Raw genomic sequence first — 71296 nt, forward strand, 5'->3', positions numbered from 1 at the left:
AGCGCTTCAAAGACATTCTCTTGTGTGCCCTTGAGCAGACCTGCCAGGTGGGCTGGTATTGATGCAGATGGGAAGGGTGAGGCTGGAACTGGCTGGACAAACAAGGTTTAACAGGGGTTAAGTAAATTTACTTATTTACTCACTTACTAAGCTGCTTATGTCATTCTTCTCTCCTCCACTTCATCCTCACAACACCCCTGTGAGGTAAGGTAGGTTGAGATTGTGTGACTGGCCCAATCGAGTGAGCTTCCGTGGCAGAGGGGGGGATTTGCACCTGGGTCTTGTGCTAACATTTATACCACTGAGCCCCTCCAAAGTGCTGGCTTGCACTCGCAGCTCCCTTGGAGTCCGTAAGTCGTTTAGTTCGTAGGTTCCCTGTGGAGCAGTGAGAGGTTGCTGTAATATCTGTTGGCTCTGCCATCAGGCACGGTCAGATGGCTGAGAACGGAGGGTGAACTCCGGGGCAAGGAGCCTTCTGTCGGTTACATCATGAGATAAAACAACACTGGAGAGTTTGTTCTTTTCTCTTCTCTTTGCAGCAGACGTAGGGAAGGAGAAGATGGATGATTCCTAATTTGGATTATAAATCACCTTGACCCTTGAAGGATTATCTGGTTGTGGTTTGAAAGTCTCTTTCTCTTTCTGCCTCGGCTTGTTCTGCCAAGAGATAGTGGTGCTTTGGTAGCAAGTGGAAAGGGGCAGAGGGGAGACCACCGATGGCCAAGTGGCTTAAAGATTACTTGAGTTTTGGGAGCAGGAGATCTCCCCCGCAGCCCCCCAAACCAGACTACACTGAGAGTGAGATCTTGAAGGCCTATCGGGCCCAGAAGAGCCTGGACTTTGAGGATCCTTATGAAGATGTGGACAGCAAACCTGAGCCAGACCCTGGAGGGTCCCCAAACAAGGTGTCTGCTGCTAGCAGCAATTTGGAAGGAAAGTATGGCTCTCCGAAACACCGGCTCATCAAAGTGGACTCCTCCGATCTCAACAAGAGCAAAGTTCTCTTGGCCACTGCTGCGGAAGACGTAGGAATGCCACCGAACCAGGTAGGTGCTGGCCATTGGCAGGGCATCCTGCAGGGCAGGGGTGGGCGTGTCTTCCCAAATGGACACCTTGTGCCCCAGGGGAAGGATTTGTGCCTGTAAGACTGTGGATGGCTACCCCAGGGTGGTCCTCCCATATCCTAGACTGCAAGTTTTACTTGTCCTGTGGAAGACTGCCTGTTGTAGATTTTTGAAAGGCTAAGTTTCTAGCAGAGGAGCCCCATGGCACAGAGTGGTAAGCTGTAGTACTGCAGCCCAAGCTCTGCTCACGATCTGAGTTCGATCCTGGCGGAAGCCGGGTTCGGGTAACCAGCTCAAGGTTGACTCAGCCTTCCATCCTTCCAGAGGTCTGTAAAATGAGTACCCAGTTTCCTGGGGGTAAAGTGTAGATGACTGGGGAAGGCAATGGCAAACCACCCCGTAACAAAAGTCTGCCAAGAAAATGTCGTGATGCGACATCCCCCCATGAGTCAGTAATGACTTGGTGCTTGCACAGGGGGACTACCTTTACCTAAGTTTCTAGCTCTCTTGTCTTCAGAGTGTGTTGTAATGAAGCGTTGACAAGAAAATGCTAAAGGCTGGAAGCTTAGAGGCAAATCCAAAGAAGCCCAAGGTTGCCGTGTTCTCTTCGCCTGCCATAGTTCCTGGAGTTGCTTTGCATAGCGTCTGTGTCTCACAATGCACAAAGTCTGTAAAATGCATTGTGCTTGCTGTGGTTATGAAGGACATGGGGTGTGGTGCATTCGCATATACAAATCACCTCTTGCTGCTGCTCCAGTTGTCCGAGTGATGGACACGCATGTGAGAATCAGTCCTCAGCATCCGAGGCAGCTCATGTTCATGCAGGAAGAGTCCATTGATCACTACTGCTAGGGGAGTGAGATGATGCTCAGGGCAGGGTGCTGCTTTGGGGGGGGGGAGGGGAGGCTTTGTACGCAGTCTGGGGACTTTCTGGTGTGGGGGAGCAGGGTGCTGGGCTAGCTGGACTTTTGGTCTGATCCGGCAGGGTTCTGTTTCAGCGGTTGCTTGCTAAGCATGTTTCTAGTCCTCACTGTAATTGCTGAAGAATTTTGAAGCTGTGTTGTGGGGGGTAGGCATGTCTCAAGTTCCAAAAGCCTAAACTGTGCAGGCGCTGTGTCTGGTGCAGGGTGTTCACGATCTGTGGGTGAAACTCGAAGGGGGAAAAGAATTTATTTATTTATTTTCAAAAACCATTTGTTAGCAGCCCGCCTTCCTTTCTGCCTTATCATTCAAGGCAGCTTAGAATACAAATAAAACGATAACCATGACAAATCAAAGACCACAATTTAAAATCACAATTTAGGACTACCGATAAATAGAAAAACTAATTTACAGTGCAATCCTGGGGTGGGGGCCAAAAAGGCTGGGGTGGGATCCGACTAGGAGTTACACCAGTGTATCCTGGACTTACTCCGACGTAGCCCACCCTTACGATGATACAGCAGCATGGTGCTGCTCTGCCGGGGTCTCCCACTGGCACTCAGCAACAGTGGCTGAGCACAGGCACAACCGGGGCGCAAGTCCCTGCACCGTTGGGGCCGGCTGTAGGACAGGGCGTGTGTTCGTCAGCTCCTTAAGCGACTGCCACCCAAGTTCCCTTGCAGGTTACCTGTCTCTGGAGTCCAGGCTCAGGGAGGTGTGAGGTCACACTGACAGGTAAGAAGAGGCTGGGGAGGCAGCTGCCCTGGCTCAGCCTCTGTGATTGAGGCTTACTGGGGAGGGGGCAGGGCCCCTGCCCGTGAACCGGTGTGGCCCATGCCTGCCCCAGAGGCAGTCACCCGGGGAGCCACGCTCGATACAGCAGCCCATGTCGGGGCTCCAGTCAGACTCCCTCAGCCGGGCTCCTCTCCAGGCAGAGGAGAGAGGGTGGCTGCAAGGTAGTGTGAGTGGGTGCTTGCGCTCATAACTCCCCTGTGATGGAGGGTGCGCAGCTCCATGACTGTCTCCCTCACAAGATCAGAACTCCAAGTTGCCACGCAGCAGCAGAACACCCAGAAGCAGACCGGCAGCACTTTCTGGCCAGAGGGGCCCCCCTCGTCTGGTTGTTGGTGACAAGCGTGCAGTCCACTGTGCCCATGGCATTCAGGAAGCCTGCAAGGGGGGCCAACCTGGCCTGGATGGAGGCCAGTGTGACCTTCTGCGTGGGGAAGCACACGTGCTCCTGGAGGTGGCCCCGCGTGGCATCCAGGAAGCCGTGGAGGCAGTGGCTCGCTGAGGATTGGGACATTTCCAGGGCCTCGGTCGCCACACCTGGGAATGATCTGATGGTCAGGAAATGGACGGAGGGCAGAACCTTCTGTAGGACAGAAACAGCCCTGGGGACCAGGGTTGTCTCTGGAGTGCCAGTCGAGCACTCCAGAGACAACCCTGGTCTAACCCTAAAGCAAAGTTAGGGGGCAGAGGGGGGCCCGCATCCCACCCAGCCGCAAACCCAGCCCCTACCCCCTTCCCCTGGCCCGTGACTGGCCTGTGAATGGCTCCCAGATGCTCAGTGTCCATCCTGTGGCTTACCAGCAAGGGGCAGGGCGTGTGGCTCTCTCTCGGGGCTTTCCCATGCTGCGCGGCCTCCCCTCCGCATTCCACTGCCTGGGACCAGCAGGGCCGTGGAGAGCTTCAGAAGGCGCAGCGGCAGCTGAACTGGACCGTGCTTGAGAAGGCGCTCCTGTACTGCCTGGTGCTGGAGCATGCCAGCATCACCATCGTCACGACCAGAGGTGCCTCGGACACCCGTCGCCATCAAGCCTTTTGGCGAATGGTGGTGAAGCGGGCTTCAGCCCTGGGGCAGGCCACATGGACAGAGCTGTTCACCATGAAGCACCGCCACAACTCCTTCGGGCCAGCTCAGAAGGACCTCCTCGTGGCGAGGGCCACCCCATACAAACAGGCCATGCAGGAGGGTTTGCCCAGGGCAGAGGCGGTCAGGTGTGCGGTGAACCCTCCTGTCATAGTGGGTGGTGTTGACATTGAGGTCGTGGCCGGTGAGCTCCTGACTGGGGGGAGGAGCGCATGTCGGGGCTGGGGGCGGGGCTCAGCTCCCCTCTCGGGCCACAAGTGTCTTTGCTCCTCTCCTGCAGGGGGATGCCACCCCAGAGCTGTTGCCTGTCATAGGCGAGGAGGCTGTAGGGAAGGGGGCCAACCCACTGCAGGCCCCAGGCGTAGACCCCCCCTGGGCTGAGGAGGCAGCCAGGAGAAGATGGAGCTGGACAATGTGGCGGACTATCCTGGCTCTGGGGGAGCGGACACAGCAGGTGACGGGAGGGCATAGCTGGCCTGGTTGCATTGGCGGCGGCAGCCATGGACCGCTTGGGGGACCTGCTGGCTGTCACGCGTGAGGGCCAGGCATATGCCGAGGGGCTGCTTGGGCAGCTTGTGGCTTTGGCTCATGCCCCCCCCCCATCCTCTCCTCCCGCCGCCTGCAGTAATGGCCCGGGGCACACCACGGGTTCACCCCTGCTGGTGAGCACAGCTCACCCCCTTAGCAAGGCATGGCCCCCTCCTCGCCCACCGGGGGAGTGCACCCACCAGTCACTCCCATGGCAGACTCCAGGCCACTCACCCACCTTGCCGCAGGCCGCACCTTTACCCCACCTTCCACTCAGCCAAGCAGCTTCCCCTGCCCATGCGCCTCCATGCGGGTGCTGTGACCCCGGGGGCACGTGATCCTCAGTTGCCTGCTCTCTGGAGGGGGGGAAGGGGGTGTTGATGGGCAGCAGGGACTGAGGCCTGGGCTTTGGCTGTGCCTTTACTTGCCACTCGCACGCCTGTCACAGGGACAGCGCGGCCATTGGGGATGCTGCTGGGGTTGTGCTCCTGGCTGTGGTCTCCCCGCGCCTTACCAGGCTCACCCACTGGTGTAGTTTCGCCACAAAAGTCCTTAGGGAGCGGGCAAGCGGCTCCGCAGATATGCGGGAGCAGGGGCACAGGCAGCAGGGCAGGCCTGCTGTTCCAAATAAAGCCGTCTTCTACTGCGTCCCCAGGATCGAAAGGGAGGGAGCCAGGCACGCCTCCCTGGGATGGGTGTTCCGTCATTGTGGGGCTGCCGTTGAAAAGGCCCTCGCTTGTTTACCCACCAAATGAACTTTCCTCTCCCCCTGTACTGAAAGACCCTGAGAACACACCAGTCGATCGTTTTCAACCAGGCTAAACCGAGTTTGAAATCTGTTTTGAGCTGTCATGGCTTCATGGCAATAGCAGCGGGTTCTGATGTCTTGTTCAAAGTATGGATTTGTCCACCTCACCCCCAGGTCCAGGCGCAGGATTTCGCTAACAAGCCCTTGTTGTAATCGTTCCTGAGCCTGCTTGCAGGGAGGGTGAGATAGAAGTCCAATTAAATAATAATAGTAATAGTAGTAGTAGTAGTAGTAGTAGTAGTAGTAATAATAATAATAGAGCACAGTGGGGGTTGCTTCTGGGTAAAAATGCACAGAATAGGTGTGGAGATGGTGGGATAGGATGGGACAATCTGGCTGAATATTCATTTATTTATTTATGTTCTTTGTAGTCTGCCTTTTCCACTGAGATTCAATAATAATAACGTTTGGTTTATATACCGCCATTCAGGACAACTTAATGTCCACTCACAGCGGTTTACAAAGTGTGTCATTATTATCCCCGCAACAAATACCCTGTGAGGTGGGTGGGGCTGAGAGAGCTCCAGAGAACTGTGACTAGCCCAAGGTCACCCAGCTGGCTTCAAGCGGAGGAGTGGGGAATCAAACCCGGCTCTCCAGATTAGAGTCTCGTGCTCATAACCACTACACCAAACTGGCTCAAGATGGATTACACAGTATAGATAAAATGCAATCAACAGGATGGGACATCCAATAAGATTTGGATTAGAGACATCAGAAAACAGAGTTGAAACAAAGCATAAGTATTAATGCAAAGCATTAAGTATGCAAAAATTACATAGTAAGATCTTACTTATTGCAACAGTGTGAATTATACATAGTAGTGTAGTCCACAGTCTCTGTATCTTTACCAAAGCATCTTTTTATTTACTTATACACTTAATTTATTTACTTATATACTTCATTTAATTTCTACCCTGACTTTCTCCAGTGGGGACTCAAAGGAGCTTATATCGTTCTCCTCTCATTTAGTTTATCCTCACAACAACCCTGTGAGGTAGGTTAGGCCAAGAGTATGTGACTGGCTGAAGGTCACCCAGCGACCTTCCATGTCTTCTGGACTTCTTTAAGCAGGCCGTTCCCTAAGGTGAGGGCCACAATGGAGAAAGCATGAGCACGGACACACGTTGACCTTGCCCATTTGCAGGGTGGCTTCTGCAGAGGGCCCTGCCCAGATGAGTCGTCATGGGCCAGAATGGAAGAGGCAGCCCCAGAGATATGAGGGACCAAGGCCGTGAAGGCTTTGAATATGAGAGTCAATTTCTTGAACTGAGCCGAATAACAGATGGGCAGGAGGGCATGCAGCATGGCATAGCCAAATTTCATGAGATCTTGGATGCTAAGCAGGGTGGGTCCTTGGTTGGGGGTCCACCAAGAAAGTCTCTGCAGAAGAAGGCACTCGCAAACCATCTCTGCTTCTCACTTGCCTTGAAGGGGTCTCCATGAGTTAGTTGCCAGTTGCTGGCTTATCTGATGAGCAGCTGATGGCAGATCTTCACTGAATTTGGGGAGTGGGGTGAGAAGGAAGATACAGGAATGCAAAATACTCTGACTTGTTTTCCTTTTCCCCTTTGTCCTCCTTGTCACCTCTTGCAAAAGTGAACTGCCCAGGAACTGTGTGCATGAATAGCTGCTGTTCTAAAGCAGCCAGGTCTGTTGTGAAATGAAATCTTCCCTTAAGCCAACGTAAGTCTTTTGAGAAAGGAAGACACAAAAGTTCATTGATGAAAACTGGTCTGCAGCGTCAATGAATCCGGCCTGTTCTAAGGAGAAGATGGTTAGAGCACTGATCCATCTAGCCTAGAACTGTCCCCTCTGACTGGCAGGAGCTCTCTGGGGTCTCAGGCAGGGGAAGGGCCTTCCCAGTAGCTGAGACCCTTTAACTCGAGATCCCAGAGACTGAGCCTCGGCTCTTCTGCATTCCAAGCAGACTCTCACCCACTGAACGATGACCCCTTCCCCCCGAGTGTCAGGCAGCGAAGGGTCTTTGCCTGCTTCTGACTGCCTTTACTTGGAGGTGCTGGGGATTAAACGGGGTCTTTCTGCAGACAAAGGGCCTTTTGGCCACACCTTTTGCTTCTAATTTTGAATGGTAAAATGGTGGAGGCAGGGCTTTTTTTCAGCTGGAATTTCCAGCACCTCTTGAAAATGGTCACATGGCCGGTGGCCCCGCCCCCTGATCTCCAGACAGAGGGGAGATTGCCCTCTGTGCCATAGCGTGGAGGGCAATCTAAACTCCCCTCTGTCTGGAGATCAGGGGGCGGGGCCACCGGCCATGTGACCATTTTTGCTGAGGGTGATTTAAACTTTAAAAAACTCCCCCATTGTTCCAGCTGACCCAAAGTGACGACATTGCGCAGTCCTGGAAGCGTGCGCGCACTTTGCACGTGCGCATATGATACCAGGGGCATCACCTCCCACCAGGAGTTGCCTCCTGTGCTGGCAACCCACTGAGTGCCACCACCTCTTTTCCCAGTAAAAAAGCCCTGGGTGGAGGATAAATTTGCCTGTCTGCAGCATAGCAATTCGGTGGCAATCAAAGCCCCTTCGCTCAAATGTATTAAGTCTCTGCACTGTGTTCTTTTTGTCTCATGCAAATCTGTGCTGATTGGCTGCGCACTGAGATCAGATTTCAGAACTGATCGGACTTCCACGAGCACTGGAGACCCCACCCGCTTAGCCTGCTGGCCAGGAGCATGGCCGATTGTATTTTCAATAAAGAGACGTAGTTGTAGAGGTCCTTTCCCACAAGCGATGCACAGTTACCCATAAGTATGAGCGAAAGAGAACTTGCCAATGAATCCTGAAGACGGCTTTCTCTCGTCTCTCCCCCACCCCTCCTCGGTGGGGGCATCGTTGGGTTGTTTCCCCTAAGCATGTTTTTGCCCCCCTATGAATAGCAGTGATCCCGTGCTGGAAGTGTTAATGGCCCCAGAGGGATTTTGCAAGCAGCCCTTCTCCCCTTTCCCTTCCTCCAGTCTGTGTGCCCTCCATATAGGCAGAGGCGGCTGTTTTACAAATAATTTTGTACCCTGCTAACAAGATCACAGCTTGAGTTTTCATACCTTCTGCTTGCCACCACTCCCTCGCTATGGCTAATGAGCCCAGCTACAGAACCGTTTCTGTGTGAGTGAGGCCTGTGTGACAATCATGCCAAAGGGAGGGGCACGCGCTTGAAATCCTCCAACCAGTTCTTCAAAGCACTTGCTTACCAAAAATTAAACATGTATGCGCCATCTGTTCAGCTGGCTTTACCAGACTCTGAACTGCGTTTCAAGACTTCAAGACCTCCATTTTCTTTGATGGGACTTACTCCCAGGAACGTGTTCTTATTATGGCAGCCTTTGAGGGGTGGGTTACCAGAATAACACAGAAGCCTGGCAGGCCCTGCTGGCTGCCTTCACTGACATCCCTTCATTGTCCAGATCGACTGAAGGGTAGCAAACTGAGGAGTTTTATACCCTCCTGTGACACTGGCCCTGTGGCATCACCCGCCTCTCTAGGTCAGCAGGGTTCTTTGGGGCTCTTTCCTTAATTGGGCCCACCACCTCTTCCTTCCTTCTGCAAAGCAGGGGTCATGCACTGGTGCCTGACGCACAAAGTTTTCAGTCCCAGTACTAAGAAGGCTGATCCCATGTGACCATGAGCCAATCAACTGTCTGTTACATCTACCTTGCAGGATTGTTGTGAGGCTAATACACACTCCTTTGGAGGGGGGGGGGTTTAAATGGAATTAATAATAGCAATTGTGGATATATTTGGATCAAGAAGCATTGGGGGAAACCAAGTAACAGATTAATAATATTCGGGACCGTATTAATGACATGAATATTTCATAATTTTTGGACCCGTTTCAGTCAGACCTAAGATACATAATAGGTTTTGTAATTCTGGCTGTAAGAACATCAAAATACAATTTTTTCACTTTTAATTAGGGATACTTGAACCAGTCTGGCTCACATCTTGTTCACTCACTGTAAGCAGGGAGTGGCGGGCAGTTCAGGTGACTCTGAAGCGGCTTTGCCAAGTGGGACTGCTGCCCGTCCACACCTCCCACGGCTGACACCTGGTTGCACTCGGCCACCACTGAGGAATGAATGAAGACTATCGATCGTGTAGAATTAAGCACCATGTAATTCTTTTTAAAAGTTGTACCATTCGTTGCCCATCTGTGTCTTGTCTGGTCAGTTGTAATGGCTGCTGATCTGTTTGGGTCTGTAGGAGTTTGCACATGTGCATTTATGCACATCCTCATGGAAATCATAGCCGCCCCACCCCAGCATCATTTAAGTCACTGGCCTAACCACCAATGGCCTTAGGGGGGGAATCGATTTCACCTATTGTGCAGGTGCAAAAGCCGCTACAGGGCAGAAGGAAACGAAACACTCCCACCACAGCTAATGTGCAGCTACAAAACTGCTGGCTGTGGTGAATGAACTGGGAACCCAACAACGCAGCTGAGTCAAGGCATAGCTCACAATAGCCCGGGCTTTTTTTCAGCTGGAATGCGGTGGAACGGAGTTCCGGCACCGCTTGAAAATGGTCACATGGCTGGTGGCCCCGCCCCCTGATCTCCAGACAGAGGGGAGTTTAGATCGCCCTCCGCGCCACTGGTGCGGAGGGCAGTCTCAACTCCCCTCTGTCTGGAGATCAGAGGGCGGGGCCACCGGCCATGTGACCATTTTCTCCAAGGGCGATTTAAACTTTAAAAAACTCTCCCCCCTTGTTCCAGCTGACCCAAAGTAACGTCATTGTGCAGTCCTGAGTTCCACCATCTCTTTTCCCAGGAAAAAAAATCCCTGCTAATGGCTGATTAAAAGGGGATGCTTTCAGGCTGAACTTGTGCATTGCAAAGTTCTCAGCCCCTGTACTATTAACAAACTGGCACTGAAAAAAATCCCTCCTGGTTTAAAACATTTCCCGACATCCTATTTTTGTATTAAGAATGTCATACTCATATTTAAATTCCGAAATTCCACATTCAGAAATGCAGTGCTGGATTTTTAAAGAAATATTCATGCTCAGTTTTCAGCATTCCATATGCTAAACCTTACACTCAGATTCCCAAATTTTCTTGTGGTTTCTGCATTTGGGGGGGGGGGGGATGGCTCATTTTTGCAGATTTTCAGCTTAGTTGAAAATTAGTTACGAATGTGAGGGGGGGGAACTTATTGTGAAGGGGGGCTATGCCCGGTGGGAAAAGGAAAAAATGCAGAGGATCCATTCTAGCATTACCCGACATAGAAGAAAGTTAATTTACACTCCATCCAAATGTCTGATTGTTGTGTTATCAATGTACAAATGGCAAAATGCTGTGGCGACCAAGTGGTGTTCCCAAATACGCACATTTTACAGTGTGTGGAGAGCATTTCGCAAGCAGGGAGTCTCCTTGTGTCGCCATCTTGTTTTAATTAAAACGTCGGCTGAGGATTCGTGCCCTGCGCTTGTGACAGTGAATTCATTGGTGATAATAGATCAGCAACACCTAATACAAATTGTGATGAATGTTGTCTCCGTGGCTAGAGCAGCCAAGCGTGTCCTCAGGTGGGGAGAGGGGAGATGGGTTATCGCGGGAAAAGATAACGTGAAATGTGATCGGGCAGAGAAGAGTTGGAGGCTGGAGAAGATGTTCCTAGGCAGGCTATTGATGACTTGTTTTTAAACTTGGTTGCTTTTTAAAATCCTTGTCCTCTTTGGTGAGCATTCAAGGAATTCTTGTCTACAGCCATGGAATAAGGAAGAAGAGACTGTGGCTGGAGACCGTGCTTTTGAGAGGGGTCCATGCTTCCTAAGGCATCTTTTACAGAATCACAGCGTTGGAAGGGGGCCATACAGACCTTCTAGTCCAACCCCCTGCCCAGTGCAGGGTGAGCCTAAAGCATCCCTGACAAATATTCATCCAGCCTCTTCTTGAAAACTGCCAGGGAAGGGGAGCTCCCCTTCTTTATTTTCTTCTGCTGCTCAAATAGGTTTTGCAGGGAGCCATGACATGCACTTGTAGAACAAGTGCAATGAAGGGTACCCAGAGGCAAGACCAGCCCTCTTTCTGGCCCTTCATCTCCCACCCAAAACTTATTGTGATCCCTCCCTTGAGGGCTGTTGTTGTTTCAGGCAGTACAGAGTTGGTTGGTGCAGACGGTCAGTCAGTTCAGTCAGCCACTCTTGGACTGATTGCGATGGTGCACTCCCCATTGAATGAAGAAGTGGATGTTTTAAAATGGCTGTTTCTTGAATGTGGGCTCTTGCCAGTCTGTGGCTGGCTTGCGCTATTTCAGCATCAGTCCACACATGGTGTGTGAAATCTAGAACGTGACCTTGCGCCACGGTGTTGTTTTAATGGTGTGTGAGTGTGTGTGGCTGGGCCTAAACCACAGAGAATTAATCCCTCTGTCTTTGCTTTGCATCGGAGCTGATACAAAGCAGCCTTCCCCTTCCCACATGTGACTGCTTTATAAGTAAAAAAGGAAGTGTGAGACCCCGTATGACATAGAGGCTAGCTAGAGTGTTGGATTAGGAACTGGGAGACCTGAGTTCAAGTTTTCACTCTGCCATGAAGGTCCCTGCTTAACTTAGGGCCAGGCTTTCTTTCTCAGAGCCCCCTACCATATGGGGGGGGGGCAAGGAGGGTCATTGTGAGGATAACACAGGGAAGAAGGAGCCATATACTCAAGTGAATCTTGGACCTTTCCACACCTGGGACCCCTGGAACTGTGAATGCATGTCAAGAACGCATATGGCAGGAAGAGAGGCTGCAGAGTTACAAGCTCACTGGGGCCAAGAGCAGGACTGTGAGTGGGGAAGAAGGGACACCAGGCAAGCACCAGGAGGGTGCACCCTCCCGAGGAGTAAATTGAGGGTCAGAGACACGGATGAATCTTCTCCCTGACCAGAGGCCGTGGTTCCTCATCCTGGTGCTCTTCTGAGCATGTGTGTGAAGACGGCTTTCTGTTCATGCGAACTAGCACATGGACCTTCCAAAAGCAGCAGCAGGGTCCCAGCCTGTGGGTTGAAGACCACTGATGTATGCTTCGTTGAGGTCCTGGAGGAAAGGTGGGCTAAAATTATGCTAGGTAAATAGTTCTTGGATTCCCCCCATCTCTTTCTAAAAAGAGGTTTCTTTTGCATGACTCCACGGGTGCATACAGTGACAGCAGAGGGAGGGGGGGCTTTGTGCTTCTGAACAACTGAGTCATTCATATGCAAATGTTGCAGATCTGAATCAAGGTAACACTCACACCATTATTCCACTCTGCTTTCTTTAGCCGCATCCTTAGCCAATGTCTTTTACTCCTTTCGTGCAGGATCATGCCCGAGTGTTTGTGTTTTGCAAGAAAGCTACGTCTATGTGTCTGGTAATAGGCAGATATAATTCAGTGGTGAGCTGGGGAGGGTATGCAGAGAGATGAATTGGATAGGACAATTAGATGTCATTTTGCAGTCTAAACATTGCGCATCAGGCACCGGAGTGCTCCCCCCCCCCCCCGCCTCCACCAATTGAGTACCTTTTTTCAAGCACTCAGTTGGCACGCACCAAAGGGTAGGAGCAGGGTAATTGCTTTGAGGAGAGGCTGATAGCTTATTTCCATAAGCCTGTCTCATTTGCTTTCCTGCAGATTCTCAAAACATTTCCTCTCTGCGGGCTGTTTGAGCGCATCTAATGTGCCACCGTAGCAAGTGGGGAACAACAGCAATTAGGGGGGAAATGGGGGAAGGGGAGGGAACCCTTCAGCAAGGCACAACAGGCCTAGTGAAGGGAGGGGGGGGGAGAGGGAAACCCTCCCCACCTTGTGCCGCTCCTCTTCTTGTCAGCCAAAGGAGCATAATGAGAGGCAGGGGAGGGAATATCCAACTGGTTGCGCTTGAGGTCAAACAATTAAGGAGTGGAGCTGACTTTGAAATGGCCCATTTTCTGAGAATCCACCTGCAGGCAGGGCATCTCCCGCTGGGGTGCAGTCCTGTCTTGCTTTAATGCCGGAGCGGGCCGTTGCCACCACCTCCCAAACACAGCCCCAAATTGAAGCTGTACCCGGTTCAGAACTCAGACCCTGGCTGGGATTGCCGAGTTTTCCGGAGTCACGTTTTCCGCACACCAAGTCCAGAATGTGTAAGAATCACTCACCCTTGGGACAGTGTCCGTTATTTGTTTCTTTTTCTTTTCTTTCTTTTTTTGGCATGAGTATCTGTTTTCTGAGAATGCTTCATGACTCTGAGGATACAAATCAAGAGGAATGGCTGATTTCATTCCAACAACAGGCTTTCTCCAGGAGCAAGGAAGACTGCTGCTTGAAAATTGGACCCTGATCACATTAGGTGCCATTTTGGCATCTCCCCGCCAGTTGCTCCCAACCAGTCAGGGATCACACATGCAGTATGATGTTATCTCAGTCATGGACAATCGATTCTGAGCAGACAAAGCAAATCCTTGTTCACTGGAAGTAGTGATTTGCTTGTGGAATATGCAGCCATGGAATGTGCTGCTGCTGATGTCTGGTTTAGTTTGCTTTAGTTAGTTTAGTTAGCTTTAAAGGGGTCTGAGCACGTGAATTGAGATAGGCCCATCAGTTTCTGTTAGCTGTGATGTTGAATGGAACCTCCATGTTTAGAGGTGGTATACCTCTAAAGGTCAGTTGTGACAATAAGCAGAGGCTTTGACTTCCATGTCCTGGTTGGAGGCCTCCCAGTGCATGGGGTTGGCCATTGTGTAAAACAGGATGCTAGATGAATCCTCGGCCTGATCTCCTGTGGTTGCTCTTATATGCCGGTCTTCCCTTCATCAGCCGGTCAATCAGATTTGCTGATGTAATCAGCACATCACTAAATCAGAATAAAAGCAGGAAATGTTTCTCTTGGTCTGAATAAGCTTCCTGATGTTGCTGGTTAGCTAATCAGGGTTTGGACATCACAAAGCCAAATCAGAGTGAAACTGCCTTTGCTAGGGCAGTTTTCTGCTAGGGCAGAAAAATTGCTGGAAAAATAAAAAAATTGAAAAATGGCTGGAATGTAAGCATTTCATGTCTCCCATCTCAATTTGTCTTCCACTTGGCAATTTCTGTGGGCCACTGGAACCTCATTTACAGTGAGCCAGAAAAAAACGAGACACAGTTGCTATTGTGTGTTATTCCTGCATTAACCATTGCTCTTTGCTTACCTATAGCCCCCTGGTGAGAGTGAGTATTCGGACCCCTTTGATGCTCACCGAGAGCCGAAAGAAGATGGGGAGGAGGATATGGGACTGGAAAACAACGGCTACATGGAACCCTACGATGCCCAGAAGGTGGTGGCTGGTAAGTGAGGTGTGGGAGGAAGAAAGGAAAACTCTGAAGGCAAGGAGTGGATGATTCAGGTAACAGAACCAAAGTTTGGGAATGCATGCAAGGGACAGCTTTCGTATAGCCAGGTTTTTGTGTGAACCTGGGCCGTTTCCAGATGGCTTACCCGCGTTTTCCCCGCAACATGGCGCGACGTTCCGGAGGCAGGTAAGCCATCTGGAAACGGCCCTGCAGATTCTGTGCAGGAGAATCCATCATGCAGAGAATCTTGGCTTTCACTCGCAAGCAACAAAGGCCTCTTTAGTTTCTAGTCCATGTTCTTGAAAGCACACAGGCAGTGCCTCTTGATCTCCACAACGAGAGGGATGAATGAACCAGCAACAGGGAAAGCAGCACATTGGGTTTCCGAACTGTTTCTCACCCAGGGGGCGAGGGGAGCAGCCATGGATGGGGGAATCCCATTACATCCTAAGAACAAAATAATATTTGGCTGTCTGAAATATTTACACTAAATGACCACCGATTGTCCACACCTGCCTCTTAAAAATGGCCTTACCTAGTTTGGCCCTGAAGGTAGCCTTGGTCTGTTAATGGCTGGGACAGCTGAATAGGGCTTCCATGTTCAAAGGCATTCTTTTGGCTATCAGTTGCTTGAGGAACATTTTTTGCACTGTTTGTGGAGTCTTGGAGACATCAAGTAGGCTGAGGGCTGGTGTGACGTTGTGATTAGAGTGTTGACCACGTTAGTAAAAAGTCCAGTAGCACCTTTAAGACTAACCAACTTTATTGTCAGATGCATCTGACGAAGAGAGCTGCGGTTCTCGAAAGCTTATGCTACAGATGCATCTGACAAAGAGAGCTGCGGTTCTCGAAAGCTTATGCTTCAATAAAGTTGGTTAAAGGTGCTACTGGACTTTTTACTAATAAATAATATTTACGCTCACCAAGGGAAACAAGCAGCAGAGCTCTTTTTATTTTCTCCTGTTTACCGGCATGTGTTTTCATTTTTGAATACCAAATAAAAATGAGTGCAGACGATGGTGGTACCCTTAGATTCGAGCTGGGATGGGGGGGAACACCCAGAATTCCCTCTCCATCCACTCATTCCAATGCAGCTTTCCAGTTTGTGGGCTACAGTCCACCTGTGACGCTTTGGCAGTTCTACTGTCCTGCTGCTAACCTGGCACCTCTTTCCCAGCCCCTAAGCTCTTCCTGGCTTGGCTTTCCAGATCTCCAGCACAAAAACGACAGGGAGGAACGAATGGTGAAGAAATCCCGGAAGGGTCTGCAGCTGTACGACACCCCCTATGAAGAGAAGGAACTGGATGCGGACCTGGAGGGCTCCTCTGCTGAGAAGCCCCGTGAGAGCCGCCTGCCCCAGGATGATGAACGGCCAGCGGATGAGTATGACCAGCCATGGGAGTGGAAGAAGAACCACATTTCTCGGGCTTTTGCAGGTGAGGGTCTTGTTTGCCGGTCCTTTGGAGCAGATAGCATCTGAACTCTGTAGGTCTTGGGGCAGGTGGCCTTGTGTGAATGTTGTTACTTTCTAGAAAGCAACAGAACAGTCCTAAATGTATTGTTTTGCAGCAGAATTAAGCTTCTTGAGAATTCTGATGTCCATTCTTTTAAAAACTATGCAAGTATCTGCAAAGATATGCCTAAAGGTGTGTTGAGAGTCAGTCACTGAATGTATGCAGTGATTTCTTTAGTAAATGCCTAGGATGCAGTAACTGGGCCCAGGGCTCGGCTTCTTGGGCATTTCTTGTTAAATGTAAGAGTGTAGCCCTCATGCTTTCGAAGATATGTTTGAAAGTATGGTAGAATTCCTGCCAAAATCTCAGAAAAGCTGCCGGGCAAGGTTTCAGAGGATTTGTTTCTAAATTGTGTCCCCTCCCCCCCCCCCAGCATATACAAGGCTGACAAGGCATGAATATTTTATTAGTAGTTAAAAGTAGTTAGTTGTAGTTAGTAATAAATGTACAGTATAAAAATGTGAAATGGTGCTAACTTTCTCCAATTGCATGATTGACTTATTTACTAGAACATCTTTATCCCACTTTTTTTTGCCATAAATGATGACAATAATTTTACGTATGCCAGAGAATTCAAAGTAGAACAGTAATGGTCTAAATCATAGATTGAACAAAACTCTGTTCTCAGGCTGGGGAAGGGAGGCAGGCAGAGATTATAATCCGGCAGGTGTCTTTTGAATAACATCTTGAAGCTAAAAACCTGAGTGAAAAAATTCTTTGATCTGCACCCAAAAGATTTAGGGGTGGGGGAATCAGCTTTGGTTAAATAATACCAATCACACAGACCCTCTGGAAGTTTTTAAGATGTACTGGAAGGTCCAAAGGGGATGGGGCAGTTGCACGTCCAGTGGGAGGCAGTTCCATAGCCTAGGGATTGGCTTAAAAGACCCTATCACTACGGGTCAACCATCTCAGTTTGGACAATGCAGGCTTCCAAAACAACATCAGTCTATTGAGATCCCAGGAGGGGAACGTTGGCGTATAATTGCTCATTCGTGTACTTTCCTTCTAAAACTGTTAGGGCTTCAAAAGTCAAAACTAGCCCATTGGATTGAGGCTGAAACAAATTGGGAGCCAGATTGAATGTTCAGTCTGGTGACCTTCTGTTAACATCCTGGCTGCCATGGTTTGTGCCACTTAAAGTTTTTGGACCATCTTCAAGGGCAGCTCCCATAGAGGCAGTAGTCCAATCTGGATGTCATCAAGTTCTGGCTTCAGAAAACCTCCCCAGGCTGAAGAACGGGAACTGTTTGTCATTTGGCAGGACAAGAAGTCTGGTCCCCCCCCACCACTTTCTTTGTGGAATCATAGCAATTGATTTCTAAAACTGTAGCTAGAGGGAAAGGAGACATGGAGGCACACATGGACACCCCCTTCATGCTCCTGACTCATTGGTCGCTGGTTCTGGTCCTGTGACAGCTGCTACTGGAGTGGGAGGGGGTACCTTTTCCAAAAATCCCTTTTTGTGAGGTTCGTTAGCCATGGTGTGTGTTCTAACAGTAGGTACAAGAAGGTCTGCATCCCAGAGGAGTTTTGCGTGGGAAAAAAGGGACCGTGCCAGGACGCTACAGCATATGCAGTAGTACCTGTAATATCCCAGATTTAGTTCCCAGCATCTCGTTAAAAGGCTCTCAGGAGTTGGGAAAGACTTTTCTCTGCCCACAAACCTGGAGACCTGCTGCCAATTAGAGGACACAGGACTGAGCGAGATGGGCAAAGGGCCTTGCTTGAGAGGAGACACTTTGTATATGTGTTAGGATCTCTCCTCGGTAGATCTCCCCTCGGTAGTTGCAGATGTGTGGTGTTTATTCTCATGACCCAAAATCACAGAAGTTTGACTGCATCCCTACCCAAACCGTCAAGTATAAGATTCCAAATGAAGCAGGGAATTGAGTTTAAGAGTCTTGTCTTGTTACCAGCCAGACAAAATTACAGTTCTGCTTATGTGATCATGACCTGAACAAAGAAAGATTCTGTTTACATACACCTGTGACGTGTGTGTGGATGGCCCATTTCCACGCACCAGTATTCGAGAAAGACCGTGGAGGATCGGGGGTGGGGGTGGGCTTTGAGCTCCCTCAGCGATTCCCCTTTACCTTGAGTATGTGGGAGGCTGTCTATGGTCTGTCTTTGAGCTTTCTAGGCTTTGAGGGCAAGACCTTCCTTTGGTTTGCTGCGTAAGCAGGCCCTGAACCGGGAGAACGTCCTTAAAAAATCCCTTCCAGCAGTCTTCCTCCATTGTAGAATTGCTTCTTGAAATTCATCTCTGCTCTCTCTGTCTTCTCCCATCCCCAGTCCCACCCCCTCCTCATGACTTTATCATGGCCACCGATGATCGATTTTGCTCATACTAGAGATCAGAGAAGCATAAACAGCAGTTAATAAAGTAATAGGTATGGGGGGCAGCTGGGACTAGCAGAGGCCCATCTTTTAGTTCTGGTGGCTGGATTCAGCCCCTGAATGGTTGATCTTCCGGAGGGGAGGAGCTCGGGAGCCCTCCCCTCCCCCACTTCCTTCTCATCATGCCGAATGGCTAGAGCTCTCTCTGTCAGGCTATTCGGCTCCCTTTGGACATCACATCATGGTGGAATGAGCTAAAGATCAGTGCGAAACCCAAGGCCCTTTCAGAGGTGGGGAACGAGCCCCCACCAGGTGGATTTTTGCTTCTTAATGTGCCAGAATGAAGACAGAACGAGGAGAATCTTGCTGCTCCCTCATGTCTGCTCAAGGGCATTATAAATCTCTGTGCTTGGCAAATCCATATAGTGTTATTTCTAGAAAAATGGATTCAGCCCCTCACCCCCATCCCCTTCTGCGATGAGGCAAAGCCTGTTATTTCCTAACTTGGTCACAGTGACTAAATGTTGGCCTGCTCTGTCTCTGCGCGAGTCCCTGATTGGGGCTGTCTCCTTCCAAGCAGTCTCGATCAGGGTGGGTAATCCATTTCTTTGTCAGGTGCAACAGGGAGTGTTCAGGTTGTTCCGATGAAGAGGTACAGCAGAATAGCCCACCCTCAGAAGAGGCTGCCTGTTATGCCCCTGCACACATCCCTGTTCTTTCTAGACTGACCTTCCAATCAGCCTCTGCTCTGTGTGTGTGTACAGATCTCCTGTGTCTTTGCAGCAGAGCGTTCAGTCACGCCTAATACAGAGAACAGAAATATTGTGCCTCAGAAGAGGCTGCCTGTTAAAATCCTTCCAGCATCACTGCCACCACCTAGGTGTGTAAAAAAGATGCTTAATTCTTTTACATTCCTAACTCACTTTCGTGTTAGAGGCTGTGCAGCTTCCCAGTCAGTCCAGACTGGCCACAGTGAGATAATTTAAAATAATCATGGGAGAAATGGAGGAGAATTGTTCATCAGAGAAGGCTGCCTGTAGCATCTCTGCATGAGTCACTGCTCTGCTCTGGCTTTCTTACCCTCAGACTTTCTTGCCAGGGGTGAGGGGAGATGATTCTGGTGCATCTTTGCATTTTGCATGGGTGGGTCATTCAGTTGTTCCTGAAGGAAAGAGGCAGTGTATCTGCTTAATGTTGGAGGAGGCTGCCTGATGTATCTCTGCACAAGTTTCTGCTGTATGCTTGTCTCTTTCTGGTGGGCAAGCAAAAATGCAGGGGCAGTGAGCTCCTTTAAGGGCATTTCTTAGTATTTCGCACTCTAAGGCCTTTTCTGCACAGACAATTTTTGCCAGTTGTGGCCCCTTCAGATTTTCTTCTGAATTCTACACACTTAACTCCCCCATGAGATTTCAATATGATGTTTTCAAGACTTTTTTTCTTGGCCCCTTCGGGTTTTCTTCTGAATTCTGCACACTTAACTCCCCCTTCAGATTTCAATGTTTTCTTTTCAATGTAGCTTTGAGTCAGCTTTTTCAGTTGTGCAAAATTTTCCTCCCCCCACCCCCGTCTGCTTCTCACTGATTGGTTTTTCCATCCTTGTCACAGCCCCTCTCTCTCTCTTCCCCCCTCCTCCTTCCCCGTCTCCTCCTCCTTTCCAACGACATCTCTCTATATTTTTTGAAGAAAATGTAATGGCCATTTTCACGCTTCTTCCCAGCCGTGGAACATCATGCAAAGCTCCCGGTACGACAGCGTCTTCTTGGCGCAATTTCTTGCGAGAACCAGAGTTATGCCGGGAAATTGCACCGGGAAGATGCTGTTGTTCCGGGAGCTTCGCGTGATGTTCCATGTCTGGTAAGAAGTGTGAAAACAGCCAATGACATTATAATGTGGCAATGCTGGTGTTATTGCATTGTGTCGGTTTTCCCCCTGGCGCCAGCCTCTGCCTCCTAGCTCTGAGTCAGCCTGGAACTGGGGCAAGGGGGGCTCATAAATCCTAAACAAAAATGTTTACTTGGAGCATGGCTGTCATGCATGGGAGAAATTTTTTTTTGAACCAATTATGACATTATAACATTATGACCTTACTAGCAACAGAGCCCATTGTAAAAATAAATACAAAGAGTTCTTGCAGCGGGGCCTTGGGAGAGCCACGCCAGCGTGGCCCTCCCAAGGTCCCGCAGCCACTGGGGAGGTGGTGGGAAGGTCCACACGGGGGTCAGGGCTCCCCCATGCTGTGCCTCCCTGCCGGCTCCACAACCCCTCAGCAGCCTGCCGCTGACAACTCTCCTTTATCCTGGCCCAGGTGCGCCGCAGGGCCCTCAGTGTGCCTGTGCCAGGATAAAAAGTGAGTCATCCCTAATACGGCTCGGCATTTACGTAAAGGATGATAACGTCATTAAGTTCTCTTCAAAAGTGTGTCATAACAATATAATGACAGGGTTAATTTCTGTTGTGTTTACATGGATCTCTTTTATGTTTTAAAGACTATGCTTTTTGGGTAAAAAGTTCAGTGTTTGGGGTTAATTTGCCAATGCTGTATGCGCGCCATGTTCGGTGTCCTTTCACTTTTCTTTTCGTTTTTTCTCCCTGCTAATGCCTCAGGGCTGGGCAACTTTGGCCTTCGTAATGTAATAATGAAATTGGTTACCCACAAGAATTTTTGAAAGGGGTGGTGGTGATGTGATGGCACCAGCGATGCCGACAGTGACGCCAACAATGATGACCCCCCCCCATCTCACCATATACCCCTTTATTTCATGGTGGTGCAGGGGGGAAAAACTCCGCACACACACTAGGATTAAAAGCGGTGTGTGGAAAGGTAGGTGGCCCGAACAAATCTGATCCTTGAGGAGCAAACACTCCAAAAGAGAGGAGTAAATTGTATTGTCGAAGAGGAGTAAATTGCCTGTGTGGAAAAGTCCTAAGAAGGGAATCCAGCACAAGAGTGAGTTGTGTTTCTTGGGTTAATACATGCCCAGCTCTCTCCACCCCTTCCTGCTAACCAATTATGCGAGGCTTGACTGCATACAGCTGAAGGAGGTTGCATTGCTGGACTTTCTTGCAAGAAGGAAAGAGCCAGGGGGGAGGGGCAGCTCAGATTTAAACCCTGAGTGTTCAAGGGGGATCTTTGATGGCGACTGTGTGAATGCTGGGACAGGGGAGGGCTGCTGCCTTTCTTCCCTTGTCTGTCTGTCATTAGGTCTCTTCTTTTTATCATGTCTGTTTTGTCTCCCCTTCTCCTCTCTCATCTCCTCTATTCTACTTCCCTCCTTGCCTGTGTCCTCTCCTTTCTCATCATCTCTCTTCCTTCCTCTCCTCACTTTTTCTCTTCCCCACATATTTCTCGACTCTTTGCATCTCCCTATGATCTGCCCTCCCTTCCTGAGGTCCTCTTCTCTCCTGTTTTCTTCTCTTTCTCTTCTCACTTTCTTTGACCACCTCCTCTCCCACTGCATAACCTCTTTTAAGCACTTCATTTCCCCTCTTCTTCCACCTCTTTCTCTTTCTCTTCCTCTCCTCTTCTACTTTTCCCCTCCGACTGCAGTAGACATTAAGGAGACTAAAGTATTACCCTGGCCACCACCAGTGGGACAGCTCACAGGGACAGAGGAACCCCTAGATCCAGAAGGTGATGTCTTGTTTTAACCCTCCCCCCACCCCCCAACCTCTCAATTTGCTGCCGATCGCTCTTTCTGATTTCCAAACTCTTTTCTTCCCTTCTTCCTCCTAGATGCATGGGGGACACAAGGACTGGAGGGACAAAATAGCCATTACTGGAGCAGCAGTCTCTTGACTCCAGCTTCGGAGGGTGATAGCAGGGTTGCTGTTAAGGGCCAAAGCTTTTAACTGAACAAGAAGACAGACAGACATTCAACAGATATAGCTTCTGAGGAATAGGAGGGGGGGCTAATCTGATAATATAAAAGTATGTATGGAAAAATAATCTCACATCTGAACGATGCTAGTCTTTATGGATCGAGAGACAAAAGTGGAAGGGAATATACGTTTGTATTTTGGCCTGTTGATTGAAGGAGTGTAGGAAGAGGAGTCTATGAACATCTGGGTGATGACAGGTGGACAGGATTCTTATAAACTGGATGGGTGTCAGCAGAAGGTGTTTTCAGTTCTGAGGGAATCACTAGTGAATTTGGGTTTTAAATGCTGCTTCGGGATGAGATTGAGGGCAGGCTGGATTTGCAAACTGAAGTCTTGTGTATTATTTCAGCATGCGGAGGTATATAAGAGAAATTACATCCACCCCAAACTTCAGACTCTTGGATCTCATGGAAATCCAAATTTAGATTAAGTTGGTTTTGCTACCCCCCACCCCACACACACACGTTAGAAATTAGCATGGCATTAGTGGACGGGGAAGAGAGGCATGGCTTGTTGGTGAAGCACTGGCTTTGCATGCAGAAGGTCCCCAGCCTGGTCCTGGCATATCCAGGGTAGGCGGTTTTTAGAAGGTCCCTTTGCTACCTGACTTGGGAGAGCCCCTAACATGAGCTGGCTGCAGAGGGGGCTGGCTAGACTGAGGGTTTGGCTTGGGAGGAGATGCCTTCATATACCCCTAGGCAGGGCTTTTTTTCAGCTGCAACGTGGTGAAACAGTTCCGGAACCTCTTGAAAATGGTCACATGGCTGGTGGCCCCGCCCCCTGATCTCCAGACAGAGGGGAGTTGAGATTGCCCTCTGCGCCAAATCTCAACTCCCCTCTGTCTGGAGATCAGGGGGCGGGGCCACCAGCCATGTGACCATTTTCTCTGAGGGCAACCCACTGAGTTCCACCACCTCTTTTCCCAGAAAAAAAGCCCTGCCCCTAGGAGGAGAGGATAGCCCCCACGTAGGCCTCCTTGTTTCCGCCCCCATGTCTCTGTGCCTTGGGTCTGCCCTTTCATCTTGGTTCCTCTTCTCATTTCTCTCTTGTCCCCCTCTCTCCTGCTCATTTTTCATTTTGCTTCCTGGCTGATCATGCATGGCTCATGCTGGGTTGCATGTAGTGCGTCGCTATGCATGTTCCATGGCCTGTGTGCACCACACGCTTCCTTTTGCAGCTCTTCCCTTCGCTCGGAAATCCCTCTTCGTGTTGTTTTGGATAACACAGCCATGGTCACATTGTGGGGATAATAACAACGATATGCAGTATCAATAATCTGGGCAACCTCCTGCTGGGTCTGAGTTTCTTTGTATCTGTTTAATAACGATAACATTACTTTTGCATTTGTACCTCTTTCAAAAACAGATTTCAAGGCTGCAAACATGTTAGAGATGTGCCAGATTTCTGATTTTTAAACCCTCGCAGTAGCGGGGTGTAAAGGAGGTAATGGCACAGAGGCAAGATGGCACCTGCCCTCCTTCCCCCATCTGTCACATCAGGGTGAGGCAGGAGGGAAGGCGGAAGGGAGGCAGCAGGGAAAAGAAGAGGGAGGGAAGGACTCCCCGCCAGCTGACTCCTGGAGCCAAGGGTGCCTCCTGGGGCTGCAGCAGACCCCAACACCACGGTTGGACTGGTGGGTTGGTGCAGTGCCACAGCTGGTTGCCACCCCTCCACCTCTGACATGGTAGGCAGTCACCTCCATGTGCCTAGTGGGTGAGCCAGCCCTGGAGGGAGGGCAACATCAAAGGGTTTTTATAAGTACTGAGTTGGGTCAGCAAGTATCCCTTGCCTTGTAAAACATTTCACATTTAGGTACTTTAAAGGATTCCTTGAACTCAAGTTTTAAAATAAAATGCAGGTTTACCATGGTATTCCATCATGGAAGTATACCCTCCAGGCCTGACCCTGGCCATTAATTGGCTGGAAGACTCCACACCCCAATGCAAACAAGCATGCGTCTAACCCCCGCCCTCTTACACCCCCCTCATGGTCCTTGTCATGCCTCAGGTGGGGTGAGCCCCCTTACGCTGCCACCACTCTGGGATTGAGGGTCCCTTGGGAAGGCCCAGAGTGCCCTCCCAACCCTTCTGACCTCCGTGGCTTGGCCAATAAACAGGTGTGAGGACCCAGCAGACTAACAACAAACAAAAGGATTTCTGTACAAGGAGGTCTGTTAATATCAAACAAACAAGCAAACAAGAAAGGTGCCTTAGCAACAATAGTTGGGTGAAAGCAAAATAAACAGAAGGCCCTAGCGCGACTGAACTCACTGCCCCTCTGTCTGCCAGGCCTGCCTTCTCGCCCTACCTGGATGAGGGCCTCTCCCCCTAGCAGAGACCTCCTCTGCCCTGTTCCCTGGGAGGAAGAACACAGGCCTCTTCCCTCCCAAGCTTATATAGCACCAGCCCCCTATGTTCTGGTTGGCCAAAAAGGGCGCCAAAACGGCCCAGGGGCTCCTGGGAATTGTAGGCAGGCCTACTCCCGCTGCTAACAGGCTTCTGAGGCCTTGCTAGGCCTTCCTGGCACAGCCAGATCATGGCAGTCCTGCTTCAGGGCCTGCCTCCATTAGTGGAGGCTAGTTGCAGAGGGCAGGCGCTGGGATCTGGCACAAAGATTTTGCTTTTGCTCTGGCACAGGCAGAAACGTAAGAAAAGACTGGTGGCCACTTGTGCTTAGTCAGGTTTATTGTACCCCCCCCCCCCCGCCCGCCTTGCGTTTCTGCTCGCACAAGCCCCTGGGCATCCAGTTCCTGGGCATGAGAATATAAAAGGAGAAAAGGGCCAGCACGAGATCCTGCACAAGCAAAACTGCACCGAGTCTGTTTGGCCTTCTGCAGGTGCCCGCTTGCACATGGGCAAAATCAGCAACTGCCCATACCCGGGCACAGGCATTCTCTGTGGTGGCCCCCGCCTTATGGAATGGCCTGCCTAAAGAAGCCAGGAAAGCCCCCACTCTCCTGCCCTTCCATAAACGATGCAAAACCAAATGATTCAGGAGGGTTTAATAACAATTATAATGATGGCGTTATTATTAAAGATATTTATATTTAACAATTTTTGTATTTAAATATAAATAAATGCACACCACTCTTCTAGACAAATTAGCGCCCACTCAGAGAGGTAAACATATTCCGTGTTATTATTACAATACAACTGGGGAGCTGGAGCTGGGAGGAGGGGCTTCCCCAAGGCCTCCTGCTGAGCTCACGGCAGTCGAGGAATTTGAACCAGCAGAGTGTTGATTTGCAGTCCAACCCCTTAACCATCATGCTGTGGCAGCTCTAGCTCAGATAAGAGAGCTGAACTGCAAGGCAGTGGTTTCAAAGAGATGCATCGGTAGAGGGACAGGGACTGCAGAATATACTTTTATGTGCTCTGTGGCCGTAAGTATGGTCCTACTGGGTAGTTCCATGCTGCTTAGTATGTCCTATCAATCTGCTTATGTTTTGTTCCAGCATCGTTTCAGCTCTGTATTGGATTTCTGCTGGTTTTCAGATTTCTCCTATCCTCACCCTATTGTATTTTTTGTTGAATTTCCCAGCAAATGTTTGCCTTGACTTATACTGTATAATCTGCCATAAGTCTCATTAAGAAAGGCAGACTACAAATAACATAAATACATACCTTTCTGCTTATGCATTGCTGGATCGAAGCCTTTTTCAGAGTGGCATCCAAATGGTGAGGTGAGCAGCTTTCTCCTGTTCCTTTTCTGTTTCAAAAGCTGACTCTGTGCTGGGTGCCACTCAGGGCTGGTCCAACAGTTTGGGGCAGCCCAGCACTGCCCCCGCCCCCCGCCCATGCCACTGGGAGACAGGGAGATGGCACCTGACCTCCTTGCCCCCCAGCCTGCCCTGCAGCACAGTGCAGCAGCAGCTGCCCCTTAGTCCTCCCAGAGGTGCAGTTCAACAGCGCCCACCTGCCTTGCCCCCTGCCTGCCCCATGGTGAGGTGCCCCAGCTCCCTGACAGAGGGGGGTGGGATTGAGGGAAAGATCAGCCTCCCCATGGCTGCCCGCTGGGCCTGGTGAACACCTCCCATGTGGCTGCTTGTCATGGCAGATCAGATGCTGTAGGTGTGACAGGTTGGCCCCCTGCTGCCCCTTGCAATGGTGCCCCAGGCCTAGGGCCATGTTGTGGCTGGAGTGGCCCTGGCCCAGCTCCTCTTGAATTCCAGTTGAACCAGGAGAATTTCTAAACTGAATTCTGGGATAGGAGCATGTCGAGAGTACCATGGGTTTCAGTTCCTGTATATTTTATTTTTCTCCTCTTTCACCAGTACAAACCTGTGCAATGATTAAAAACCCCTAAAACAACCTGTGGTGCAGTCATACATACAATGGCTCTTTTCAGATGAGGTCTTGCTGATGTGCTCATGCACATTGGTAAAATGCTACACACAAAAAAGAATCTTTTCTGCCACAGTGTGCACAGTCATTGCTTGAGAAACAATGCTTTATCAATGCACGTCCTTAGTGCCGGGGAGGGGGAAGCTCACAAAAGAATCGAAAGAGATGTGGTGCCTCGTACGTGGATTGCGACAATCATACAGGATGTCACACCAGGACCAGGGAGACCTGGGTTTGAATCTCCACTCTGCCGTGGAAGCTTGCTGAGTGACTTTCGGCCAGTCAGACTCTCTCGGGGGTTGTCATGAGGATAAAATAGAAGAGAGGGGAATGGTATGAACCAGTTTGGGTCCCCATCTGGCAGAAAGGTGGGGTATAAATAAATAAATGCACACAATTCAAAGGGGTTAAAAAAACCTAGAATACTGGAAGATTCCTAAAGCATCAACTGCTCTGCAGAAACAAGACTGGCTAAGTGTGAGACCACCAAAAGCCACTGAGAAGTGCAGGTAAAAGAAATTCCAAAGCCTTCCTTGCTAGACAGATGTGTTGTGCTACCACCATGCTGAGCTTTAAGAGACGAGACAGTTTTATTTCGAAAGGCTTTGAGATTCAGCTACTATATTCTCCTTCTCGCTAACAGGGCCCTTTTCACACTGCTTACCTGCTCCCGGGACGTTGCGAAGTATCGCGCAAAAAACACGGAAGATAGCGTCTTCTCGCCAGAGTTTTGCATGATGTCGCGCAAAACTCTGGCGAGAAGACGCTATCTTCCACGTTTTTTGCGCGATATTTCGCAACATCCCGGGAGCAGGTAAGCAGTGTGGAAAGGGCCCAGGTGTGGGGTGGAGTTCCCTTGCTGGTGCTTTTGTTGTTTTGAGTGGTTTTCTTGGTTGGCTGGTTACTAGGATATTGTCAATGCATTTTTTATGTTACCATTTAGGGGACCGTCCCAGTTTATCAAGCAATTTATAAATAGCTTAATTGCTTAAAAGAATAAATTGTGGTAATAATTTTTAGCATTAAATGTACAGAGCTCCTCTGACACATTCTCGGTAGCAGTTCCTCGTCCCATGCAAGGTACTCTTATTGACACATTGCCTAATAGTTTGCCTAGGACAACCTCGTAAGCTCATGACAGAGCCAAAATTCAAACCAGGGACCTCAGCTCAGGCTTGTACGTATGTACACCTGTACAACTAAGGAGCAATTATTTTCTGGGCTGTACCCCCTGCAGGCTGTGTGTCTGGTTTTGTGCCACTTCATGCAACAAAGAAACAACAACAAAACCCAACTCCCTGCACATTGAAATCTAACATCCCAGGGAGATGCTGAAACCCTATTCCTTGATATACTAGATTTCAGCATTTATATAAGTCAATTGCCACTTGCAACCTGAAATGGGTATTGCCCAGGACTAGCATTATCACTTGAATCTTTCTGTAAATACAAATCAGTTTAGTCACAATCCCATAGCCACTATACTGTAGCCTTTTGAAAATTTGCCAGATTTCAATGTGGCTCTAGCTATTGGTGTTCTTACTAACTAGAAATAATGATAGTTTCATTATAAAGTGGCTTATTTTGGTATGGAGCGTTACTGGGTTTTTTAAACACCATTTTGATTCTTTGGTTCCCAAACATATAGGGCCATCTCTCCCTGCCTCATGTTTCTGTGGTCTTTTCTTCTCCCTGCTCGCAACACAGTGCAGTTTGAGAACCCTGAGTGGGAACGGACGTCCTCGATTTCCTCCAGTTCAATGGCACACATGGAGCGTTGGCACCAGCCGAAAAACCTGATGGGGAATTCCAAGTTTGGCCATGCCCAAAGCCCTGAGGGCAGCCCTCCTGCAGCGGAGCGCGTAGACCCCTCGCTACCCCTGGAGAAGCAAGCGTAAGTGACGGGGGGGGGAGATGATGTTTCTGGTGGGCAAGGGCCAATGGACTGAGGCGCACTTGTGCTTCAGAAAGACAAGTGAGAACCCATGGGCAGAGTGTTTGACATTGACCAGAGAGACTTGGGTCCAAGCCTTCTAGTCAGCCCTAAAGCCCAATGGACTTTGGGAGAGTCGTTCTCTTTTCCTGCCTAATCTTCCCAATATTGTTGTGAGGATAAAATGGAGGGCTGTGAGGGGGACACGTTTGACATTGGGAAAATAACTGTGTTGTTCACTGTCCGTCTTCTGTGCAGCCCCACATGGGACTGCGCCTGCGCAGGCCTGCCGACTGGATTTTTCTTTCTAGCAAACGTCCACTAGGGGGCGCACGTCCGACCCAATGCGCATGCACGGCCGTTTCCTGCCCGAGCGACATTGGGCGACGTCGCCCCCTTTCCCCTCAGTTTCTTCTTTGCCGCCGACCGGTAAAGATCTAGCTGTCCGCTTTTCTGAGGAAACTTTTCTGAGGAAATTTTTTTCTGATCGTGAAGATGTCTGAGAAGTCGCTTTTTAAGCGCTGTTCCACCTGCTCCACAAAGATGACGAGGACGGACGGTCACTCCGTGTGCCTCGAGTGCCTGGGAGAAGGGCACATCGTTGGGAAATGTGAGCACTGCCAACGGTTCACCCCGAAGGCGAGGGCTGAGAGGGCGAATAGGCTGAACGCCCTGCTGTGGAGAAGGGTGATGCGGGCGTTGGGGGCCCCGGGTACCCCGGGGGGACCGCCACCGGCTGGTGGGATGGCTGACACCCCCCCTGAGATGGGATCTGTCCGAGGGACCGCTTCCACTTCGCGTTCCCGCTCGCCGGATCGCCGACAAGCCCAACACCCAACCCCGGATCCGAAGGAGGCTGCGAGTTCCGCGTCGGGTCGCAAGCACTCCACTCCGCAGTCGGATCCGACTCGGAAGCGGCACGATTCCAAGTCCCCATCGAGGTCGGAACCGACCGGCACACCGGCTCCGAAGGTGCCGAGGGCTTCATCAGATCCGAACATCCCGGCTGGGTCGGTTCCCAAGCCATCGGATCCGACTCCGACTCCGACGTCGTCGGCTCCGAAGCCCACTGAATTGGCTCGCGCTGGTCTTGGTTCAAGGACGAGCTCTCGATCGGAACCGAAGGCTTCGGATCCGTTACCCAAGTCACCAACCCTGGTTGACCGGAACCGAAGCTCCGATCCGACTTCAGCCTCCAAGGGCGAAAAGAAGTCGAAAAAGAAATCTAAACACCGACAGTCGACATCGGTCCAGACGGATGAGGTCCTCTGGGAGAAGTCCTCGACCCCGTCACCGCACCTGTCCTCTCCGCTGCACCACTCCACTGATGACGATGGTGGTCTGCCCGACGCTCCACCTAGGGCTGCCGAGACGTGGCATGCCGATGACTATATGGGAAGGGAGGACCGGCCTTATTGCCTTCCTCGGAGTGGCTATGTTAGAGAGGGCTCCCTGTATGCCAGTTCTCCTTCGTTTGGCAGGGAGTATTGGGGTGACGCTCGCAGTGAGTTCTCCCACTATGGTTCCCCCAGGCATGTCTCGCCTTATCACCGTGTGGAACCTTCTCAGGGCCCGAGTCCCAGCCCACCATCTGACCCGTCGCCAGATGACATCATCATTGGGACTGGTCGTGTGTCACCCTCGGAGGACTACAGGCTCTATTCTGAGCAGATGGTCAGAATGGCCCGTTCTCTCGACATCGAGATATCTGCTGTGGATCCTAAGCCAAAGGACAAGATTTTACAATATGTCAAGTCCGGGAATCCTCCAACTATTGCTTTCCCATTCACCAAGGGCCTGGTGGAGATCGTTCACGACATCTGCGAGAAGCCGGCCTCTGTGTACCCAACATCCCGCAAACTGGAGGCCCTGTACAAGACGCGGGATGATGGTTGTGCATACCTCTTTGCACACCCACCTCCTTCTTCCCTCATTACGGAGGAAATGCAGACCCGTCAACGCCAGGGGTCTTATGCGGTGCCCATTGACAAGGAGAGCAGGGAGCTGGACTCCTTGGGCAAGAAATTATACTCCTCTGCTGCCCTGACGCTGAAGATCTCCAACTATTCAGCCATCATGGGAGCATATCAAATTTTCCTTTGGAACCGCATGGCGGCCTTTATGGAAAAGCTCCCTGCAGACCAGAGGGTGTTGGCAAAGGTGGTTCTTGATGAAGCCTTGCGCCTTTCTCGTCAACAGATAAATGCTGGCCGTGACACCGTTGACACCTCTGCCAGAACATTGGCCTCTTCCATCGTCCTCCGCAGGCATTCGTGGCTCCGCACGACTGCTCTACCCATCGAGACGCGGAATAAGGTGGAGAATCTGCCCTTTGAGGGTCAATCCCTGTTCTCATCCAAGACGGATGACTACCTCTCCCAAAAACGCAAAGATCGGTTGACAGCCCGTTCCTACGGCATTCTCCCGACCAGGCTATCCACTGAGAATCGTTTCCAGTATCGCTCGTCGCAGGGCTACCGTGGACGACAGCAGCGGTACCAGCTGTATCCGCGTTATGGGTCCTACAGGCAATTCCAGCCGCCTGCAAGTTCCTTTCAGCGCCGGAGGCCTAGCTACCGCCCTCGTCGCGGTCAACAAGCCCACGATGCCAAAGAGTCAGCAACTCAGCCAAAGCAGTTCTGACTAGAATGCGAACAGTCTGTTGTGTTTGGAAACAGATTGGTTCAGTTTGCCTCTGCATGGGCAGAAATTACATCTGATAGTTGGGTTCTTAATATCGTTAAAGTTAGCTATAAAATTCAGTTTGATGTTTACCCAGTGTTGTCTCTTCCTTACCTCTCAGTGCAATCCTCTTCTGATAACTTACAGGCTGAGGTTGTGGCACTACTAGAGAAGGGGGCTGTGCGGGAGGTGCTCCCTCAGGACCCCCTCTTAGGTTTTTACTCCAGGATGTTCCTGGTGGACAAAAAGGATGGAGGAGTGAGACCCATTTTAGACCTCCGGGAACTGAATAAATTCGTTCTCGTCAAGCGGTTCAGGATGCTTACCCTGAACACAGTCCTCCAGTTAATGCCCGAGGACATGTGGTTCGCTGTCCTGGACCTCAAGGACGCGTATTTCCATATTGCCATCCATCCTGACCATAGGAAGTACCTTCGGTTTCTGTGTAACAATAAAGCCTACCATTACCAGGTGCTTCCTTTTGGCCTCTCAACAGCCCCACGAGTTTTTTCCAAATGTATGGCTGTTGTAGTGGCTTATTTGAGGGAACAGGGTTGTACCATCTACCCCTATCTTGACGATTGGCTCCTAGCAGCACCCTCTGCTACTGCACTCCTGGCCCAGATCCATACGGTTATGTTCACCTGCTCCAAGTTAGGGCTTTTGATTAACCTACAAAAGTCTGCCCTTACCCCGTCCAGACGAATACTGTTTATTGGTATGGAGTTGGATGGTGATGTAAATAAAGGGTTTTTGCCCAGGGAACGTGCGTTAAGAATTGGCAGGATGGTGAACCTTTTTTCCAAGTGCAGGTTCCAATCCGTGACTGCGATCCAGAGGCTCCTGGGCCTCATGGCCTCTTCTACGGCTGTCACCCCTATGGCCCGGTTGCACATGCGACCTCTCCAGCTGTGGTTCCTGTCGGTTCATGATTTTGAACACGAGTCCCAGAATAAATGTTATTCCATCCCCAGGGGGATTATCCGGGCCTTACGATGGTGGCTTGATGAGACTAACCTCCTTGGGGGTGTTGCATTTGGATCCATCCAGACCAAGATCACAATCTCGACTGATGCCTCCACAGTAGATGGGGAGCCCAGTGTGGTGCCCTGAGGGCACATGGGGTTTGGTCAGAGCAGGAAAGGACAGATCATATTAACCTGCTAGAATTGAGAGCGGTCCGTTATGCCCTTATCGCATTCGCAGACACGCTGCAGCGGAAAGCGGTTCAGGTGCTTACAGACAATTGCACCACGATGTTCTACCTGAACAAGCAGGGGGGCACTACATCCAAGGCCCTCTGCGACGAGGCCGTTCGGATCTGGAACTGGGCCGTGGACAGAGGCGTGTTCCTTCAGGCGGTCCATATTCCCGGCACCACCAATGTCATCGCAGACAAACTGAGTCGGATGCGATTCGACAGCTACGAATGGACCGTAGCAGACAATTACCTGAACGCCATCTTTTTGGACTGGGGGTTCCCGGACATAGACCTCTTTGCGGCAGAGGCCAACAAGAAGGCTCCGCAATTCTGTTCCAGGGGAGGGCTAGGTCACCGCTCCCTGGGGGACGCGTTCCAGATACGCTGGACAGGGCACCTGTTTTATGCCTTCCCTCCGTTCCCACTGCTGTCTCGGGTCGTCAGCAAAATCCAGAGGGATGGGCCGCACTTAATTCTGGTGGCCCCCTTCTGGCCCAGACAAGCATGGTTCCAACATGTCATGCAGCTTTCGCAGGGGTCATATTATCGGTTCGCACTGAACCCGGACCTTCTGTCCGACAAGGGGGTTTGGTATCACGACCTACCCAAACTCAACCTCACTGCTTGGCACATTCGGGGACGGAGGGGATGTCTGACAGGGTAGCTGAAATTTTGCTGAATGCCCGTAGGGACACCACTCGCAGGTCATACGCAGCTAAATGGAAGCGTTTTGAGGCCTGGGCTGCTGACACCGCAGTTAATGTTTGGGATTGCCAGTTGTCTTTTATTTTTGAGTTCCTCCTGTCCCTAAAGGATGGGGGACTCTCTAATTCCTCTATTAAAGTCTATTTGGCTGCCAGTTCAGCCTTCCACCCTAAAATAGATGGGAAGACAGTGTTCTCCCACAGTTTGTCGAAGTCTTTTTTGAAGGGGTTGTATAATATGTTTCCACAAGTCAAGGAGATTGTTCCCCAATGGTCACTGCAGGTAGTGTTAGCAGGACTTATGACATCACCCTTCGAACCACTGGCTACCTGTGATTTAAAATGGTTATCCTGTAAAGTGGCCTTCCTGATTGCCATTACATCTGCCCGCAGGGTTAGCGAGCTTGCTGCCCTGAGGTGGGATGCTCCTTTTTTTGAAGGTCCATCAAAATAAGGTGGTGCTGAGACCTGACCTTCGTTTTAGACCCAAAGTGTCCACTCAATTTCACACCTCACAGGACATTGTCCTGCCTATCTTTTTTCCTGACCCTTCTGATACCTCTGAACGGGCTTTACATTCCTTGGATGTGAGAAGGGCTATTTTATTTTACCTCCAACGTACGTCACAGTTTAGGAGTGCCAAACAACTGTTTGTGTGCTATTATGGGTCCAGGAAGGGAAAGGCTGCCACAGCCCAGTCAATTTCCCGTTGGGTCACTCAAACTGTTAGAGCCTGCTACTCGCATGCTAAGTTACCTTGCCCTTTGGAAGTAAAAGCTCATTCCACCAGAGTGCAAGCTGCCTCTGCGGCCTTCCTTAGGGGCGTGCCCTTGCAAGACATCTGCAGGGCTGCGACGTGGTCGTCTTCGGACACGTTCGCTAAACATTACGCACTAGATGTGTGGGAAAGGAAAGAGGCTGCTGTTGGTAATGCTGTGCTTCAGTCTCTTTTTCGGTGAGAACACATGCCCGCCTCCTGGGTAAGTGGCTTGTGAGTCTCCCATGTGGGGCTGCACAGAAGACGGACAGTGAAAACAGAGTTGCGCTTACCGTAACTACTGTTCATTGACGTCGTCTGTGCAGACACACAACCCTCCCTCCTACCCCGCTGTGTTCTTCCAGGTAATGTGAAGGCTTTCGGCGGCAAAGGAGAAACTGAGGGGAAAGGGGGCGACGTCGCCCAATGTCGCTCGGGCGGGAAACGGCCGCGCATGCGCATTGGGTCGGACGTGCGCCCCCTAGTGGACGTTTGCTAGAAAGAAAAATCCGGTCGGCAGGCCTGCGCAGGCGCAGTCCCATGTGTGTCTGCACAGAAGACGTCAATGAACAGTAGTTACGGTAAGCGCAACTCTGTTTTTATTGCCCTGACTTGCCGAGGACAGACCTGGGAGGTAGAGCTGGCCCGGGTGCCGGCCCTCCCGTCCCCGGAGCTGCTAGGCCGCGACGCCCCTGAATTCCACCACCACCTGCAGGCCGCCCGCGGCCCAGAAGAAGCCCTCCCGATGCGGGATGTTGCCTCGGGCCCGGAACCGCCCCCTGGGGCACACCTCCCCCACTGGCCGACCGACCCGAGGCCAAGCAACGGACCCAACCCTTGAGAAACTCCAGGACGCCGTGGCAGTAAGTGAGGGAATTGTGAAGGACCCCAGGTGGGCCGGGAGGCTGCCGCGGATAATCCAGGAAGGGGGCGTGTGGTACCGCATCACAATGGAGCTGGGGAAGGAGGCCCGACAGCTGCTAGTCCCCCAGGAATATCGGGGAACTGTTCTCCTCCATGGGCACGATCATAGCTGGGCTGGGCCCCAGGGCCCCAGTAACACGCTGGCGCAGGTCCTGAGCCGCTTCTTCTGGCCCGGAGTGGATCAAGACGTCAAGAGGCACTGCCAGACCTGTGAAACCTGCCAGCGGACTTCAGGACGTCCGCCCCAGCGGGCTCCCCTGGCCTCCCTGCCGGTGATCCGCACGCCCTTTGAGAGGGTGGCCATGGACTTTGTGGGACCCCTACCCAAGACGGCCCGAGGGCACCGGTTCATCCTGGTCCTCATGGACTACGCCACTCGCTACCCCGAGGCCATCCCGCTACGAACGATGCAGGCGCCAGGAGTAGCCCGAGCCCTCATCTGCTTCTTCGCCCAGGTGGGCTTACTCCGCGAGCTCCTCACCGACTGCGGGACCCCCTTCACCGCCACCGTCACCCGACAACTGTGTCGGACCATGGGGATACGACAGATCTTTTCGTCAATTTACCATCCCCAGACCAATGGCCTGGTGGAGAGATTTAACCAAACCCTGAAACAGATGCTCCGGAAGCTCGCCCATGACCAACCCGCCCAGTGGGACCTGTTTGTGGACCCCCTCCTCTTTGCCATGCGAGAGTCCCCCCAGGCGTCAACGGGGTTCTCCCCCTTCGAGTTGTTGTACAGTCGCAATCACCGGGGGATTCTAGAGGTAATGGAGGAGCAATGGTCCCCAGCGCCCCCCCCCTGCCTGGTCAGCCGGCGCCAGAATACGTCCGCGACCTCCGAGAGCGCTTAGGGGTCGCTCGGGCATTGGCTGGGCAGAACTTGGAGAAAGCCCAGACCACCCAGAAAACCCGTTACGACCGGGGGACCTGCCTCCGGACGCTCCAGAAAGGCGACCAGGTCCTGGTCAACCGCCGGGTCTTTGGCGCCATGAAGCCGGGGGACCCATGGCAGGGGCCTTTCCGAGTCAGTCGAGTGTTAGGGTCGCACTCCTACGAAGATCAGTGTGGGCCAACCCCCTGGCAAATCAAGCGCCTGCATATCAACGACCTGAAGGCGTGGCAAGGATGGGCCGCGGGGTAGTGCCAGCTAGCCGACGACCCCCTAGAGCCAACCGAGGGAGAACTCCCCTGGACAACGCGGCAACCCGAGGAGGTCAGCCCGGGCATAGATGCCGGCCTGAGTCCCCAACAGCGGGAACAGCTCCAGGCCCTCTTGGGCAGCCTTCCAGGCTGCTTCTCGAACCGGCCCGGGCACACCCACCTCACAGAACACGCCGTCCCCACGACGCCGGGGCAAGTCGCTCGGGCCACCTGGAGACTGCTCCCCCGAAAACAACGGGACGCCGTGGCCCGGGAAGTGGAGGAGATGCTGCACCTGGGGGTGATCCAGCCCTCGACCAGCGAATGGCGGAGCCCCATCGTGCTGTTCCCCAAGCTGGATGGCTCGGTGTGTTTCTGCGTTGACTACCGAAAGGTCAACCGCGTGGCCAAGTTCGACACCTATCCGATGCCCCGGGCAGAAGTCCTGATCGACCAGCTGGGAACGGCCCAGTACCTCTCGGCCCTGGACCTCACAAAGGGGTATTGGCAGGTCCCCATGGCCCCTGGCGACCGAGAAAAAACCACATTCGCCACCCCCCAGGGCCTGTTCGAGTTCCAGGTCATGCCTTTCGGACTGCACGGGGAGGCGGCAACTTTCCAGCGGTTGGTGGACCGGGCCTTAGCGCACTGCCAGGGATTCGCCACCGCTTACATAGATGATATCCTCGTCTACAACCTGGACTGGCCATCCCACCTCCGACACCTGCTGCTGGTGCTCCGGGCCCTCCGGGACACCGGCTTCAAAGCCAACCCGACCAAAAGCCGGCTCAGCTTCCAGGAGCTTAAATACCTCGGGTTCCTGGTCGGCCACGGGCAACTGAGGCCCCTTCCTGACAAGGTAGCCTCCTTGGAGGCCTGCCCCCACCCCTGGACGAAGAAGCAACTGCGGGGCTTCTTGGGCCTCGCCGGGTACTACAGCAAATTCATCCCACGATACGCCAGCCGGGCCAGCCCCTTAACGGACTGCCTGCGGAAAGACCAGCCTAATCAGATCCCGTGGACGCCCCTCTGCCAACAGGCCGCCCTGTCCAGCGCACCCATACTCCGCAATCCTGATTTTGACAGGCCGCTCATATTACAGACGGACGCATCTGACACCGGCCTTGGGGCTGTCCTGTCCCAAGAGCATGAGGGAAAAGAACACCCCATCCTTTTCATTAGCCGGAAATTACAACCCGCCGAGAAAAAGTATGCGGTCGTAGAGAAAGAAGCTCTAGCGGTTAAGTGGGCCGTCGGGGCCCTCCAACACTACCTAGTTAACAACCCCTTCATCCTCGTGACGGACCACGCCCCCCTTCTATGGATGTCCCGGCTGAAGGATCATAACGCCAGGGTCTTACGTTGGTACCTCTCTCTTCTCCCCTTTAGCTTTACGACTCGCCACCGACCGGGCTGCCTGCACGCCAACGCTGACTTCCTCTCCCGGATGTTCGCCAGCGACCCCGAGGACGACTCGAAGCAAAGGGGTGTGTGTGTCCGAGGGGCAATGGCTCCGCTCCCTCGGACTTGACCCCCCCCCCCTGCCGATGGCCCCGCACCCGCTGGCACCCACCTGCAGTTCAAAGGGGGTGCCGAAGGCCGGGCCGCCAGGGACGACGGAGGGGAAGGAGCCAGCCAGCCCGACGGGCAGCCACCTGGCCTCGGGAGAAGGCAAAGGGGCCAGCCCGAGCTGACGGCCGCGGCCGCCATTACCGGGCCTCCACTGAGGGCTCCGAGGCCGGACGCCGGCGGCCGGAAGACGAGGCTGGGAGCGGCAAGGTGGAGGCCATGGTGCCCGCCAAGGAGACAGCCGCGAGAAGAGCGCTGGGACCGGGTGAAGAGGCCAGCTCCGCAGGCCATGCAGGTGGGCCACAGCCAGATGCCCGCGCCGGCGCAGCAGGCCAGCCAGGCCTACAACGCCCAGGAGGCACTGGGAGGGGGCGGGAGCAGCGAACTGACAGGCAGCTCGCTCGACTGGCTCCCTGAGCCAGCCCTAAGCCAAGGGCAGGGCCAGGGGGGAGACAGGCGGGAACAGAAACGGAAGGGCCAATGGGGCCAGGCCAGGTGGGGCCAGCGGATGTGGCCGCACCTGGCTCAGGTGGTGGGAATGACTCTGGGGGCAGGGACCGTATGGGAAGGGTGGAAGTGGCCTTAACGAGAGAGGGTATTTAGGGAGAGGGAAGTCCAGAGGCCGAAGAGGATTGCTCGCCACTCCTCTGGCATAGGCGAGACCAGCCAGTCCTGACATAAAGGAGTACGCTGGGACAGGTGGAGCCAAGTGCTGACTGGCCTAGCCAGATCAGACGGAGGCCGCCTAGCTGAGGCCTACTGGGAGTCCTCCCTTAGGGTCTCAGGGAGGGGCCAAGCCGACCCGTTCGGGCGCATAACCCCCAGCACGGACCCGCCAGGGGCGCTCCCCATCGCCCTGACCGCCGCCCCACCGCCAGGGGGCGCCTTCTCACCTGACACATTCATAGTTACGGAATTTTTTGCCATCAATATGTGGATGACACCCAGCTTTCTATTTCTCTATCATTAGAGGTCCTGAGTCACTGCCTGACAGCTGTGGTCAAGTGGCTAAAAGTGAACAAACTGAAAATGAACCCAGACAAGATGGAAGTGATGCTGGGCAGAAAAGCAGAGAGTCCGAAGGACGCTGTGCACCCCCTTCGATGGGGTTCCGTCGACCCTGGCAGATTAGGTTGAGAGACAGGAGTTATACTGGGTCCGATGCTGCTGCAAATAAAGCTTCATTTAGAAGAAGGCCACGGTGAGGTCTCTCTTAAAGACCCCACTGACTGGACCAGTTACCGCCCAGTCTCGAACCTCCCAATTCTGGATAAGATGATTGAGCGGGTAATGGTGGAAGAGCTGTAGGGGTTTCTGAAGGATACCTCAGCCCTAGATCTCTTCCAGTCCGGATTCCGCCCAGTGCATGGGCATCGCCCTCACAGACCATCTTCGCAGGCATCTGGATCAAGGTGAATTGGCGCTGCTGATATTAATGGACCTTTCTGCAGCATTCTGTATGGTTGATTATGATCTTTTGACTTACCGCCTCGCCGATATGAGGATATGAGGGACTGCCTTGCAGTGGCTTGTCTCATTTCTCCACGGTCAGGGACAGAGAGTGGTGCTGGGGGAGAGGTTATCAGCACGCCAATCCTTGGTGTGCGGTGTCCCGCAGGGGGCAATACTCCCTCCATTATTGTTTAACATCTATATGCACCCCTTTGCCCAGTTGTTGCGAAGTTTCGGACTTGGGTATCATCAGTTCGCAGAGGACACCCAGTTGCATCTGTTGATGGACGGACCTGCCCAACTCGCCCCCGGATGTCCTGGAGCGTGCTTTTGAAGCTGTGAATGGATGGTTGACGCAGAGTTGGCTGAAACTGAATCCTACAAAGACGGAGGTCCTGCACTTGAGTTGCGGATGTTTAGGCTCAGGATTCTGGCTCCCGACCCTCAATGGGGCACCACTTGCGCCACTTCCGAAGGTTAGGAGCTTGGGGGTGATCCTGTATGCCTCCCTGAAAATGGAGGTGCAGGTCGTAGCGGTTGCAAGGTCTTCTTTTTTTCACCTGCGACGGACCAGACAGCTTGTCCTTTACCTTTCAACTTGCAACTTAACTACAGTGATCCAGGCAACGGTCATCTCTAGGTTGGATTTCTGTAACTTGCTCTACACAAGGCTTCCCTGGATCCAGATATTGCAGCTGGTTCAAAATGCAGCAGCACATGTTATTGTGGGAGTGCCAAGTCGAGCACATATAACACCTATATTGCGGCAGCTGCCAGTGGAGTACCGAATCAGATTCAAGGTTTCGGTACTAACCTAATGCCCTATGCAGACTGGGACCAGAGTATCTGTGGGACCACCTCTCCCCATATGTGCCCCGGAAGACGCTTCGATCAAGAGACAAACAACTATTGGTGGTCTCTGGCCCCAGGGAGGCCCCGCCTGTCCTCAACCAGAGCCAGGGCTTTTTTGGTCCTGGCTCCAACCTGGTGGAATGCTCTGTTTACTGAGTCTTACTGAGTCTTTAGGCCTTTTTTTAGTGTTAATGAGAAAAATACACTCTGAAAACCCATACATACATACCTACATGGTCTGAAGACTGTGACGCTAGCCCATAGGGTTGCCAGCTCCCCTCAGATAGCTGTCAGGATGATGGCATGAGAGCCCTTTCAGGAGAAACCCTGTTGCAGCCAACCGTTCTCTTCCCTGGAGGGAGTTCTTCGAGGGTCCATGTCTGATTTTTGATAAGAGATTTGATCTCTTCCTCTGCAGCCCTTCTCCACTTCTCCGCTTCTCTGGCAGGCATTTTTGTTCTGTCTTCCCATGTGGAGGTTCAGGCAAAACTTCTGTCTTGTAGGTGGTATGTTCTTGTTTACTCTCTCTGATCGCCTGATTCTTGGCTCTTCTGCCCCTTCTGGCTCTCCGGGTTCCACAGCTGTGTCATGTGTGCAGCCCATGATGGGTACTTGTACTGCTCTTTATTGCTGTTCTTCATTTTCTCATTTGCACTTTCACCAACGTCTGCCATCTTCCTTTCATTAACATAGACATTATGGCAGATTTTTATTGTTTGAGTCTTCGTGTTGAGGATTTGATATCCTCTCCACCTTTATGCATACCCCACAACAATTCCTTCTTCTTCTTGGAGATCCATCTTAGACCTTTTTTCTTTAGAACATAAGTGCAGGCTTTTGATCCAAAAACCTTTAGGTGATTCACACTGAGTTTGTGCCCATACCATAGTTCATATGGTAATGCCAGTCCTCTCTAGGAATTGTCAGAAATTCTGTAATTACCACAACATTTCTGGCAATTCCTAGAATGGATATGACATCACTTCTGGGTTTTCCTTGGAAGTGATGTCATGCCATCATCCAAATGGCCTTCCTTTTTTTCATTTTTCTCCCACCACTCTGAGTGGCAGTGGGAAACCTGAGCCGTACCTTAGTCTCCAAGCATTCCTTTTTGCATTTCTGTTTCTCAAACATATACGACGCAAAATGCCTTTTGAAAGGCGGGTTAGTCTGAAGAGCAATTTGTGAAATAGTATATATAGGGAGAGGGAGCCACAAACAAAAGACCAAAAACCCCACTGCATGCATCAAACCTCTGGGGCACCTCTAAAGTAGCTCTTTGGATCCTAGCCATTGTGCGTAAAACAAGTTTCTCTTTCAGGCAAGGCTTTAGAGTGGTGTTTGAGAATGTTGTGGGTTTTATTGACGATTTAATGTATGTGTTTTGCTATTGTGTTTACAGGAAATGGTTGGTATTTTAATTATTTTTCAGTCCTCGTAATTTTTTTCTTGTTAGCCATGTTATTGACCAAATTATCGGGAAAGTAGGGTGCCGATAACTCATCATTCTGGAGTCACAGAAAAACATCAACTGATGGACACGGAGGGAGGAGCTCCGAGCAGCTATCAATTTTACCCGGTTGTATTATTGCAAGCCTTATTTTATGATCATTTTGCATTGATTTTTCCTTTAGTTCAATTTTTTTCCAATCTGCCAGCTGCCTTGGGCATGCCAGTAGAATGTTGGGATGGAAAGGACATAAATGAATGTATGCATTATATGTGCCTGCCACTTTTTCAGGCAAAAGAGATCCCCCCAAAGCGATTGCGTTGATTTACATTGTGGAATCCTCTTTGAGTGTCAGTGAGAAAGGTGGACGATAAATAATGTAAATAATTAACATTAGCTATAATAGTGAAGTGGAGCTCCCATGTTCAGAGGCAGTGTACCCTTGAATGCTAGTTCTCGGCAGGCAAGTACGGGTTGATGCTGTTCCTGCCATCCCTTGCTTGGACTTCCTGCAAGCTCCTGGTGAAACTTTGGTATGATCCAGCCGGGCTGTTCTGATATTCTTAGACACCGGATCCAAGCAGATGTATAAGCAGTTGCATTAAACCACTGGCGGATTGAAAATATTTATTTACTTACTTATTTTATACCCCACATTTCTCCTCTCCTCCATTTCATCCTCACAACAGCCCTGTAAGGTAGGTTAGGCTGTGAGAGAGTGGCTGGCCCAAGGCCACCCAGCAAGTGTCGGTGGCAGAGTGGGAATTTGTACCCGCCTCTCCCAGATCCTAGCCTGAGTCTCTAACAGCTCTACGAAGCTTCTGCAAGCGGTGGGGGGGGGGGATGGCTCTCAACGGATAAATGCAAAGACAAAAATCCTCAGAAGGTGACCTTGCTTGGCCTTTGTCTGCCCCCGAGCAGGTGGTTTCATGGCACAATCAGCCGAGCGGATGCCGAAGCCCTCCTGACCCTCTGCAAGGAAGGCAGCTACCTTGTACGGAACAGCGAGACCAGCCGTAGCGACTACTCCCTGTCACTCAGGTGAGCACTTGAGTGCATGCGGAATGCTCTTCCTTTGCCACTGATGCTCATCGTTTGTCTCTCCCAGGAACCATGCTGTGCATGTGCTCCAGATGAGTGGCAGACGCTGTTTGGGGGGGGGTCCCCTAACCCTACTCTTTCACTTTCTGTAGAAGGAGGTGCTTGGAACAGCAAGAGAATGGTTCTGCTTTTTCTAGTAATTGTGTACAAACATCACTAAGCTTTTAAATTCAAAATGGCCTATCGCAGAGTAACTGAATTCGGCACCCAGAGAAGAATGGTCAGAAATGTTGGCACAGCACATTCTGGTTATGAAACAGAAAGAGTTACATGCAGGGCTTTTTTTCAGCAGGAACGCAGTGGAATGGAGTTCCGGCACCTCTTGAAAATGGTCACATGGCTGGTGGTCCCGCCCCCTGATCTCCAGACAGAGGGGAGTCTAGATTGTCCTCTACACCGCTGAGCGGCGCAGAGGGCGATCTCAACTCCCCTCTGTCTGGAGATCAGAGGGTGGGGCCACCGGCCATGTGACCATTTTCTCCGAGGACAACCCACTGAGTTCCATCACCTCTTCTCCTAGAAAAAAAAGCTCTGATGACACCACTCATATGCTCTCGGTGCCTCAGGAGGAGGTGCTTTGACAGGCCACCTGGGGCTCTTCAGAGCATCTTTCCGGTTCCCACCTGGAAACAGCCACTGCTGGAGGAATGGGTAGGCTGTGAGCTTTCCTGAGGTGCAGACCTCATACTAGAAATGGAACTAAATGCGGCTCTTTGGTGGATGATAAGTGCAAATGTGGCTGTGTGTGAGTCCTAGAGAGAGTACCACAAAAGGGCAAGATTTGGGACCTGTAGCACCTTTTGAGGAGCTCTGGCTCTTGAAAGCTCACACCTTGGAAACTTAGTTGGTCTTTAAGGTGCTCCTGGACCTGAATCTTGCACCGACATGGCTACCCACCTGATACCTACAGAAAGAGTAACTCACACGCCTCTGCTTTCACTGGTAAGTGCTGGAGAGTACGTGCTATTGAGACAAGGCTGTCCTTTCCATCTCATTCGACCTGGCAAGGGTGAGGGGCAAGAGCTTCTCTCGTCCAGCGGAGTGTCCCAGAGGCACCCAGCTCCAAGTTAGCAAACTGTCCTCCTCTCACCTTATTGCATTGGGATAAATATTTGATTGTTGGCTGCAAGATGGGAGGCAGCCGGGAAGGGGCCCTGCACACCTCCGTGATGCTTCTGAGCATGACGAAACATTCATTGCACTTGGGCTGCCCTTGCAGTAGCACCGGGCCTTTGCTGACCTCACCCTTTCCCATAGATGGTGGTCAAGGGAAGCTGCTATTGTGGGTGGAGTTCAGGAGGTGTTTGTGAGGACAGCAGGGTTGTCAAGTGTCCACAAGAGCCTTATAAAAATTTCCACGCTGCTCTTCAGTCCAGCTTCCAAGGTGGGCTATAAAATAAAGCCATAGTTAAAATGCACATTTATCCCACAAAAATGAAAAGAAATACAAGCAGCAGAAATCAAACAGTTTGGCTCTGCACGTGTGTCTCCTCAGAGGCCAGATAATTCTGCTGCTTATTGGGAGAGATTGAGAGGTTTGTTGTGGCCTGGTAAGGATGCACGGCAGAATTACTGGCCCCCCACTGAGGCATGTTGGAAACTGGCAAATCTAAAACAGGGATTCATGCGGAGATGCAAGCAGAAGTCTCTTTTTGTTGGTACTCCCTGAAGCCGTGCGTGACTGGCGACGGGGACTTATCAGAGTAGCCCAGCCATTTCCCTCTTTCTGTGGTGTAGAAAACCATTACCTGTGCCCAGCATCGGGGTGACATTGATGGTGACAATTGGCTTTCTCATCCCATTACTCCAAATTCAACTTAATCCCTGTTACGGCTGGAGGGGGGTGGGGAGCAAATGAGAGACAGCAGGAACTCGCACAGTGCTGGTGCAGTCCAGTGGAACTGAAGGTCATTTAGGGGGATCCAATGTTCAAATTCTCCCTCTTCCAGCTTTTTCTGCACAAAAGGTATACGTCAAACCAGTTTTTGGCTGTCTCCTTAAGTGAATCCTTTAGGGAGAGAGAAAAGCAAAGAGAAAATCCAGCTATAAACTTATAATTGCAAGTGAAATGGCCAGAGATTCGCATTCGGAGTCCCCTCCCCTCCCTTCTCCTACCAGGGTGCTTTGATCACACTGAGCCACCATCAGGGCTTTCATCTCCTCCCTGTTCTGTCATATCCATAATGTCAAAACAGCTTCTCCATCCAATGCACCCCCTCTGTCTTATAATCCACTGCTGTCCCCTTGCTTTGGTGTCAGGCATTGTTTGCTACATATCTGCCAGCAGGGCTTTTTTTCTGGGGAAAGAGGTGGTGGAACTCAGTGGGTTGCCCTCGGAGAAAATGGCCACATGGCTGGTGGCCCCGCCCCCTGATCTCCAGACAGAGGGGAGTTGAGATTGCCCGCCATGCGGGCAATCTCAATTCCCCTCTGTCTGGAGATCAGGGGGCGGGGCCACCAGCCATGTGACCATTTTCAAGAGGTTCCGGAACTCCGTTCCACAGCGTTCCGGCTGAAAAAAAGCCCTGCTCTTGGCAGTGATCAGGAAACATGAAGTGGGTGAATTTTCCCCTGGGATCTCCAGTTTGCATACATCCTTTGGGATGTCTCTGAAAACCCGACTCTGAGATTGTGCAGAAATGCCTGCATGGTTTCAAGTGTGTCTTCAAAAACTAGGAAGACTAAGAACTTGGGCAAGGAGGGAATGTGTGTTTTCTGTTCCATGGAATGCAGGTTTGTTAGAACGTTGGGTTTTGCGCTTCCCCGCTCCTGATTTTTTGCCTTCTGAACCTTCCACAGGAGCAGCCAAGGGTTTATGCATATGAAATTTACCCGGACCAAGGATAGCAAGTATATTTTGGGCCAAAACAGTGCTCCTTTCGACAGTGTTCCCGAGGTGATCCATCATTACACTGCGCAAGAGCTGCCCGTCAAGGGTGCTGAGCACCTCTCTCTGCTCTATCCTGTTGCTGTTCAGACTCTGTAAAGCGACAGTTTCCCGAGTGAGAGGAAGAGCTGCTTTCAATCCAAAGAGACTGGCAGGCTGTCTGCAGAGGGGACGTCTAGTTGGGGCAACACACAGACAATCTCCGCCCTCTCCTTTCGGGGTTCTCGCATCAAGGGGAGTCACATGCTGCTGCTCTCCTGTTTTTCAAGCAATAATGTTGCCATATTTCTTCGGACAGCCCTTTGGCACTCTACCCCCCACCATCTCTCTCAAGGTAGTTTGGGGCTCTTATGGGGATACTTGTTCTTCCACTAGCCTGCCAGAGACATGGGGAAATGCTCTGGATTGGCCTAGCAGCTCAGCTCTTGCAAAGCTTTTCATGTTTGTGCAAAATGGTGGAGGAGCTGAACTTTTGCTAACCATCTTAGAATAGGTCAGGGTAGAGAATTTGTGTATGAGGGAATTACCCCTTTCCCCTGAGAAGATAGTCCATATAGTCCTGCTCAGCTCTTGCAAAGCATGTCTTGTTTGTGTGAATTGATACACTGAGTTCTTGCAAGGTGTCCTGGAGAGGGCCTGTGATTATCCATTCTCCCCCAAGGCCTTCCAGACAGTCCCAATCGCTCTGCTTTTGCAAAGGTGTTATTGCTTGTCTTAATGTGCCAAGGAGCTAAACTCTTGCAAGGAGATTTGGACTGAGCTAAAGATCTTCTCCTAACACCACATTGTCCATTGTCCTGACATCTGCAGTTTCCTCTTCTTGATTTTTTCAGATTTCCATCCCTGTAGTTGGAAGGCTGTGTATTTTGGTAGCTGCGCTCAAATCTTGCCCTAGGGATCTGCGTTCCCACCTGCAGCTGTTTATCTGAATGTACCTAGCAGCCCTGAATAGAGCTCTTGGGTGGGAGGGGGTCAGATGAGTCACCTATGCCACACCCGTTAAGCCTGAGAAAACACAGTGGCGGGTGGGAGTTCTGGCGCTGGTGATGATTTCCATCCCCCCTGAACTTTGCAAAGCATCGTCTGTACTTTTTTAGCCATGAGGAACTGAGGAAGTTTTCATTTTTGTTTACACTGGGCAAAAATGTCTAACTGGTGCTGGACTTTCTTATTCATTGCCTCTGATCTCCCCTGTAACTGTTTCCTTATTCCTTTGGATACAAATGACTGTGTAGGGGGGGCTGATTGGGATCCAGCCCGCTGTCCCCAGCCTCTGTACAGCCAAATTCACTGTTTTCCATGGTGCCTGGATGCGGGCTGTTGTAGGTGCAACTCAGGACTGTGGCAATTGGAGGGTCTTGGATCCTGTCCACAGTTTGTGCATCGTGCAATGCTTGGAGGTTGGGCCACAGGGCAGGATTCTGGTTGTCCCGTCCATGAGGAGTTCATTTCTCCCCTCAAGGATGAATACACGGCCATTCTTTCCAAGATCTGGCATCCCCTCAGGGCAACAGAAAGGCAGGGCATCGGGGTGGAAAGAGCAACAGGGAGGTCTCGGTCCTTATTCTGCCTATTTGGGGGGTTTGTAAATCCCAGTGTCCAAGACAGTTTCTCCCTAGTTTGGATGAGGCCTCAGTCATCTCCCCACCATCACAACCCTAACTGTTAACATTTGGCAGAAGGGCCAAAATTTGGAAGAAGTATTAAAATGGGTGCATGTTTTTACAACAGTGGCATCAAAATGGTGCCAAGAAAGGGGAAACACCAATGCCAAAAATGGATGAGGTGAAAAGGTTCACAACAATGGATTTGAGCATCCCTGTTTTGAGCAGTTCTCCCCTCCCTCCCTCCTTCTCGCCATCTTTGTCACATGTTTACTCGGAGATTTGTGTGTGGGATCGTTCTTCCATTTGTTGGTGTTCTGGTGCAATATTATGCCCCTCCCAGCCATGATGGTGTTGCCTTTGCATTAAAATTATACCGTCCACGTGTGGGGTTTTTTTGCACTTGTTGGTTACCTGGTGTGGGGTCTTTTGCTGCCCTTTAGGGCTGGAGCCTGCCAGCAACATCCTTCTCAGCCCCTGGGTTTCTCTGGCGCTTGAAATGAGTCTGGGAGCAGAAACACAAGAGTCTCCCCATGACTGTTAAGACTCCAAATCTGAACAGAGCCCAGGATGCCATCGTCAGAGGAGCCAGTGGGCCACTGCCGTCAACAAACTGGGTATGAGTCCACAATGCCCTGCAGGCACACGGCTGAATATTGTCTACACTTTAAACACTACCTATTAGCAGGGGTCATTTTGTAGAAAAAGAGCTGCAGGAACTCATTAGCATAACTCATCAGCATATGCCACACCCCTTGCCATCACCGGAAGTGTGTCAGCATCGCTAATTGGCATATGTCGCACCCAATGACCTTACCTATCCTGGCTGTTGTGGACCCAATCCTGGCCATTCAGGGCCGAAATTGGGCCCAAAATGGCAAAAGGGGGCTGAAAAGGGGCCCAAAATGGTCAGAATTGGGCTGCTGCTGAGCAGGAGAGTGATCCACCACCCATAAGAGGCTCTATCCTGGCCGTTTTGGGACCAATCCTGGCCGTTTTGGGACCAATCCATGTGACCTCTTTGGAGAACCTACAGGACATGTGACCTCTTTGGAGAACTACAGGAACTGCGTTCCTGCGCGTTCCCCCTCAAAATGAGCCCTGCCTATTAGAGATGTTACGTGTTTTGTGACAACTCTGGTTCACTTTGAAAGTTCAAATATCTTTTGATTATTGCTTTGTGATTTGGATGAAACTAGTCTTCCTTTCCACAAAGCCCAGGCTCAGTATTGCTGCTTGGTATTGCTTTTAAAACGGGGACCTGATTTTTTGTACATTGCACATAAATGAGGTATGAAAAGAGTGCCTAAAGTAAAAATTGCATTAAAACAATAGGGAATTTTGGGTAAAATGGGTTACAGGAAAGTTAAAAGAAACAAAAATATATATTCGTATATCTCTAATATATATGCATTTTGATCTGAGCTAAATAGTACAAGCTGCACATGTGTACTGTTAATCTAAGCAAATTCATATGATGTTTCTGATGATCTTGTGCAACTGTGCAGGGAACTGGAACCCTGACCCACAGTTATATGGGGGAATAAAATGCTAAGTTCTAGCCCTCTGGCTGCTCAGATCTTAATGAATGCTTGCGTGCATTCAAGTGTATCATTAGAAATTTTGCTTTTTAAAAAAAAAACCCACCCCAAAAAAGGACATCAAATTCATGAAATTAGATGTTGGATTCTTCCCTTGATTTATGTCCTTAAATAATGCAGTAGTGAAATATGCATGTCTAAAGCCATGTAGAGCTGTACTCTTAGATAGCAAGCAAGACTTGAGATTTTAATGGGACGATTCTCCTTCTTTGGGGGATTTTAAGGCCCTTAGTGACAATATCATTTCCCCTGCAGTTCCTTTTACTTGGAGGACAAACTTGAAACAGTGTAAAGCAGTCTTTTTCAGTGGAGGGGAAGGAGGGATCCAGCTCTTTTCCTTCCTTGACTGTTTCTTGGAAGCAATGCTGTGTGGGGATTGAGGGAGGTATGCAGAGGTTTAGTAAATTTTGAGTGGTCCAGAAAAAATATGAACCAATGCATTTGGGACATTGACATTTCCAGAAAGAAGATTTGGAGAAACCCTTCTGTGCCCAGTTATAGTCTGGGAAACTCACTGCCACTCAGTGGGTTGAATACAATGGACTCCCTCTATCTCGTACATGTTTATTCCCAGGGGTCATTTCGTAGAAAAAGAGCTGGAGGAATTCATTAGCATAACTCATTAGCATATGCCACACCTCTTGCCATCACCGAAAGTGTCATTAGTATAACTGATGTGCATATGCCACACCCCCTGACATCACCTATTCTGGAGGTTTTGGACCCAATCCTGGCCATTCAGGGCCAAAATTGGGCCCAAAAAGGCTGAAAAGGGGCCCAAAATGGTCAGAATCGGGCCTCTGATGAGCGGGAGAGTGATCCACCACCCGTCAGAGGCCTGTTTCGGGCCATTTCGGCCCCAATCCAGGCTGAAACAGGCCCAAAATGGCTGAGAGTCAGGTGGGCAGGGCCACCTGACGTGACCTCTTTGGAGAACTGCCGGAACTGCGTTCCTTTGCATTCCCCCTCGAAATGAGCCCTGTTTATTCCACATTTCTTCAAAAGACTGCAGGATGGCATATGTGGTTCTCCCTTCCCTTTTTAATCCTTACAACAACTCTATAAGGTAGGTCAGGTGAGACAGAGAGTGACTGCCCCAAAGTCACTCACCAAACTTCATATCAGAGTGGAAATTTGAACCTGGGTTTCCCAGATCTTAGTCCCACCACTGTATGCCATACACACACACACACACACACACACACACACACACACAGAACATGATGCCCTTTTAATTATTGCTTGCAGTAGTTATTACCAATCAATTTGCATCTTGCCTGTAACCACCATCAACCAATGATGAAGAGAATGGATCACGAATTCTCCTAGCAGGGATCAACCTCCTTGAGGGCTGTACAGGTGCCTGCCAGTGAGTCAGACTGCCGGGCCGCCTTTCTTGGCCAATTCTTTGCAAGTGACACTCCCCCATCAAAACCTCTCATCTCTTTTGCCTCTTCCAATCCCCCTGAGGACAGCTAGGGCTCACCCACCTTGAGCAGGCAGAAATAGAAAGGGGGATATGGCAATTGTTAACTGGCCCTTGAACCGCCTTTTTTTTTTGCATCCTTTTTTTTTTTTTGCACCACAGCTCACAAAGGTACATGACGTGCTAGACAGTGCGCTCCCTGTCCCACCCCCACCTTGCCCTGGCTCCATCCCCAGCCTGTTCTCCTGAAGGACACCTGTCTCCATAGAAACGAGCAATCCCACCAATTGCATCTCCTGTCACTTCAAGGTGAAAGAGGCAGAGATCAGAGTTATGGCAGGCCTGACGGTCCCTCGGCTGCAGCCTCAAACAGGCTGGCACTTATTTACTGGCACAGCCGGGTGTCTGACTCTGCATGCAGTTCTCCCTCCTCCCCCCCCCCCCGCCCCCAGCCCCTTTGTACTTTACAAGCACCATGTGGCGTTTCTCCAATTGACCAGCAAGATGGTACCTCTGATTTCAGAAAACGGCAGCCCTTATGAGCCACAACAACAGCATGCAAAGAGCAGAGGCTTCTAAGAGCTGGCCGAGGAGGTGGCAGCGCAGGACCTTCTGGGTTTGATTCACGAAGGGACCATTGCTGTGCATCAGCTAAACCTGCCCCCCCCGCCACACACACACAGACACCAATGAGTCAAAATTCTGCTCCAAAAACAGAAGGTCAGACTAGAACCTTGGAACTCCAGGTTCAAATTCCCACACGGCTGTGAAGCTTGCCCTTCTTCCAGTCACCATCTGACAGCCTAACCCACCTCACAAGGTTGTTGGGCAAAGGAGAGCTATGTATGCTGCCCTGAGCTCCTGGGTTAGAAATGTGATACCTAGCACTGTCAAATGTTTAAGAAACAGGATTGTTAAGAACACCCAATAGGGAAAACTGGCTGATTTAATTCCTGCCAAATGACAGAAAGTCCATAAAATTCTGAGGTGTTCACTTAGCCTCCTCCAAGGAGCTCAGGGGCTGGAACGAGTTCTTTCTTTTCATTTCATCCCCATGACAACCTTGTGCATTAGGCTGAGAGAGTCACCAATGAACAGCAGAGGGGATCCCAGGTCTCCCCAGGCTGAGTCAGATGCTATAACCACTACACACGACTGCCTTCTGGAAGAAATAAGCAGAATGACTTTGCCTCATGACTGAATATCTACAGCTTCCTTCTGGCATTAAAGTGCAGATCTGGGGGTTTACAGACAAAGATAATAAATTAGTTGGCTTTGAAGTGAGATTAGCCAAATGGAGGAAGAGCAGTCCCTCTGCGGCTATTAGCCACAATGCCTAAGTAGAACCTCCATGTTCAGAGGGAGTATACCTCTGGATTTCAGTTACTGCCCAGCTGGGAGGCTTTGGGGGGCACCTGGTTGGCCACAAGCTTGACTAGATGGACCCTTGTTCTGATCTGGCCCAGCTGATGTAATATTTGCCACTAACAACAACAGTCAGCAGGAAAAGGTGGATCCTCTTTATGGCCTTCCTGAAACAAGCCCCTTGCTGAGAACAGGAGGAGGAGGGGTGGATGAGAGACGCCCTCCAGTGTTGAGGGGAGGCGCTGGGGGGGGGGCGGCTGTAGCCACTTGGTGGAGCTGCTGAGTGTTTCCAAGTGGGGGCTTCAAAGAATCTGCAAGGACTTGTGGGGGGCACCTCATTTTCCCCCTGTATCGCCTTTCCCACCCTTTCCTCACTTTTCCCTGCTTCTCACCCACCCTCACATATTTATCCCCCCTATATTTATTATTTATTTAGATCATTTCTTCCCAATGGGGACAAAAAACAGTTTACATCATTCTCTTCATCTCCATTTTATCCTCACATCTGTGCGAAGTGGATTAGGCTGTGCATGTGTGACTGGCCCAAGGTGAGCTTCCATGCCAAAGTGAGGATTCAGGCCGGGGCTTCCCAGATCGTAGTCTAAATAGCCATTATACTGCGCTCGCTGTAGGGCGGGGGCTGCTGTTGAACAGTAGTAAGCAGCAAGGCCTGGGTGAGTTATGCAAGTCATGTGGTAGGAAATTGCCTGGTGGTTGTTGCTGGCCTTGCCCTGATGAATCCTTCCTCAAAGGCCAAAACAATACTGGAAAGGGCCCTGCTCTTGCCTTTTACTGGCAGAAACCAAGGCTTGAAGGCTGGCAATACTGTTGCGGTATCCTAGCAACAGCCACTTTCTTGAAGCTACAGGTGCTGCTGCTATTATTTGGGATTTTTTTAACCTGCAATGCATTTTTTTTTTTAGATTTCAGATTTCTCTGCAAGGCTGGGGCTTTTCCATAGCTTTATAGAAAAGTCTGTCTTGTCCACAAACCTGGCCAGGTTCATAATTAAGTATATTAATTATTAACCTTGGAAATATATCACTTAGAATGGTTATTGTTAAGATCAGAAGCCTTTACCCACTTTCTAAACACAGATCTTAATAATTTCCTTTAATTACTCCTTACCCCAACCCAATCCTTAAGCACCCTATTTTGTGGACAGGAATAAGATCTGAAGAGGGAAGGTTTCCCCCCCCCAATAAAACCTTAAATTATTTTAAGAGATGATCTTGTAAAATCCTTCTTGAAGGGACTCATGGGAAAGGAGAACTGGTCAGATCAGTAAGGTTGCGCGTTTTAGATTGGGAAATTTTTCGAGATTTGAGAGCGGAGATTGGCGGGGGGGGGGGCTAGTTTGGAGATGGTGGGGCTTCAGGGGGGCTTAGTGGGGTATAGTACCATAGAGTCCCCCCTCCGAAGCAGCTAGTCTCTGTTCTCTGGATAGAATTGTAATTCTGGGACATCTCCAGGCTCCACCTTGAAGTTGACAGTCCTGTAAGTCCAGACAGGTTGCGTTTGTGGTGCTTACACTTGGGGGGGGGGTCATTTGGGGTACTGGTTTCCATAGTCAGCCCGATTCTAAAAAGAAGTCCTCATTCTTTAAAAGCAAATACCTTAAATTATAATGCTTTAAAAAAAATCTTAGGTAACAAATCAATGCTGTGGGGGGTGGGGGGTGGAGGGGTGTATTCACTGGACCTTCCATGGCTTAAAGCCTTATGGATTCTATTAATTTCCCTGGAAATTACAAACATTTCCCGTAAACTCGAATTCTCTGACTCGGCTCTTCTTGCTCTGAATGTATTGATAAGAAATCAAACCACAAAGACTTGGCACTGAGAGAGGAGATTTGAGCCTCCTTACAACTATTAAATTTTGGATCCGGTCAATGTTTCTAGAGCCTCATTTTAAGAGTTATTGTTTAATCAAGCGTAAGGGATGGGTCTTTATCCAATCTGGAATTTCTCAGACACCTCTAATTGGTTACAGCAAGTTAAAAAAACAAAACAAACTGTAGAACTATCCAACCAAGACAGCAAAGGAAAGGAAATACCTATTTAAAACCCACACATCAGCGATTCCCATGCTACGAAGGCAATCTCAAGAGTGGCAGGTGCCAAAGCCGAGGGCTCTTGACCCAGATGGGTAGCTTTGAAACTCACTGCCACAAGATGTGGTGATGAGGTCACTAGCCTTTTTATTGCATTTTAGACAAATTCCTGGAGTACAGGTCTCACAACCGATTGGAACCTCCATGTATAGGAGGAGTCTACCTATGAACCAAGAGGGAGACTGCAGCCAAGAAATCAGAAGAACACTGAGACTTCGAAGAGCAGCTGTGAAGGAACTAGAAAAGATCCTTAAAGATGTCTCTCTGAGAACCAAGATCAAGATAATCCAAATGATATTTCCCATTACTATGTACGGTTATGAAAGTTGGACAGTGAAGAAAGCTGACAGGAAGAAAATGGATTCATTTGAAATGTGGTGCTGAAGGAGAGTTTTGCGGGTACCATGGATGGCCAAAAAGACAAATAAGTGGGTTCTGGATCAAATCAAGCCTGAATTCTCCCTAGAAGCGAAAAATAACGAGGCTATTGTACAATTCTCTGGAAAAGTCAATAATGCTGGGAAAAGTGGAAGGCAGCAGGAAAAGAGGAAGACCTAAAACGAGATGGCTTGACTCAATAAAAGAAGCCACGTCCTCCAGTTTGCAAGATTTGAGCAAGTCTGTCAAAGATAGGGCATTTTAGAGGACATTCATAGGGTCACCATAGGTCGAGGCAATGTGACAGCACATCACACACACCCAGGGCTTTTTTTCTGGGAAAAGAGGTGGGGGGACATAGTGGGTTGCCCTTGGAGAAAATGGTCACATGGCTGGTGGCCCCGCCCCCTGATCTCCAGACAGAGGGGAGTTGAGATTGCGGCGCGGAGGGCAATCGAAACCCCCCTCTGTCTGGAGATCAGGGGGCGGGGCCACCAGCCATGTGACCATTTTCAAGAGGTTCCGGAACTCCGTTCCCCCGTGTTCCAGCTGAAAAAAAGCCCTGCACACACCTGTGAATACCAAATGCAAATATGCATTCATACTCTGCTGGTGGATTTTCCTGGTTGGCTTCTATAGGAAATATGATACTGGATTAGCTGCACCCTTCAACTAATCCACCAGGCGTCCTCTTATGGAAGTCTATCCACAGCTACTAGCACTGAGTGGAACCTCCATGTTCAGAAGCAGTATACCTCTAAGATCCTGATCGTGCTAGAAGAGAAACCGTGGTGGAGGTCTGCTGCCTTCATGCCTTGCTTGGGGGTTCACTCCAGGCATTTGGCTATGGGAATAAGAATGCTGGACTGCTACAGCAGACCTCTTCTGGTGTTCTCATGCTGCTTAACTTGCCACACATAACTGCCCCTGGAAAATGGGCATTCAGTCCACAAAAGTGTTCCCAGATTTACACAACCCATGCACTTCCAAGAGTTTAGATGTGTTCTGCCCATATCAGAACACAAAGATTTGAGCCCTGTATGAGCCAGCAATGGAACTGCGATTGGCTTAGTCCCAGAGCCTCAAGGGTGCAGCTAGAGATGCCGCCTCAACCCCTGCAGGCTCAGTGCCTGTTTCCCTTTGTTAGCCACAGCGAGGCCTGAAATGCCCCCACGACCCCCTTCCTTTAGGCCTCGCCAGGGTTGCCTTTTGTCAGCTAATTGAAGCTGAAAAGCAGTCAGAAGGCATCAGAGCCGAGCCCTGGGTCTGTTTAGTCGAGTGGCCCAGTTGGGGGGTTGTGTGGGGGCCCAGCTGCTTGATACATTATTAATCCGACATGCCCCGCCACTTCTCCAGGCTGAATTATTGATAGGCTCAGGGGTTCATCTGTCGGTAACAATTAGCCTTCCTCAACTTAGCGGAGGGGGGCCTCCAGAGGTCCTCCCCATCTCCTCGCACATCTTGCCCTCCAGCTTAGGGCTGTAGGGATCTTCAGGATTTGGGGTGGGATGCTGTGCTGGGTTTTATACACTCTCATAGCTATCCTCGTTCAGCGATGTCAGTGATGCAAAAAAGTGCATTTACCTAGGGGGAAATCTGACATAAAAATAAAGATTAATGAGTTCAGTTTGTAGGGGGGGAAATGGAGCTTGTTTAATCTAAACAGCAGAGGGCAAAATTCGTTGGCACCCCCAGTCCTTGTCTTCCTCAGTTTTCTTTTTGTTGAGCAGCTTTTAAAATCTGTTTTTCTCTCTCTTGTTCTGGTGCTTTTCGCAAAGAGTGCTGTCCTCAGGACAAAAGTTAATAATAAAATTCAATTTATATACCTCCCTTCAGGACAACTTAACGCCCACTCTGAGCAATTTACAAAGTATGTTATTATTATCCCCACAACAATCACCCTGTGAGGTGGGTGGGGCTGAGAGAGCTCCAGAGAGCTGTGACTGACTCAAGGTCACCCAGCTGGCTTCAAGCAGCGGAGTGGGGAATCAAACCTGGTTCTCCAGATTAGAGTCCTGCTGCTCTTAACCACTACGCCAAACTGGTTTTAGGGTGCGATGCTTCAAGGCTAGTCTATCATCCCACTGCAAAACCCAGCACCACGATTTCCTGCCTCATATACATGGTGTGTGACATGTGTTGAAGCCCTAGGGTTTTAGCTTCTTTGGGTCTCCTGGAGAAAAATCTCAGGCGAAATCAAGAGGGCAGGCTGTGTTCCGCTCCATGTCCTTTGAGCTCCTCCCACGACCCCAAGTCCTGCAATTAAACCAATGATGTGCCATCTGCTGCCCCCACCAGGCTCCACCCCATCCCATTAGGGATCCCACCAGGGCTTTTTTTCAGCTGGAATGTGGCGGAACGGAGTTCCGGAATCTCTTGAAAATGGTCACGTGGCTGGTGACCCCGCCCCCTGATCACCAGACAGAGGGGAGTTGAGATTGCCCTCCGCGCCACTGGCGTGGAGGGAAATCTCAACTCCTCTCTGTCTGGAGATCAGGGGGCGGGGCCACCAGCCATGTGACCATTTTCGCTGAGGGCGATTTAAACTTTAAAAAACTCCCCCCTTGTTCCAGCTGACCCAAAGTGACGTCATTGTGGGGTCCTGAGTTCCACCACCTCTTTTCCCAGAAAAAAGCCCTGGGCTCCACCCCTGGTCTCATCACCATCAGCCGCCTGAATCTGAGGGGATGATTCTCAGAGGAAGCTCAGTCCACTAAGCTTCACCCCTGAGTTATGAAACCCATCCAGGTGGTCCTCCTGACCAGTGAGTTGTCATCACCTGAAGCCACCAGGAATCCAGTGCAGAGTCAGTCTGGACCATCCTGCTCACAGTTGGTAGGCAATGGCTTTCCACAGCCCTGGGCACAAAAGTTCTTTCCCATCTCCCAAGAGCCTTTGATTCTGGGTCCTTCTGCACACCATGTTTGTTTATACTCCTCCACTGTTGTGTGGCCCTTCCCCTGATCTCCCAGCCTTTTCTGCCCTATGGAAAAGTCTCCAGAGATCCGTCAACCCTAAATCAATGGAAGGTCAAGGCATCCCAGAACGCCCATAATCCTCTGGGTCGTGGTCTCTGTTGCCCAAGGCCTGGACCGTGATTCTTCTTGAGACGTAGACAACTCTGAGGCATGATTGGTGATGGAATGATAAGCTGTACCAGCCAAAGAAACGTGCACGTGTGTCTCCATTTTGCCTCTGAGAATTGTGGCAGTGAATAGTGTCTGGGTTTATATGCATTATGAAATTTTTTAAAACATCTTAAATTTCTCTTTGGGATTTGACATCTGAAGGTTTTGACAATGTTTGATTGACATCTGGCAGGTGGTGGAAGTCAGAATTTGACAATCTCTGACAGGAAGTAGTTACTACTGGACAATCTTTGGTTATTGTCAGGGACCACAATATTTATATGTTATAGTAATTTCCTAGTTCGTGTAAGTGAATATATTCACTGAAGTTCTATGCCAGCTTTTGATTCTGAAATATGGGTGCCAAATTTACAAAACCTGAAATGTGACAATTGATCAAAATTTTCAACATGGCATGCATAAACTGTAAAACTATTTATTACCAAGCAATGTCAAATAAAACTAAGACAACAAAAGACAACAAAACAGAAAACTTGTGTGAATTCTCATGCAGTCAGTGTGGTGTGGGGGCTACAGTGTCAGCCAAGGATCTGGGTGACCAGCTTCAGATGTCTATTCTGTCTAGGAAGCAGTCACATACACAGTTAACCTAACCTACCTCAAAGGGTTGTTGTGAGGATAAAATGAAGAAGGGGAGAATGTTGCAAGCCACTTTGAGTGCCCATTGGGAATAAAGTGAAGTACCAATAAAGGAAAATAAAATAGATTTAGTTGGTGGTCATTGTAGAAATTCACAGGGACCTCACACAGTTTTTGACCTTCCCAGGTAACCCACATTGTGAGAATGAGCAAGGTACAAACGCACTAGCACCTTAAAGGCCAACAAAGAGTTTCCAGGGCATGTGACGCTTCAAGCTGGAAATGCTTGCAAAAGAAAAAAGAGCCAATTTAAAGAATTCATGGCACCAAATCACTCCCCCCTGCTGCTATTATGAAGCAGAATTTTACTAATCCTGCATCCATTTCCAAGGGAGCTTTACATAGTCCCCCCCTGCCCGCCCCCTCCCCTGCCCCAGCTTCATATAAATTGTTCTAAACCTAGCTAGAAATTCCAAGCCTTCGCTCTCAAATAAAATTCTCACCCTGGGAATTGCAAGTTGAGAAATCGCAACAATTTTTAGTGGAGTTATAGTACCAATGTTGCACACACAGACACACACACACCCGCCAAGATAACAGGGCAAACACCTGCAATGAACAGGAAAGATCTGCCAGAATTGTAGCACAAAGACCCTGCATGGAAATGCCGATTCCAGACGACTAACCTGAAGGCGCTGCATGCCGCCATGTTCCGGATCGTGACGGGGAAAACGCGAAATATCGCGAAATATCGCGTTTTTCCCGTCGCGATCCGGAACATGGCGGCATGCAGCGCCTTCAGGTTAGTCGTCTGGAATCGGCCATGTTTCCATTCCACAACAATCGGGCAAAAATCACTGTGGCTTCTAGAACAACTGGGAGTGTGATGGGGAAAGAAGGAGAGAACTGCAGATCTAAATGACATCATCTGAACCAACCGGACAACTGTCTGTGAGTACAGTCGATGACGGTTAAACCCCCTATTCGCTATGGAGTGTTTCTGAAATTTGCTCGCTTGCAGGGCAGTCTTGATGTGACTGGCAAGATTATTTTATTGAATAGTTTAATCTTTTTTTTTTTTAATCAGTGCCTAGGAACTGGTGCATGTAGAAGGGATCTTGCTTCAGGAGTGCACGTACACATGCCATGAATCTTACTTAAAGAGCAAATGTTACATACCAGTCACACCACTGCACGAAAGTGATTTTGCAGCCCTTTGTCTCTACAACCACATAAACATTACTTTTTTAAAAAAGTGAAGCGCGCATATGTTCATCGGTGACAACGGACAAGGAATGTAGCACACACATTTGGCACACTGCGCACGGTCTGATTCTGGAACCCGCGTTTGAAATTCTCCTTGTTAAGCCGGCATTAAAGAGGAAGGGAGAGTGAAGTGCTCAGCAGCATTGCAGAATATTTTCGGAGAATGCAGGTGCTTTGCTCATCCCCAAGAGAACCTTTTTCAAGTGGTAAGTGGATGGAAAGAGTGATGGAAAGAGTGCCTTTGCACATGTGCAAACTCTCCTCTCTTAACAGTTACAGTCTCTGCCTGCCTGCCTGCCTGTCTAGAATATTTTAATCCTGCCATTCCTCCTGGAAGCTCAGATTGATGAGGAAGGGCCTGCCTTTGGGTCTGCTGAGAGCCTCTTTTGGGATGGCACAGCCCTCTGCCCCTCCACTGCCGCTGAGTCTGTTCAGCGTATTTTACTGTCATCCTTTCTGAATGCAAGGATGCTAGCAGAACAGCAAGCAGCATAGGAGGGGGGGGGGGAGGAACGGGACTGGGGCAGGCACCACAGAATTCATCATCCAAACACCGGCATCTGTTTTGTGCCCCATGGGAAGCCGAGAATGGTGAGGAAATAGCGCGGCGGGGTGTCCATGCAAGCAATTTAAAGCAATTCATTCACTGGGAAACGAAAGCCTCCCCCCCCCCAGCCTCACCCCGATGCCATTGTGGGCTGGGGGGTGAGAATGGATTCCTCTCCCCCACCATTCTTTTTAAACTTTTCCATTCGAATCTGTTAGCAAATCGAAACCTGAAAAGGAAGGGAGGGAGCCTAAAATCTTTAACGGAGGAAATAAGCATGTGTGTGTGTGTGTGTGTGGTGCGGGGGGGGACTTTGTCATTGTCAGAAATAAACAAACATTTTTTTAAAGGCTCTATCCCTCCAGGGTCTGCGGCTGCTACTGAGCATCTGGTCTATTTGAAATGGTTGCGAAAGAAATGACTGAAGCCGCTGTATGTATTTATGTTATTATTCTTTGAAGGGAAGCCTTTGAACGCGGATCTGGTGCTGATGGGTCAGGAGCTGCCCAGGGAGCAGAGCTGGAAGCAGTTGGGGGCACCCTGAGGGTGGGGCCGGGGGGGGGACGACGACCAGCGTCCTTTGTTGCAGGCCTCATTCAGGGCCCAGCAGACTAAGGGGAGGAGGGTGCCGCTCTTGCCCCACTTGTACCTTCCCCATCTGGGGCTTGCTAACAACAAAAAGGGCTCATCAGGGCGGGTAATCAGCACAACAATACAGACAAAAGCCCCCACAACACACCAGTCGTTCTACAATACACAGTAACAAATTCTAATGTAATATTTATACTTTTTATAAATTTATGTTCAAGTGCTCGGTGCGTGAACATCAATGAATATATAACTTAAAGAACTGGCATTATATAAATTACAGCCACCGGCATCAACCAATAATCTTATGCGCCCGAGAAGATTAGTCAAGTAACAATGAATGAACACTACAACCAGGGCTTTTTTCCAGCGGGAACGCGGTCAAACGGAGTTACGGCACCTCTTGAAAATGGTCACATGGCCGGTGGCCCCACCCCCTGATCTCCAGGCAGAGGGGAGTTTAGATTGCCCTCCGTGCCGCTGAGCGGCGCGGAGGGCAATCTCAACTCCCCTCTGTCTGGAGATCAGGGGGTGGGGCCACCGGCCATGTGACCATTTTCTCCGAGGGCAACCCACTGAGTTCCACCACCTCTTTTCCCAGAAAACAAGCCCTGACTACAACAAATCACATTCACAAAACTCATTGACTGTCAATATCAAAGCACCATTTACAATAAATATGAGAATAAATAGTACAATAAATACAATTCCAATCCTAAAACAGTGTTACAAAAATAGATATCTGTGGCGCAAGGCTGCACTCTGTGTATTAAAGTTCAACCGGGGCAGAATGGTGGTGGTGGGAAGGAATATCTCTTCAGGTAGAGTTCTTCAGTATATCAAGAGAAGGATGTCATATCTCACCAATGTGGACTTCACTGCTGTTACAACAGGTAGCCCCAATTGCAACTCCAAGGTACTGTAGGAGAAGCCTGCCTCCGGACCTGAAGCGCTATGAGGTGATCCAAAGCAACCCGATCCATCCCGCTACTTGCCTGTTTCATGTAACCTTCTACAGAACCCTATCTGAAGAGCTATTGGTTGATGCCGGTGGCTGTAATTTATATAATGCCATTTAAGTTATATATTCATGAGGTTGGGTTTGGTGGAACTTCCATGTTTAGAGGCAGCATATCTCTGAACATCAGTTGCTGGGAGGGACGAACACCAAGTAGTGCTTTGGCCTCCATCTTCTGGGGACATCCAGGCTGCCCTCTGGGACACGGGACTAAATAGACCTTTGGTCTGACCCAGCAGCAGGACCCTCATTTTAAACTGGGGCCATCCCGTAAAATCAATTGGTGATAGAATATTCTTCCCATAAGTAACAAACTCACTGCCATAAGATGTGGGCAGGTAGTGGCAAACTTTTCAAAAGATAGAAGGACAGGAGCTGAAAATTGGAATTTATGTATGTATTGGAAATAACCACTAATTAGGGGTGTCAGCTACAGGTTGTGAAATTCCTGAAGATTCAAGGGGTGGATCCTGGGGGAGGTGGGCTTTGGGGTGGGGAGAGACCTCAGCAGGGTGTAACCCCATAGAGCGGGAGTCTCCAGCGTGGTAGCCATGGTTGCAGGATCTTGTTGAGTTTGACTTCAAAGAACAAAAACTGTGAAGGATAGCAGAAAATTAAGATTTAAAAAAAAAAACAGTAGTTGGAATATTTATATATTTATAACATCATTATTTATTTGTTTTCTTTATTTATAGTCTCGCTGAGGGTCAAGGTGGCTTACGCAGTGAAAACCAGTACGATCAACAGCTGGGACATTCGATAAACAATTTGCAGAGGTCTGAAAACAAGTAGAATTCCAATAAAGAGCTGAATCAAAGCACAAGCAGTTCTAAACAGGACATTTTAAACAACTCAGAAACTGGTCAGTAGGATCATACATACAGCAACAAGCAGCACTGAGTAGTTTAGTCTGTAGTTCCTATCCCTTTACCAAATACCAATGCATCTCTCCGAGACCACTTCCTCACAATTCAGCCCTCTTATCTGAGTAAAAAGCCCTCCTGAATAATCCAGTTTTGCACAGTTTGCTGAAAGTCAGGAGAGTGGGAGCTTTCCTGACCTCTTTGGGTAGGCCGTTCTTACATAAGGTGGGGGCCACCACAGAGAATGCCCCTGCGCAGGCAGCTGCTGATTTGGCCCATGGTGCTTGCAGAAGGCCTTGTTCAGGAGAGCGAGGTTGCCGTGGCAATACGTAGGGAAAGAGGCAGTCCTGTACGGACCAAGGCTATGACGGGGTATGCATGTGAGAGCCAAAACCTTAAGCCCAGTAACTTGCTGGGTAGCCAGTACAGAATACACGACAGAATGGGAATAATATACATGTTCACCCTAGCACCTGATAATAATGGAGCTGCACCACCTGGAGTCTCCGAGTTGACTTTGAGGGGAGACTTATGTCATCATCATCATCATCTGCCTTTCTCACTGAGATCCAAGGCGGATTACACAGTGCGAGTAAAAATACAGTATAATCAATAGCGAGGATATTCACTGAGCTAACTACAATAATAAAATCCATCTGGGTGATGGATTTATTTGTTTATACCCTTTCTTTCTTGCCCCGTTGGGACCCAAAGTGGCTTACATTGCTCTCCTTTCATGGCATTCCCCCAACCACCCTGCGAGGTAGGTGAGGCTGAGAGAGTGTGACTGGACCAAGGTCACCCAGTAAGCTTCTGTAGCAGAGCGGGGATTTGAACTGGCGTTTTCCAAATTCTAGTCAGACACACTAAGCGCTACACCGCACTGGCTCCCCTCTTAGCCCGATGAGGTTTGACAGAGGAGAGGGTAGAACCCGGTGGGGGGTGGGGGCTGTCAGACATTGCTGTTTCACTGAGGGGTGGGGAGTCAATACAAAAAATTGACCTTCCTGGCTTAAAAAGCCGGGCCTAGCCAACAAAATTGCTGAGATGGCACTTAAAGGAAGAACTCCAGATGGGATCATTAAAGTACTCGATGTTTGGCAACCTTCACTATGCAGGTTGTCAACCTCCTGGTGGAGCCTAGAGATCTCATGGATTTGCAACTGATTCCCAGAGAACAGAGAGCAATCCCCCTGGAGTGGCTGCTACGGCAGGGTATCCTGCTGATCTCACTCCCCTTCGCAAGCCCCACCCTCCTCAGGCTCCACCCCAAATCTCCAGGAATTTCACAACCTGGAGCTGGCAACCCTATCATGGCAGCTAAGCCCCTTGCAGCTTGAGACGTGTGCAGTCCACGGTTCCGTCAGATCCTCAGGGGAAACTGGGAATTCACTGCCTTCGTGTGAGGCCTTGCTCCGATTTCATTCACAGACTTCACAACTGTTTGACAAGCCACCTGGGCCAGTCGCTGGTATGGTTGCCAACTGGCCTGGGGGAAACGTCCTGTCTCTTTAAATGTATCCAGACCTTGGCCGATTCCAGATGACTAACCTTAAGGCGTTTCATGCCGCCCTCTTCCACGCGTTGCGCAAAACTCGCGCGAGGAAACGCGATATTTCGCATTTTCCCCGTCGTGATCCAGAAGAGGGCGGCATGAAACGCCTTAAGGTTAGTCATCTGGAATCAGCCCTTATTGACCCAGTGATGTTCTTGTGAAAAGCTCAAGTTCCCCATTTCCACACACCAAGCCACTGTTAAAAGAACAAGGCAGTTTGCTTCCAGCCTTGCGGCTGGTGGGGCTCTTATGCCATCACACAGGGGGCCCCCAGAAGCGTCCTTTGGATGCCCCTGAAGCAGGTGTTTGGGCTGGGTGCCAAGGAATGTGCCCACCTGTGTGAGGCAGGGTGACTTTTGGAGGTGTTCATGAGAAGCAGAGAAAAATTCCCCCAAGAACAAGATGTGCGTGCGTGTGTGTGTGTGTGTGTGTCCATTTAGCACCCTGTTTGCCGGAGATAACAGCCTTGGGTGCACAGCCCATTGTCTGCTTGTCTGCACTGCAATAGCGGCCGTGCCTCCCCCCCATCTCCCCCCCTCCCTGATTGTGGTGCACCCTGAAGCAGGATGTCACACAAGCTCATAATGAAGCTTCCCCATTAATTACCACCATTAAGGATCCAATTAGTGTATTAGAACTGCTGGCAGGCCAGCAGAAATTGCAGGGGGGAGGGAGGGGAGGGGCTGCCTAAAAAAAGCCTTGTTCATTCTTAGCCACAAAAACATGACTGTGATTGTGCTCTTGGCTCCTCCGCTTGCCTCCAAACCCTGCCATCAGCTCGGCTGCTCAGGAAATCTCAGAGTGGACACAATAAAAAGAGGGCTGATACAGGGGCTTCATGCAAGACGGCCGTAGCCCCAGGAATCAATCAATTCTTTCTTTCTTTCTTTCTTTCTTTCTTTCTTTCTTTCTTTTTTTCCATCATGGCTTTGGAACTGGTGGTATAATAATGCAAATGAGAAATTTAGAATTGTATTGAATTATATTCGATTACATTGAAGAATGATGACATTACGCGTGCCTTGGAGCATGTGTAGAGTGTATTGTCCATAAAACACCCACAATCTGGGACTGGGAGCAGATTGGCGGGGGGGGGGGCTGTTTCCTTACTTCTTTGCTCCCTCCTCCAATATTGCACTCACTGCTGAATGGTTCAGAATTTTGTTGGGCCCGCCCCAAATCCCATCCCCTCATTCATTCACTAGCATGAGAAATAGAATCTGACAGTGAAAATTCTGCCCGTTGTGTTTACATTGGCTGTTTCCACAAATCGCGCAAAACTCCCGGATAACAGCGTCTTCCTGGCGCTATTTCGTGTGAGAAGACGCTGCCTTCCAGATCTTTTGCGCGATGTTCCGCAGGCAGGTAAGATGTGTGGAAACGGCCATTGTCCTTCGCCAATTTGGAAGAGGGGGACTCTGCACATGCTTAGAGGCAACCAGTCCTTAAAATCGGTTGGCAATGGCAGTTGGGAGGAAGCAAGTCCTTCTTCAAAAGCACAATATCCCGTAGGTCAATTTAAAAAAAAATGCTTTACATTCAAAGAGACTTTGCGTATGCTCCGAGGCAGTCCAGCATGGGACTTTGGAAGTAAAAAAACGGAAACATTGAGCCAGAAGTCACCAAGTCTTCGTTTCAGTGCCAGGTGCTGGGCTAAGCCCCAAACTAAATTAGGCCTCTTGACATCTGTATCTGAAGAAGGAAGCGCTGAAAATCTGCCTGGATCCAAATCCTGCTATTTACACACCAAGTGGAATTTGTTCTTAGCTAGGTGGGTTTAGGTTGAACACATACAGCTGGGCCCCCTTTTATTCATTTCTGCTGCAGAGGAGGCACAGGGAGAATTTCAGAGGCATCCATAAATTAGTTGGGGGGCTTGGCCAGCAGCTCCTGCAGCTGAGACGCAGGCCTCTTTTGACCCCATTCCCTTCTAGTCGGCCGATTGATTGGAGCGGTTTGAAAAACGAGGCCCAAATGCTCTGCTAATCAAGATAAATGAAGCTTGCAGGCTTTCCCTGCCGCTTCTGGTTATAGCAAAGCAAGAGCTTAACCAGAGCATCCAGAGGCGGTTAGAGCTGCTTCCTTCTGCTTTGCAGGAGGAGGAGAATGACCTAGCTTTGGTGTGACCTTCCCTCCCAATCCAGACAACAGCAAGTAACTTGGTGGGGATAGATCAAGGTGGGTAGCCATGTTAATCTGTCTGCAGCGGTAGAAAAGAGCAAGAGTCCAGTCGCACTTATAAGACTAACCAGGGCTTGTTTTCTGGGGAAAGAGGTGGTGGAACTCAGTGGGTTGCCCTCGGAGAAAATGGTCACATGGCCGGTGGCCCCGCCCCCTGATCTCCAGACAGAGGGGAGTTGAGATTGCCCTCCACGCCAGTGGCGCAATCTCAACTCCCCTCTGTCTGGAGATCAGGGGGCGGGGCCACCGGCCATGTGACCATTTTCAAGAGGTTCCAGAACTCTGTTCTCCCATGTTCCAGCTGAAAAAAAGCCCTGAGACTAACAACATTTGTGGTAGGATGTGCGCATTTGTGAGTCACAGCTCACTTCTTCAGATACCATCTGAGCTTTGACTCACAAAAGCTCATACCCGACCACAAATGTTCTTAGTCTTATAGGTGCTACTGGACTTTTGCTCTTTCCTACTGCTGCAGACAGACTAACATGGCTACCCACCTTGATCTAGCTCCATGGAAGGCACCACATTTAGCCACGTAGAACGGAAATCCATCAACCTTGTGAAGAAACTTGCACAGGTACAAACAGACATCATTTTTCTCATGTAATGCAGAAGACTGAACATCGTATCAAAGGGACTAAGAATAAAAAAGCCCTCTGCTATCCCCTTGCCTTTCTGCCATACGTTCTCCAGGAAGCTGCTGAAACATTTGGTCAGCATCTTGTACCGGAAACAGAAAACTGATCAAGGATCGACTCACTGAGCTTGACTCCTTTCTACAGAATCACCCTTTCTCAAAGAAATTTCACAGCAGGAGGCAAGGCATCGACAATATGCACTTCTCTGCAAAAGCAGGAGGACAACAAACTTTCCAACCTTTTACAAGCCACAGCCAGGCATAACAGCCATCCCGCCAGCAATATTGTCATCTCGTTGGGGACTGTGAGATGTAAGGAGCAGCTTTAGAAATATGTAGTGCTAGTCTCAAGGCTGCCTGTCTGTTATTGTTGCAATTATTATTAATAATATTTATTTATTTAAAACTTTATAAGCCCATCTCTCGCCTGTCAGCTCAGGAACCATACATTTTATATGATGTTAGTGTTATTTTTATTGATTTGAAATATTTATCAGCCTGCCTTTCTCCTGAAAACTCAGGGTCCATTAATATTACATTATTGTGTTTATAATCAATAATTGTGATGATGATGATGATGATGATGATGATGATGATGATGATGATGATGATGATGATGATGATGGTGTAATTTCAGATCAGCCAGCACTCTCAGCAACACAATGGCCTTCCCCTGTGGCAGTCCCAGCAGCTACTATTTAGTGATAGACTGCCTTTGAATATGGAGGATACGCACTCCCTCCCTTCCTTGCCCTCACCCCTGGTGGGAGGGAATGAAACATATTCTTGAATGACTGGATTAGCTTTTATAATGTTTCTTATTAAATACCAGAAATGATTTTGTTCAGGTTTGGAACAAATCAGGCGATTACCAAACTTCTGACTGAGCTTCTGACTGCGCTTCCCCTGAAGCTGGGGTCTCATTGTGGCTTAATCAAGGAGCTGAAATCGTCGTTGCAAACTTCTCTTCTGTGCTGGTTGCTGGGGGGAGGGGCTGCCCCCGGGGCTTTCCTTTGGCCACGCCCGCAGGGAGTCACCAGAGAAGGGCAATTACATAAATGAAGCAATAGTCTTCAAGGGATGACCACTGCCGGCGAGTGAGGCATGCTGGTGGGCACCTGTGATCTTAGAGCGCCCTCGTGTGGTCAGGAAGTAGCTTGGCGAACAAGACATTTTGCAAGCCCTGAAAGCCTTATGCACGCTTACCAGGGAATAAATCCCATTGCTCTCTATGGTGCTTATTTCTGAGAAAGCATTCTCAGGACGAAACTATACATATATTTCTGATCAGGGGGTGTTTTGGCATGCCATGAACATCTCTATTTTTTAAAATTAAAAATAAAGTCAATCAAGCAATCATACTCAAAAGTTTTACTTTTAGGGTGTGTAGGGGTGAGTAGGAATTACACTCCTTGATGGAGTCCCTTCCCTTGCACTACTTCGTCCTGACTGGAAGGAGCCAGTGACTCATGTCGATTTTTTAAATATTTCTTTCCCAGCAGCCGCCACTGCAGCACAAGGATCTTAAACAACATATTCATTTAAAGGGGGTTCTGTTAAGCAGAGCTTCTGCCTGAAAGGCTGAAGAGTGTCTATTAGAGCTACGCATTGCCTCGCTCTCTGACATTTCGTGGTTGGCTCTGTTTCCTGTGGCAGCCATTTTGTGGTTCCACCCACCACCCTGTGTTAGAATTGCAAAGGTGCCTAAAAGGGTGGGACCCCCTGGATGACAAGAAGATCTCCAGGCTGGCTGGAGCCTACACACCTCTCAATATAGAAATTAAGTCTGGGATCCTTCCAACAAAGTAGTCCACCTCTAATTTTATGAAACTCGTTCGTTTAGACAGGCTGATCCCCCCGTGTCTCAAAAAGGACACTGCAGAGCTGGAAAGGGTGCAGAAAAAGCCAAGCCAAATTATCAAGGGGCAGGAACAATTTCTCTACAAGGAACGGTCAGAATGTTGGGAACTTTTTAGTTCTGAGAAAAGGTAACTAAGGGCCAAGCTAGAAGTGACGAATTACACTTGAATGGCAAGTGAACAGACTCACCTGTATTCCTCCCTGTTCACTTGGGCTCCACTTGCGCTCCACTCGATCACTACGTGAACAGGTTAAGACATATTTCTCCAGGCCTTTGGCAACGTTACTTGACACGGTGAACCTATGGAATTCACAGGCACAAGTTGTTGTGATGGTTGTGGGTTTGGGTGGCTTTAAAGGAAATTTGACAAATTCATGGAGGAGGGGGAGGTTTATTAGCAGTTTGTTGTTGTGATGTGATGTGAAGTCACCTCGGACCTACGGCAACTCTATGAAGAAAAGACCTCCAAAATGTCCTATCATTAACAGACTTGCTCAGATCATATAAACTGGAGGACGTGGCTTCTTTTGTTGTGTCAAGCCATCTCGTTTTAGGTCTTCCTCTTTTCCTGCTGCCTTCCACTTTTCCTAGCATTATTGAATATTCTAGAGACTCTTTTCTTCACATGAGAAGACAAGATTCTATTAGCAGTAACAGCATATTAATCAAACTTATCCCCCCCTGCAGTTGGTACCAAGAGGTCGCAATCTAGTAGGGGGGGGATACCACTGCCTTCGTGCCCTGCTTGTTAACTTCCTGGACGTAGGATGCTGGTCTCGAGGCACCTTTGGTCTGCTCCAGCAGGGATCATTTGTCTGTTTATTTGTTTGTTTGTTTATTATCCCCCTTTCTCACTGAGATCCAAGGTGCATTACGCAGTGCAAGTGAAAATACAATATAATCAACAGCTAAAACATTCACTGAGCAAAGTACACTAATGAACAACAAGGCATTCAGCGAGAGAGGTGCAATTGGGTATGGTAGCAGAAATTTGGAAAACAGCCATAAAGCCAAGCACAGAGATGAAATCTTTCTGAAACCGAGCATAACTAAATTACACGGCATGTTTAGCAATGTGGAAAATCCCTAGAAGTTGCATGTTTGCCAGTACTCAATATAGTAGCTTATGGTCCCTGCCAATGCATCTCTCTGGGCTACTTCTTACGACACCATCCTACAATCTGGGTGGAAAGCCCTCCTGAATAATTCAGCTCCACATAAGTTTGTGGAAAGCCAGGAGGGTGTGAGCTTTCCTGACCTCCTCAGGCAGGCCAATCCATACAACAGAGAAAGCGCACGTGCGGGCTACTGTTGACGTTGCCCAACTGCTGAGTGGTATCTGCAGAAGGCCTGTCCAGATGAGTGAAACTGCCATAGCGGAGCATAAGCAGTACCACAGATATGAGGGGCCGAGACCAGGAAGGGCTTTGAATGTGACAGTCATGATGACCTTGAATCGTGCCTGGTGAGGGGAAGCCAACGGAGTGTTACTGGAACTGCTCTGTAGGTAGGATGGGGAGTTAGCTTAGCAGCCCAGAACTAAAACAGCGCGGATCTAGCCAATGTATACCAAGGTCCATTTTCGGAGATGCCCGTGACAAAGAGGCAGACTACAGGTCTTCAATCAATAACGTGTATTTTCTAATAGTGTGGCGTATGCCTGAACTTACACACACATCCAAGATTACATACAAGGTCTAAGAAATACAGAGTATGAAAATTACCTGAGCAGGAACCCCACGATGTCAAGGGCATACTCACAAGCAGTAGGCAGGTCAGAGATATGGGCGTGACATGATCCAGCGCCCGCACTGGAATCACGGAGAGACAGCAAGGGGGCTGGGATGGGGGCTGGCGCGCGCCCCCCCTCAGGTTTGAGGGGCTAGCTTATATACTTTCAAATTACCCAGGGGCTGATGCTCCTGTCAGTGGTTCTCACGACTTAAATCAAAGGATTTGAGGCCATCGGAACTGCCTTGATTGGACCATGTTTGAAGTCTGATTGATCTGTAATGACACCTTTGGGGAGAGGGGATGGGGAGGAGGAAGGGGAACCAGGCCGTTTACACTTTCCCAGCGCCCATCCTGGTGCCTTCAAGTCCGGAGTGCAAAGGTTGCTTTGATGTGCGCTTGTTGATTGCCCTGGCTGACTGATGATCAATCTCCATTCTGGATAGGTGTTAAGAAATGCAGAGGAGAGCGGGATTCTCTCGCTGCGTACGTGGTCCGCTCGCTTCTTCGAAATGGCTTCCCAAAGCAGGCTGTTCCCCTCGGCTTCTTGGCTGTTCTGAGAACATGGCTGTCATCTGGGCACGGCTAGGGCTTGCCAGCAGACTGTCTGGCAGTGAGGGCAACCTTGGTACCCAGCCCGCGGGAGGCTCCCAGCAGGAGCTGGCCAGGGGATGCCTGGTCAGACCTGCTGAAGATCTTTCCTGGCTGGCATCTGGCTGCTGGCAGCGTGGCTGGGGCCCAGGGTGAGGCAGGCTCTCATGGCAGGCAAGGGAGCAGCGTTTAAGACACGGCCCGTGGTTGGCAACAGGGCAGCATCACACAGGAGAGTCCAGATATAAGCTTGAGCAGGGCAGTGCCACGTAAGGGTCCTGAGAGCAACTGTCCAGGAACTGTCAGTCTGTGGCAGCATCAGATATGAAACTGACACGTGTATTAGAGGCACACGTGCAAGGCAGTCTTTTAGTATAGAACTCAGACCCAGTTCGTGGCTGGCCTCTGGCGGGAGGGGGGGGCTGCTCAGTAACAGGAGTGGCTGCAGATATGGAGGGATACGCATGCTCCGTCTAGCTCCTGAGAGTAAAGGAGCTGCAGCGTTCTGCACCAGCTGGATCTCTGAGCTGACTTTGAGGGAGACTTTGAGGGAGGTCATCACAGTAGTCTAGACTTGATGTCACTGTGCCATGGATCCAAGTGGCTAGATCGGCCGTGTCAAGGTAAGGGGCCATCTTCCAGGCTCGTCTGAGTTGTGAGAAGGCCTTGTTTGCATTCACTTGCTTCTGTAGCAGCAGTGCTGGGTCTAGTGTGACCCCAGGGCTCTTAACTGAGTCTGCCAGGGTCAGCTGAACCCCTTCAAAGGTTGGGAGCACAGTGTCCTTCAAGATCTATAGAGCTTGGGTATCATCTGCATACTGAGGGCATCCAATTTCATAGCTACGAATGAGTTCGCCTAAAGGCTTTACATATAGGTGGAATAACATGGGCCCCGTAGAACTCAGCACAATAATTTTCATACTGAGGATAGCTAGTCTCTAATAGCAACCTTTAGAGTTCATCTCATGAGGAACGATTTAAATCTGTCCAAGGCACAACCCCTGATACCTATTTCTGCCTCCAAACAC

General features: G+C 50.0%; 1 protein-coding gene across 1 annotated transcript; it reads left to right on the top strand.

The window, feature by feature from the left end:
* Positions 1 to 716: 716 nt before the first annotated feature.
* SHD (Src homology 2 domain containing transforming protein D) lies at positions 717 to 45314 on the top strand. Its single transcript, XM_054981423.1, has 8 exons — positions 717 to 1025; positions 14349 to 14478; positions 15670 to 15683; positions 15746 to 15920; positions 28268 to 28340; positions 28392 to 28454; positions 42149 to 42268; positions 45128 to 45314. The coding sequence occupies exons 1-8, from the start codon at positions 717 to 719 to the stop codon at positions 45312 to 45314; spliced, it is 1071 nt and encodes a 356-aa protein (XP_054837398.1).
* The last annotated feature ends 25982 nt before the right edge of the window (positions 45315 to 71296 follow it).

This window comes from Eublepharis macularius, chromosome 5 (genome assembly GCF_028583425.1).
Source record: "Eublepharis macularius isolate TG4126 chromosome 5, MPM_Emac_v1.0, whole genome shotgun sequence".
In the NCBI taxonomy this organism is placed as follows: domain Eukaryota; kingdom Metazoa; phylum Chordata; class Lepidosauria; order Squamata; family Eublepharidae; genus Eublepharis; species Eublepharis macularius.

Excerpts from the sequence above, each read along its gene's own strand:
- SHD (XM_054981423.1), top strand. The coding sequence starts at position 717 with ATGGCCAAGTGGCTTAAAGATTACTTGAGTTTTGGGAGCAGGAGATCT. Across the intron at positions 1,026-14,348 it reads TGGCCACTGCTGCGGAAGAC|CCCCCTGGTGAGAGTGAGTA; the intron begins GTAGGAATGCCA and ends GCTTACCTATAG. Across the intron at positions 15,921-28,267 it reads CATTTCTCGGGCTTTTGCAG|TGCAGTTTGAGAACCCTGAG; the intron begins GTGAGGGTCTTG and ends CTCGCAACACAG.